We start from the raw sequence: 72089 nt of genomic DNA on the forward strand, positions 1-72089 counted from the left end.
CTGATGACATCTCAAATGACATCACTGATGACATCACTGATGACATCTCATTTGACATTACTGATCACATCACTGATGACATCATTCGTGTGATAATACGATGAACCTCTTCAGACTCTAATATAACCTTAGATACACTCAGTGTAAACAGACACTCACAGACTGTCACTCATCCATGGAGTTACTCACACACCTAGTCAGTCATGCAAAGAATCAATCACACCTCCATTTCCTCAACTATACAGTTATACACACCTTACTTATTCAAACATATACTAACACATATTTACTCTCTTATACAATCCCTGATACAAGTTCACAATTATCCATACAGCCACTCACACATTCACTGGCTCTTATGCACAGTTATTTATATATGTCAACTCTCACATGTACTGTGTTTTACATATGTACTTACTTTGACATGTAGCACTGAGATATCCATTCACTCACCAATACACTCATGCACACAGTCAACCGCCCATACAGCTGTTTCCACATGCACTTTTGAACCCATACATCTAGTGAATAAACTGCTCACACATCTATGCACAGAGTCATACACCTCCCAGCCACCCACACACACACTCAGTCTCCCATACAAATACTTGGGCAACCAATCAATAACCCATATAGTTACTCATATAGCTACTGATCAACACATGCAGCAGTTTACAGAACAACAGACATAATGATGCACAAATTCAGACAGTTTAGTCAATAACCCATGCACTCAGTGAGACACATTTAATCACTCACACATACAGTCAGTCATGCACCTACTAAATCCTTCATCCAGACACTTATACATCCACTCATTCTTCAATATGTAAGACATATTTTAACTTTACAGAAACATACAGTCACTGGATGTTGTCATCAGTGATGTCATCAGTGATGTCACTGACCATGTCATGAATGATGTAAAATGTGACATGATCAGCAGTGGATTGCGGGTGCGCGATATATAGTTAGTGCAACTAACTATATATGCGAATTTCAATGGTTTTGTGTGAGTAAAATAAGGTTTTGTAAATGCTAATTCCTAACTATATATGGTCTATAACCTATGGTTTTTTCAGTGAATTTTCAAGGTTTTGTAAATGCTAATTCCTAACTATATATGGTCTATAACCTATGTTTTTTTCAGTGAATTTCAATGGTTTTTTAATAGCAAATATCAAAAGCTGTAAAATGTATTCTTCTTTTAAAGGAAAAATATATTTTATATGTATTTAATATCATTTTTTTATGTATATAAATTTTTTGAGGGAACGAATTTATCAACTATCATGCTGAAGAAGAGTGTGGGGAAAAAAACCAAAGAGGAGGACTAAGAGGAAAGAACAATCAGTTCAAAAATACAATTGCTTTAAAGCATGAAGTGCTTTTCCACACATTTACATTTAAATAACCCATATTAGAACATACAAAATATCTACAGAGGAGACGGTGTACATTGAATTTTAGACTCTTCATTGGTACCTACATGTTGGTACTTACATCACCCACACAACACAACAGCTCTATTCAGAGCTACCCTACCTCAAAGCACTCTAAAATATTATTTTACTATTTCCCTTGGTTTTCCCCTTGTTACGCTTTCCGGAACGCTACCCGGTGCGGGGACCGGGCGCTAACCGTGCGAAAATTTGAAAAAAAAGGTTTTGTTTTTTACATATATGGGCCTCCTCAGCCACCCTCAGAAAACCTAGGGGGTCAGGATATGTCTCCCGTGCCCCCTTATACCCATTCCCAACATTGTTTATCCTCCATCTTGTGACTAAATTCGTCCGAAACACAAGATGGCGGACTCCCGTTACGCTACCGGTGAGCTACCCGGTTCGCGTACCGGGTAGCGCTTCCACCGCGAAAAATCGAAAAAAATGTATTTTATTTTTTTGCCCCGCCCCCACATCAATCCTAGGGGGTCAGGAGGGGTCTACCTTGCCCCTTTTCATTCATTTCCCCCTTTGTTTATTTCCACCTCTTGTCTCTCGATCCTACCGAGAGACAAGATGGCGGCCGCTCCGGACTGTTTAGAATGTTGACAGTCACCGGAGAGCCAATCGGCTTCTCCTCGCGAAGTTCCGTTACGTGTCTGGTACGCGAACCGGGGCACTAACCGGGACACTGTCACAGATATATATATTTTTTTGAACGTTAATTTCTCAAAATCCACTAGAGCACATATCTTGAGACCTAGCAAAGGCACATCGGGCAAACAGTCTCTACAATTTTGCCAAGTTTCATAGAAATCCATTCAGCCGTTCGAGCTAAAAGTGAGTCCAACCGCCCTATGGAAAACTCAATGTTAAAAACACGTTAACAAAATTTCAGCCAATTCCGTCCATCAACGCCAAAGTTATTCAACATAGAATTTTCAGAAATCCCTATTCCAAAAAATCCTAACTATATATACCTACTGGCGACCACCAGTAGGTAATATATATATATATATATATATATATATATATATATATATATATATATGTATATATATATATATATATATATATATATATATATATATATATATATTACCTACTGGCGGTCGCCAGTAGGTAGTTATAGTTAGGACCTAGTTTCCATAGGAAATCCTCAACATTCTATTTGGATTAACTTTGGCCCGGTGGATGAATCTTTGCGAATTTCTCAAAGAAGATGGCTCGGTCCTCTGAGGTCCTTCCCTGAAAGTTTGGGGGGGATTCGTCAAGTGGGGGCTAAGATAAAAGGGGGGTCCCAAAACGTGTTTTCTCCATGTTATTTTCCATAGGACGTTTAGACACGGCTACAGCTCGAACGGGTGAATGGATTTATAAGAAATTTGGCAAAACGGTAGAATCCGGCTCGCAGATTACGCTTTTTTTGGAATGGTGTAAATCCGTTCAGTAGTTGCTGAGAAAATTAAAGTTAAAGTCAATTATATATCTGTACGCGCGCACGGGTGCGCGCACTCAAGCGGCTGCGTGTGAGCGGAATTATTTTTTGCTGCGTGACGTCTGTTAACGTTCGATTCGAAGGAAATCAGGAAGTGTTGACCGACATTTTGTCACTGCGAGTAAATATATTGTTTATTTCAAAGCGTTGGAACATGGAAAGGGGAGAAGGTAGAGATTGTCTTGCCGCGTAGGTTTTCTCAGGGTGTGCAGTAAGGCCCTTAAACGCAAAATATATATTTTTTATTTAAAAAAAAGTTGCGGGGTGCGCGCACCCGGTCGCGCGCACCTATTTACAAGAGTGTGAAAATGGAGATAAATCAGAAGTTTGAGTGCTTAGATATAAGGTGGCTCTGAAAAGAGCCCTTGTGTTAATTGAGTTTTTTCTGCATTTATAAGTAAGTACTGATGCAGAGCCTGATGTTGCAGAGGAAGATTCTGTTTCCTTCATCCGTGAAATGAACACCATCTCTCCTATAGATGTCTTGCATGTGGTAACGCAAGTTGTTGTGGTAAATAGAACCCATGCTATAATCTCTGAGGAAAGCAGAAACAGATTTATTTACATGTCTCCTTGCTTTCTCAATTTGTGCACAATGTTGATTGGACCAATTCCATTTCTGTCTTTGGCATATATTGGAATATACCAAGGCAGTTCGAGGAAAAAGTGTCATCAATTGTCGAAAGGTGTCTTTTAGAAGCATTTCCAGACCTACCCCAGTCAATGTGCCTAGATCGTTTCCACCACAGTGCACAATTATAAGGTCTGGTTCTGGGAGATGCATAAAAGTTTTCACCAATGGTATTAATTGGTGACATCTCAAACCTCTTTGGCCAATCCACGTTATCTGCACCTTTGGTAAATCAAGGTTGGAAATTCGTCTGTTTGCTGCATATTTTCCACTCCAGTGAATATAGCTGTGTCCTAAAAGCCAAACCTTCATTTTCAAGGCAGATGCACTCGTACTCCGATGGGTTCTGGAAGTGGAATGGCAGTTAGAAGCTGAAATGGATGAGGCTTGGTGTGGTTAAAAAACAAAAAATGATTGGTTGATTCTAATACGTGAAGATTGAAGACTACGTTGCATGTTAACCAGAGGTGGTTAGTGTAAGGTGAGGGGGTGACGGATCCATGTTCTCATTCGGAGAAGAGGAATGATCTGCAGTAGTACAGGCTCGTTCCTATTCGCCGGGCATGGAAACTAGAGGGGTTAGATGGTATTCCTTTGGAGTGGTTTAGGGGCATCTGAAACAACTTCCCTGATACACGTGGCATGTAAAGCAAGGACTACGAAGTCTTTGGGTTGAGGACCCAGATGCATTTAGAGTTTATCACTAACAATGTTCCAGGCTAATGTATTTTCTCGGGAAATTTACAACTGTCCTGCAAGTAAATGTTCCTATTTCGAGAAAAAGGGCGTTTCTTCGTCCCACGAGGGAGCCGCTGAGCAAAAGAGGCTCAGTTTACTGTCTTAGTTGCTGATAGGTCTGAATATCGGATTCTTATCGATCGCTTTATGCTGCAGGGGTGGAAAACACAACAGTCCTTGACCATTTATCTTTACAGTATTTCTGCGTACTATACCTTTTAACAGTCATGTAATCGGACTGCTTTATCTCACTTACCTTTTACTTATTCGAAAACAGTGGCTATTATTCAAAACTTTACCAATCTAGGTGCTACTACCATGTTTTGTTTTAAAACCTTTATTGTGAAAATGTCGGTATACAAATACGGGCCTATAACCACGTGGGCCGGCCACGGAGCAAACTGGAATCGTATATGATGAGGGGACATTTACACTGTAGAAAAACGTAACGGGCGGGCCATTAGGTTGCAGGAACTAAGGTGTCTAACAGTTGCGGAATCGGTGGACGTAAATTTTATAATCAAAGTATGACAGGACCAGTTACAATAAAATTATCTAGATATACATTTGCGGGCAAGTACCATGAGTAACGTCAATTCGAACTTTCAATAGTACAGTAATCAATAATACATCAGAACTTAATATCAATAGGGATGTCCAAATGTTCAATCAGTACCCGTCCCCGCCCGCCATGTGCTTCAAAACTGCATACATATCTCGTGATATCAAGGCTGAGCAACCAGTACACAACAAGGAGTTGCGAGTCTCATTTATACCGGCGCCATTTTGGGCGAGGCCGGGCAGGTCCAGAATATAGTCAAAATGTCTCCACCAACCAGCGGTCGGACCAGAACCCCTTTCGGCAGTCCAAAAAGGTTCCGTTAGATGACAACAGAGGGGACAGGCAACGAGAACCATCAGTCAAAAGAGGGGAGGGCAAGTTCTTCCCTACCGGGTCACGTTGGGGCTCCACCGGAACTGATCGAATTGGTAGTCTACAGTGTTTCTGGATGTTTCAGACTGAAGCTGGCGTCAGCATGAGAGCACCACCATCTCGTGGCTACGTCGTGGCCATTCCGCAAGCAATCATGGCAGCCGCTCCCCACCGGAAGCCTGCGGGAGTCGGGGGCCCCGGTGACTTTTGTAGAATCTTCACGGCTGAGGGGACGCTTTCGGGAATGGGGCCCATGCCCTATCAGGCAAGCGTCTGAGTTCCAGGGTTGCCCAGAGCCATCCTTGCAGGCAGGCCCAATTCTGTGGAGCCGACCGCCATTTCGTGAGCTCCGTGGCAGCCGCCTATCGCTGCACCGCAAGAGTGGGCGCAATTCAGCCGGATGGCGGGTGAGACGCTGTAGCCATAAGAGCAGGCGAAACTCAGCTGGCCGAGCGAGGCACTGTGCCGCAGGAGCGGGCGAAACTCAGCTGGCCGAGCGAGGCACTGTGCCGCAAGAGCGGGCGCAACTCAGCTTGGACGAGCGAGGCACTGTGCCGCAAGAGCGGGCGCAACTCAGCTGGCCGAGTGAAGCGCTGGGGTGCAGCCGAGGGAACCTCCACCTGGGGAGGTGGGGGAGGCTCGTTCGCGCCGCCTCTCCCTCCCACTGCACCCCGCGCCGTCTCCCGGCGCAGGTATATGTGATGGCTGGATCAGGCAATAAGAGGGGTGGGGGGGTCATCAGCAAGGCATTCACCCCCCCCACCCATGGTTCGCTGGATGCCACCGGGCCATTCACCCAACGACCTCTTCGGCCGATGGCTGCCAGCAAGGCCCCGCCCTACACGTGCCGGGGGCCTCGTCTTCCGGATGGGCGTAGCCGCGGACCTGCTGCACTTCGGGAGTTTCCGGAATGGGGGTAGGTATCTGTTGACTTTTATCTGTACCATGTTGCCGTTATTGGGCGTGGTGGGCGGTGGGGCAGACATGTTTGGGCTGCGGGGGCGGAGGAGTCGAGCTGCTTTGCGTCCATCGCGGCTTCGAACTTGGCTCCTCCCACTAGTTTCATATTTCTCGTAAGGGGCTATTCTTAGTACTTCTATTTTAGCGGGGTAAAAAGGATCTCATCAGTGGCCTATTGATTTTGTTAGATTTCTTTCGTTTTTCTATAGCGATTTTTATGCCATAGTTTGCCAGAAAGGTGCAGCGGCTAATCCGCATTTTATATATATATCCTCTTTATTAGGGGTGCCCTCCGGTGGGACCGGACGAGGTACCTCTAATAAATGGTCCGGGTAGAACCAATTACCAATCAGTGGGGAGAAGATAGGCATGACGGGTTACAACCGGAGACAAAAGTCTGCACTACCTATCTTTTCGCTGCTTGCAAAGACTAGACAGAATATCTCTATTCCACGTTATTTGTAAGCAGGGAATACCTCCAAAGAACCAATATAGGTAGAGACTTTCAAATTCAGTACCGCTTTACAAGGAGTCTCTATAGAACCTGAACAGTCAAGAAAACGGTTTTGTTTCCGAAAAAAATATTGCCAGAACTTTATTGACAAAAGTATAGGTTGCATTCACGATATAGTTCTGAATTAGCATTTTAAAAACCTATGAAATTCACTGAAAAAACCATAGGTTTTACACAGGTTATAGTTAGGAAGTAGCATTTAAAAAACCTATGAAATTCACTGAAAAAACCATAGGTTTGACACATGTTATAGTTAACTGGACATTTTACTCATATAAAACCAATGAAATTCCCCGTTATAGTTACTTCAGCTAACTATAACTCGCGCGCCCGCAATGCACTGCTGATGATGTTACATATTACATCACTCATCACATGGTTAGTGACATCACTCTTGACATCACTGATAACATCTAATATCTTACATATGCTGCCTACAACACATAGGAATAGTATGTCACTGATTCTTGCATGTATGCAATATGTAAAATCTCCTAATGTAGCATATGAACACTTAGATACTGAGACACTCTTGGTAATAATAAAGAAACAATAAACTATATAGATATAATGTATCAGTGATATAGCTACTCATCAATACATTCAGCCACTAAAATAGAAGCTGATAGACTGACACAGATATGTATATATTTAAATATTACTCAGTAACCCATGTACTCATTAAGATATATTTAATCACTCAGTTATAGAATCTATTTTTCACCAAAAAACTAACCGTTTATACACTTATATACTACATTTTTGTTCAACCAACTTTCAGATCTACATATATAAAATATATGTAATTTTAAAACAAACTCATTTAATAGATGATGTCATGAGTGATGTGATGTGTAACATCATCAGCAGTGCATTGCGGGCGCGCAAGTTATAGTTAGCTGAAGTAACTATAACGGGGAATTTCTTTTTTTTTTGTTATCCTCATTTGCGTGCATGGCTCCAATCTATCAAACCAGGAATATGCCACAGAGCTAAGAACACCGGCTGTGCTTCTGTACCGTCTCAGCGTTAGCTGGGAGGGAGATCTTAATAGGAGGGGGAAGAAGCCAAATCCCAGCAGCACATTTACACAAGCCTGAAAGTTCTTGCTTAGGGCTGTTCATTGGAAGATAGTGCCCGTGACACCGTAGCCCCATTTGTTCCATGACTCTACGCCATTAAAAACAATGGTTGGCAATGCTGGCAATCATCATAGGACCCTGGGGAAAAAAAAGAAAAAAAAAACCCAGGCTCAATGCGACCGTGCCAACTGTGTCCAAAAAGCTCTCCTACTTGGACTTCCACCTCTAGCTAGATCAAGTTTGGAAATCTGGAGGACAGAGGTTCGCCATTCGTGAATAGAAGGAGGCTGGGCGTCCTTCCAATGTCTACAGATCTCTCTGCGAGCTGCCAAAATGGAGTAGAATACGAGGTTAGAAGCTGCATTACGAACTTTGTTCTTCAGGCCGAAAATGACGAGGGCAAGGTCAATGGAAATGTGAGAGCCCAATGCCAAAGATAGATCATTTCCTATAGAATCCCAGTATGTTGTTAATTCTGGACATTCATAAAACATATGGATGTCAGATGCGGCAACAAGTCGGCATCTTGGGCACGAGACCGGACCTGTCGAAGAGAATTTTGACAGTCTCAGCGGGGAGTAGTAAGCCCTGTGAATTGTGAAGAGATGGTTCCGACGTAGCCAAGCTGGCTTAACCAAGTCCCACAGTGCCACACAGGAAGCTGACCAAAGCTCCTCCAGATCTATTTCTGGCAATACGTCGGCCCATAATGTTGCAGGGAGGAAAAATTTGCCATCTATTTCCTCCATGATCTTCTTATACCAAAGAGATATTTCCTTCTTTGCAGGGGGACTATCTAGCAGACACGTAACTAATTCGCTAGTAGCGCCTATAGGTAGACTGCTACCCCGGGATGTCTGTGTATTGTATGCCTGGGACCAGCTTGAGATTTGTATAAATTTGAATCTGGACAAACTTGGCTCGACCTTATTTGTTAAGTAGTCCCAAGGGAGTAGTGTTCCGTCCATAAACAGGTCTCCCCAGGTATTAATGCTGGCCGCTCTTAATGGTTGGGTTAATATGTCTTCTGCCCAAACTGGGGGAGATGGTAGGTCCCATACTGGAGCTCTCTCTAAATAATACCCCAGTTTAATTGTGTGCCTCATTCTGTACCATGTGGAAGCTATCCCCTTTAAAGTCTTTAGTTTTATTTATTTTTTAAATTTTGGGTCTCCGAATTTAAACAAAAAGCTGCCCTGTCCGACTCCCTCACAGTTCAATAACATGGAGAACATATGGCCTACCCCTGTTGCTGCTGGTATTTTTAGCAACATGCGTGCGTGCGAAAGCTGAAAAGCCCACGCATAAATCTGAAGATCCGGTCCCGCTAACCCTCCCTTCTCTCTGCGGCGTCTTATTTTCTTCCAAGAAATTCTTGGACTTTTACTATTCCAAATGAAAGTTGAAAGTGCGCTTTGTAGTTTAGAGATTAATTTGGGATCAAAAGAAAGTGGGATTGAATTAAATAAAAAGGAAATCTTAGGCAGAATACACATTTTTACCAAATTAACCTTACCTAGGATTGTGAGTGGAAGATGTGACCAATCTCTCATATTTTTACGACACTGTGCTGCTATTATAGAAAAGTTTAAGGAAGCGATCAGGTCAATGTCTTTAACTATATTTACCCCCAAGTATCGTAATTGAGGTATTGATGTCTCTTTAAAAGTAGTTAAGTCAGTGTTCCAAGTCATTGACTCTGTTTTGGAAGCGTTAACTTCATATCCAGAAACTTTGCCAAATTTAAGAGCTAGGTCTATCACCTCTGGATATGCTGCATTGATATCTGACGTAAAAATCATTATATCGTCAGCATAAAGTGCCACCTTTTTTTCCCAATCACCAAAAATAAAGGGTTTAATAAGTGCGCTATCTCTTAATGTTTGTGCAAAGGGTTCTATATACAAATCGAAGAGGAGGGGAGACAAGGGGCAACCCTGTCGGGTTCCTCTTGTTACACTAAACGACGCTGTAAGGCCCCCATTAATCAGAATTGAAGCTGAAGGGCTACGATATAACAAATCTATTGCCCTGCGAAATCTATCTCCAACGTTAAACTTTTTCAAGGCCTCCGACAGGTATAACCAATTTACCCTGTCGAAGGCCTTGGTAGCATCCAACGTCAGAATAGATAAGGGGAGAACCTCTTTTATGGCCACATCAATAGATCCTATTAGTTCGTAAGTGAGCTCGTATAATTGTCTCCCTCTCATGAATCCTTTTTGATTGGAGTGAAGTATATCAGGGGCTTCCTGGCCAAGCCGTTTGGCTAATATGGTAGCAAAAATTTTATAATCAGCATTCAAGATTGAAATAGGCCGATATGAGCCACAATCAGAAGGGGGCTTCCCTGGCTTTAAGATAAGCGTTATTGAGGCGTTATCCCATGAGGCAGGCGGTACTACTCCTTCCCTCAATATTTGATTAAACAGAACCGTTAAGATTGGAGATATCTCTGAAATCAAATGTTTATATACTTCACTCGGTAGACCGTCGGTTCCTGCCGTCTTACCCCCTTTGGATCCCCTTATAGCCTGCTCTACTTCGGCAACGCTTATTTCCTCTTCCAAAAGCTTGCTCTGCTCGGGTGACAGAGAAGGAAGGGAGATGCCCTCTAACCAGTTGCCAACATCGTTAGTATTGATATTGAGATCTTCCTGATAAATTGACTGGAAGAATGTTTTAAAAGTCTCTCTAATTTCTGCATCACTGGTGAGGGTACCCTTATCCGATGTAATTGAGGCGATATTATTACGAACCCGGTCTGATTTAATTTTCCAGGCCAGCAGCCTACCTGCACCCTCCCCATACTGGAAATGAGAGAGTTTGCTTGCCTCCCATTTCTGCAAGACTCGCTTCTCTATTATCGAGGATAGGTTATTTTTAAGCTCATTTAGCTCTGCAAGTTTCAGGGATAAGTTATGACTATCTAAGGCTCTGTCAGTATCTATACAGGACTGAATGACAGACATACTATTCTCAATAGAAGATATTTCTTCCCTGTACTGCCTTCTTCTGTGAGCTACCCTATTATTGACTGTTCCTCTTAGTGTACACTTAAAGGCATCCCATACTATACCAGCAGGGGCTGTATCCGTATTGAAAATAAAAAATTCGCGAGTCTCAGACTGGAGGAATTCTATATCCTCTGTTGATGTAAGAAATGACCTGTCAAAGGACCAAAGTTTAGAGGAAGAAGACTTAGTGCCCCACTCCATTTCCAGCTTCATCGCTGAGTGGTCAGATAAATGAGAAGGAATATAGTCTACTGAGATAATAGAATCAACCAAAGAACTACTAATTAGGATGAAGTCTATTCTTGAGCTATGTCTATATTTGAGATTTCTGAAAGAGAAACTCTGTCTTTGGCCCTCTCTCAGCCTCCAAATATCGACATATCCATATTGTTTCATTAAACCCAGTAGGCAATTTCTAGATTTGGAGGGAACTTGTTGCCTGCTATTTGTAGATTTGTCCAGTGAAGGGTTGATAGTGATATTAAAATCGCCAGTTATAATCACCGGCTCAGGAAAACTCAAGAGGTGTTGGAATAAGGATTCTAATGCAGAAGGATCATCAAAGTTTGGCCCATAATAACCAGCCAATGTTATAGACGCCCCACCTATCTCTACAGCTGTGATGGCCCATCTCCCTCCAGGATCTACTTTTTGTTGAAAAATTTTCAGATTTAAGTTCGAAGATTTTTTAAATAGAATTGTGACCCCCCGCGTGTTTAGTGATTGAGATGTTGAGATAGAGGAATGTATCCATCTATTTCTCTTCACTAACTCAAGTATCTCGCTTTCAGTTAAGTGCGTCTCCTGGAGTATAATGATCTCGGCATCCACGTCTCGAAGGTACTGCATGATTTTATTAGCCTGAGGTCTGGTGCGGAGACCATTAACATTCCAGGACAAAATCCTAGGCCTACTCATGTTTCTTGAAGTAGGAACTATATATCAAGCATACCTGCCTATAGATTCTCATGCTTATTTTTATCTGCCAACAATAAAAAAGAACAATTGGAAGAAAATAACTACAAAGTGTGATGATTGGAGCTTTATCGATAGTGGATGTTTTCCCATTTTTGCTACCACCCCTCACCCCCCCGTGACCCCCCCTCCCATGGGAAACCCCTGAACTCACTACCCGGAAAATTCCGGAAGTAAGTGCTCCTAGCTCTTCCCCGTCCCCACCTCATGCGTCTCTCTATTTAATATAATGTGATAGCTCGCCTTCTATATGTTACGAGCGTAGATTAAGTGGTACTAATCTTTATTTTCCTTTTTATTCCTTTTTTTTTTTTTTTTTTTTCCATCATATCCCTTCATCTTCATACCTTTTTTGTTTGTTTGTTTCTTCCATCATTTTATCTGAAAGAGACTTCTGGTAAAGGGAGTTTTTTATCAATTGATGAGTAGCGTTTTTTTTTTTTTTTTAATTTGTATATTTTTTTTTTCCCGCTAACCCACAGCTAGCACCCTTTATTACTCCTTCCTGCTACCTAAAGACACTAGAAGTTCGTCAGCTGCCTGTACCGAGCGAATGTTGTGCATTTTATTATCCATCATAATCTTGAGGGATGCAGGGAAGCCCATCTGCACTGTTGCACCCAATTTACGAAAGGCATCCATTCTTCTTCCTAGCTCCCACTGTTTATCTAGTGTGTATCTTGACAAGTCAGAGCGTATTTGAAAGTTAAAACCTTTGCCTACTAGCGATTTTTGTTTTAGGGCTAGGTTCAGAATGTGCTCCTTAACAGAATAAGTATGAAAGTTAACAAGGATTTTTCTCGGCTTAGCCCTTTGTGGATTACGCCTAAAAGGATCCCTATGGATTCGTTGAATATCCAAAGTTAATTCCTCGGGAGTATGGGGGAGGCTGAGAGAATCTTTTAATAATGAGATTATGTAGCTCTTGATATCTGTTCCTTCGCTACCTTCAGGAACATTCAAAATACGTAAGTTGCTGCGCCTGGCATTATTTTCCAAAACCTCCATTCTTTCTGAGATGGCCAGATCTTCCCTCTTTAACTTTAGTATGTCTTCCTGAGTGCCTTCAGCCCGCATGGATATTTGACCCACAGTTTCTTCCAGGGCTTGTGTTCTTACCGACAAATTACCAATCTTTTCGTCAGGTGTTTCACAAAAATTCCTTATGTCCCTTTGGTTTGATGCTGACTCTGCAAAGCCTTCCTTAATCTCGGCAGATAGTGACGCAAACATCTGTTGCAAGTGGCAATTGAAATAGGTACTAAAGTAGAGACTAGAACTCCCTCTTCTCTCTGACAGGGTAGAAGATTACCATCCAAAGGATTGGGGGGTGGATCTGAAGCGGAAAGAGGCTCAGAAATTTCTCTAGCTTCAAAGGCTTCTGAGGTTAAGTTGTTAGGAGGGTCTTCCCGTCTACTCGCTTGAGATGAGGGAACCCCAATAGAATCTCCTAGCCCAGACTGATCGCTGTGTGCACCTTCGCTCTCTCCCAAGCAGTGGTGTACTGCTGTTTGCAATGCGAAGTCAGAATCAAGTTCTTCCTGTAGTTCTTCCTGTAGTGCAATGGCATCTATAGGATTAATAGGGTTAATAGGAGCTAAGACTGAGGTTGAGGCTGAGGCTGAGGCAAGGTCTTGCTCACATGACGCCATAACCCTAGAACCCGAGTTGTTGTCCTTAGGGGTGCTGTCCCTCTGTAGGTGATCTTGTCCTATTTCCAAAACTTGTGGAATGACCTTGAAATAGGATCGCAGAGATGGGGTGATTTTGGTGATTGGGTCTGCGAGGGGCTTAATCTTATTTCGCTTTCTTCCTCTCTTTACTTTGACTTCTGTCGAGAGGTATGAAGACATTCTTAAAGTTTTCAGATTAGAAAATTTAGCAGTGTTTAGAATGTTATCAGCTTCCTCTGTCAGCTCCCTAACCAGCCCCCCCTCTGAGTTTAGTATCCCCCCTTTGTCCTTTCTTTTACGAGAGGCACCAGCCCTCTCCGAGCCCCTCGCTATGCTTTTACTTTGGGGATTCTTGTTAACCTTAATAGTCTTATCAGCTACTGTATCACACATACATTCGGGAGGTAAACTTGCCTCATTCAGTTCACACCCCCCTTTTATCTCACGTTTGTTTTCTCCACAAACTACAACCCCTGCTTCCACCTCCTCGTGTGTAATACTTGCGTGGGACCCGGTGCAGGTATCAACCGTGGAGAAACACTGTGAAGTATTGGAGGCTGGGGCGTCTTTACAGCTTTGTTTGACGAGGCTTGTTAATGAGCTGCCTCGAAGGCTCCGCACACGCCTGTTCCTGCGCAGCTCCAGGGCGGCCTGCCTCCAACGAAGTAGCCCAGGTGAGTGCTGCTCTTCCGCCGGAGCCAAAGGGCGTTGGCCGCTGCCGCTGCCGTAGCTGAGAACACCGGTCTCAGAGCTCCTCTCACCGGACCCGCGGTGCACGCCTTCGCTGAAGCACATCGGGGCGTGTGCTATCCGTTAGCGAAAAAACTGCGGGAAAACGCTGATGTGACCAAGAAATACTTCTTATTAAACTACCATCCTTAAACTGCTCGCAACAAATCCAATGTTTTACTTAGCGAGCCGATCGAGTTACAAAATCAGAGGTAGGAGCGGAGCGGAGCACCGCAGCAGTCAGCCGACTGCCGCCATGTTTCCCCACCCAGACAGGGATGACTCCCTTTTGTTCTATAACGGGGAATTTCATTGGTTTTATATGAGTAAAATGTCCAGTTAACTATAACATGTGTCAAACCTATGGTTTTTTCAGTGAATTTCATAGGTTTTTTAAATGCTACTTCCTAACTATAACCTGTGTAAAACCTATGGTTTTTTCAGTGAATATATATATATATAACATTTCTATGGCAAAATGAAACCCCTCATTTTGTTCCTTTTCAAATTAAATGTATTAAGTGTTACCACTTTATTCCAATCAAGATGACTTCAGGTGTGCCATACTTTTGTCATAAGTAAGACTGTTAGCGTTCTAGTTGTTCTTTAGAACACTCTGGGACATTCTGTCATTGGGCTATAGTTGGGCTACATCTGGCTGATATTTGGGCTACATTTGGGCTCCTTTGTCTCTGGTGGCCATCTTGGGAGACTGCATATCAGAATGTTTTTAATGAAATATAAGAGGATTTGAGAAGTCACTCAAAATGTGCCCTAATTTTTCTTTCTTCAGCACTAATCATAATTTCTATGGCAAAATGAACCCCCTCATTTTGTTCCTTTGCAAATTAAATGTTTTAAGTGTTAACACTTTATTCCAATCAAGATGACTTCAGGTGTGCCATACTTTTGTCATAAGTAAGACTGTTAGCGCTCTAGTTGTTCTTTAGAACACTTTGGGACATTCTGTCATTGGGCTATAGTTGGGCTACATCTGGCTGATATTTGGGATACATTTTTTTTTTTTTGTCTCTGGTGGCCATCTTTGGGCTACATTGGGCTACATTTGGGCTCTAACATATATATAGCCCAATGTAGCCCAATATATATTTTTCAAAGTTAATTTTCGTAAAAACCACTGGAGCATATATCTTGAGACATAGCAAAGGCACATCGGGCTAACAGTCCCTACAATTTTGCCAAGTTTTGTGGAAATCCATTCAGCCGTTCGAGCTAAAAGTGAGTCCAACCGCCCTATGGAAAACTCAATGTTAAAAACATGTTTTGGGACCCCCCTTTTTTCTCTGCCCCCGCTTGACGAAACCCCCCCCAAACTTTAAAGGGACGCACAGAAAAACAATGTGCCATTTTCCTGAAAATTTCAGCCAATTCCGTCCATCAACGCCAAAGTTATTCAACATAGAATTTTCAGAAATCCCTATTCAAAAAAATCCTAACTATATATACCTACTGGTGACCGCCAGTAGGTAATATATATATATATGTGTGTGTGTATATAGGTGTCTCCCCAGACAAACCACTCCTTGATTACTGATAAACGGAGCGTACTCACTGCAACTTTTCAAGATTTATTTTAAACCACAAAGCACTGACAGGAGCGTTTCGGCATAATACCTTCCTCAATGTCCATGGAGAAATATACATGTGCAATGTGTACCGCTGGCCACATATAGGGCAGGAATTTGGGGCATCAGTAATTCATTTGGAGGAAAACCACTTATGTATACATTTGTTAATAGCACCGCCATCTACCCCACATTGCATTTGCCACAGAGAACTAGCACTCAACTATTTTTCTGATAAAATATGAATTTCTCCATCATTGTTGTGGCTATCTGTGTTGAGAATTGGGCAGGCTATTCTTACTAGAAAATAATTTTGGACTGTCTAGCCTGTGACAGGTGGCTTTTGATCCCCTGGTTATCCTATGCAAAGGAATCATTAGAAGGAATATGCATTAAATTCGACCCCCCTGACTCCATTACAGTAGAGATTCCCAAAACAAATCTAGCTCGGGCTGCCCTATTAGATAAGCTGCACAATAACAGATGGCAAAAAGATCTGCAAAAACAGAGTGTAGAGAGTTATTTATCTGCTAATCTATGGAATGTAACAACAAATAAATTATTTCTGGTGCATTAACAGGAACGGCGAGCATTCGCTCCTGTTCTGTTTTAGAGCAGGGATGTGGAAAACATACTTAATGCTTTTCAAGTGGCTTTCAGTTAAACCTAAGCTCTCAAATATGTCCCTGCAATGGTGTGTATAAACAAACCATGACATAATTTAAATTTATTTGTGGCTTTTATGAGATTTATACGGGATTATATTTCTTTCTTTTTTTTAAACTTGAAAATGTCTGCACCTGTTATATAGCATTTAAATATATACAAGAATTATGTGACAGTGAAACATGTATATGTGTTGGTTTCATACTACGAGCAGCCGCAGGATCTAGAAGCACTGAGCACCTTGATTTGCAGCTATGGCACTTTTCTTTTTAGCTGTTCTCTTTACGTGTTTTATAAAACCTTCGGACTGTTGATTTTATAAATATTATTGTATTCCATTAATGTCTTGGATAATGTATCATTATCTGTATACTGTATGACATATGAGTCATCTATCAATTTTATATATTGTATATTGTCATACTATTATGGCTAAAAAGCAGCTGAATAAGGTTCTTTCAATTTGCAAAAAAATTGAGTTTATAATCTTCTTTTAGTTGGGATTGAACACTATTGTTCTACTCCTGGGTAAATCACCATAAGGTATTCTGACAGATTGAAGTGCCACCCATATTGGGATCAGGTTTCTACCTGAGCACAATGGGGGAAGGAATCAATGTGAATGCCTTTGCCACCATTTTAGAAAACATGCAAAAACAATTAAATTAAACTATAGAGGAAAACAAGGTGTTGAGAGAAGAGTTGAGGAGATCAAGTCCAGTCCTTTCAGATTAGACAAAAATGGAGAAGTTAGGAGCAGATTCAGGTTCTCCTGGAAGGGGTGCTCAAGGCATATCTAGTACATCACAGACATCAGGGTTATCTACCCAAGTAATTAACGCAAACTCTATGATTATTCCCTTGGCACAACCAGAAAGATTTGGGAGAGACCCACACAAAGCACACATTTTTTAAACTTAATGTTCATTACATTTCCTGTATTAGCCAATCTTTTTCTCTGAAGACCAATCCAAGGTTGCATTCATATTATATTTTTTGACTTGAGAAGCAGCTGTGTGGTCCATGTCGATAGTCTCCAGAATGTATCCTATTCTCTATCATTTTCAAGGATTCAAGACAGAATTTGTGCAAATATTTGATCGTTGTACTGCAACTGAAGCCAAAGATAACAAATTGCTGAAATTACAACAAGGACATCTAGATTTAGTGGCTTATATTGCCCAGTTTAACACACTTTTAGTGAAAACTAATGGACAAGAGGTTTAGAGGGCAGCCATATTCTATTGTGGTCTCAAGGATGAGTTGAAAGATGCCCTAGCACAAATTCCCAAAAGACCCAACTAAATCTCAAAATTGGTTGACTCAGAAAAGTGATGGGATTTTTCCCCTCTCGCACATAGATTCGATCGAGTTAAGAGTGAAAGAAATAAGGTCACAGAGAATGTTACAACTAAAGAGCCTATGCTAATAAGCTCTATTTGAGGGCCTCTTTTTTATATTAGGGAGTTTCTGGACACTTTGTCAGAGAGTGTCTGAAAAAGCCTAAAATTGCACAGTCAGGAAAAGGCAAGCTCCATCATTAAAGGGAGTCGCCCTGATGCAAGCTGATCCTAAGCCAACTCCTACAATGCAACATGTTGCTATCCATTTATAGTATGCAGTACCATATCAAGTGCTACCATCCACAGCTAAGCTTCAGAGTATGGAAATTCCAAGAGTCTCAGTCATGATAGACTCGGGTGCCATTGGTAACTTTTGTGACATGAAATATGCACAAAGTCTAGCAGTAAAATGTGTTAATAAGATGCTTTTAGAGGCTGTGTTAGCAGTAGATGGCACCAATCTCTTCTCTGGTCCAATTACTCATACCAATCTGGTTGGACGGTTTAAATGGTCATCAAGAGCAAATAATATTCAATCTCATTGCTGCTCCACAACTCCAATTGATTTTAAGCTTACCATGGCTTATGAAGCATAATTATTGAATTGACTGGAGTCAAAGAAGATAGTTATGGACTCCGCATATTGTAAGGAAATTGTTTTCATGAAAGTTCAGGAAAGTCTCCAGACTCTCCAACAGTTGGTTTATCCACTATGTTCGCCATCATCTATGCCTTGGAAATTAAGGAAATTGCTACGGAATATCAAGACTTATCAAGGGTATTTGATAAAAAAAGAAGCTGAAAACTGCCACCTCACAGGCCCTACAATTGTGGGATAGATCTGGAACCAGGTGCAGTGTTGTCCTGCAGTCAAATTTTGGCTTTGACAAAGCGGAGAATTGTTATCTTAAGGAATATGTAGACCAGTATTTGGCCCATGGATTCATATGCCCCTCCTAGTCTCAGGTCTCTTCCTTGGTTTTTCATTCCAAAGAAGAATGTGGAGCTTTGTGCATGTATCAATTATGAGCGATCAACCAAGTGACCATCAAAAATTGATATCAATTGCCCTTGGTGTCAGTATTCTGAGATCAAGTCAAAAGAGCCACAATTCACACAAAATTGGAGTTAAGAGGCATGTACCATTTCATTTGTGTAGCTCAAGTAGACAACTGGAAAACAGCCTTTTGAACGCAGTTTGGATTGTTTGAATATCAAGTAATATCATATGGCCTCTGCAATGCTCCAGCAGCTCTTCAGCATTTTGTAAATGATGTCTTGGAGTTTTGGACAGAAATGTGGTGGTTTATATTGATGACATTTTGATCTGTTTTAACAGGGAAGAAGAACATGTGACATGTAACACAGCTATACTGGAAAAAGTATTGGAAACGAATCTCTATGCAAAACTTGGGAAATGTGCTATTCATGTGAGACAAGTGGAGTTCTTGTGGTTCATTTTGTTTCCAGAAGGAATCAGTATGGACAGCTAAGGAGAGAGCCGTGTAGAAATGGCCCCCTCTGACACATGTAAAGGAGATCCAAAGCTTCCTTGGATTTGCAAACTTTTATAGAAGATTAATTTACAATTTCTCTTAAAAGGTCCTTATTATGTGGAGTCAGGTGCTTTAGATTTAGCAATTGGAGGTATCCTCTCACAACGTCACAAGAGGACGGGGCAGTTACACACAGTGGCTTTTTACTCAAGAAAACTAACCTCACCAGCATGTGATCTTTGGGCAGTAAAGAAAGCTTTTCGTTAGTGGGTACGCTATTTGATTGGGGCCCGCAAAAGGTCACTGTGTACACAAATCATCTCAAGTTAAATGTTGTCAAATCTGCATGAACTTTGATGGCAAGACAACTACGCTGTCAATGTATTTAGCAGATTTCAATTTTGTAATCACTTAGGACTTAGAGTGATGGATGGGAAGTCAGATGCTTTATCTTGGATTAAGACTAAATTAATTGAAGTGGTTCCAGAGACAAAACCCAATCTGCTTTGGCAATTCAGTACTCAGGTTTGACTGCAGGAATGGAACAAAGTTACTTGCTTGGTCAAAAGAAGTCGCTGGGAGAGAAATGAAAGAAATCTTACCCTTTCATTTGGGAACGGCATATTATGAGCTTATCATGATGATCAATTGGCAGGTCACAAAGGAGTTTTGAAGACTCAAGAATTGATAACAAGGAGCTTTTGGATGCCTAAAATGGAGGCTTAAAATAAGATAATATGTGTCAACTTGCGAAACCCAGTGGTAAACCAAACTGTTCTGCACCTCAAGGGTTATTATTACCATTGCCGATAGCTCCAAATTCTTGGGATACTGTCAACATGGATCTTATTGTAGAACTTCTTCCAAGCCCGGGTTACAATTCAATTATGCTATTTTTAGGATCCCTTTCCAAGAAGGCACACATTCTTCCATTAAAGAGGTCCTTGTTTATTTCTCAATTTTTGTAGAGCCTTCACTAGAAGGTTGGGAATTGATGCACGCTATTCAACTAGCTACACCCAGAAACAAATGGGCAAACCGGGAGAGTCAATCAGTCGTTGGAATAGTATTTACGGCTCTATTTTATAGATCAGTAAAAGAAGAAGGCAAATTGTGTATGGGCCGCAGAATTTGCATATAATAAAGCAGTTAAAATTTCCACAGGATTCACCCCTTTTTATCTAAATCATGGCAGACATCTAAACATGCTCTTAGAAAAAGAAAAGAAGTCTCTGCAAGTGGTAAACGATTTGCTGAAGGGGATTCAGGGATCCTATTTTAAGGCTAGAGAAACAATCAGAGATTGGAAAAAGATCATATAAGATTCAGGCTGCTAAAAAGAGAAGAGAAGGCCCAATCTTTAAAAAAAAGGAGACAAGGTTTGGTTATGCACTCAACATTTACATTTAAAAGGAAACCAAAAATTTCAACCAAGGTCCATTTAAAACAGATCGCATGATAAATCCAGTGGCAGTGAAGATGCAATTATCTTCTCATTTCAAAGTGCGCCCGGTTTTTCATATTTCATTGTTAAAAGTAGCCCTCCAGATTCGAGACTAATTACTCCTCCAGTTCCAATCCAAGTGTAATCTGCAGAGGAGTTTCAAGTAAATTAAATCCTAGACTCTAAGAATTGAAGAGAAAGACTTTTGTATGTAATTGACTGGAAAGGATTTGGGCCGGATGAAAGGTCTTGGGAACTTTCCTTGAATGTACATGCTCCAAGATCGATGCAAAGTTTCCATAAACCCACCCCAACAAACCAAAGGTGAAGGATTGATTTTAGAGGGGGTTAATGTCAAATTCACATTGTAATGTAACTGAGTCAAAAAAAAGATGAGGAAAGTCAAATACCTTTTTGGTCATCAGTATCCCTTATGGAAGAAATTGTGTCCTTGTAGCAAGCTGTTGATTTGTACATTACTAAAATGTGTGCAGAACATACATCGTGAGAATTTCAAGATGGCCCCCAAAGTGAATAACAAACTTCTGTGCAGTCCAGTTGTCAGAGCTGATTCAAGACTAAAGGTGCACACATGCGCAGAATGCAGCTCACTTCAACTGAATTCCTGAGGTGAACGGTAGTGTCTTCTCAAGTCGCCTGCTTTCTGAGGAGAATCTGAAGTATTGAGCAGAGAGCAGCATTTATCTACCGTGTTTTGAGGACCAACATCTTATGAGTAGTGTTTTGCCAGTTAAAAACAAGGCAGAAGGTTGTGAGTAGTGTCTAAATGCATCTAATGAACTTGATTGTTTTGTAATGACAGAATCTGCACATGAGCACAAACATTATTTGAAAATGTAAATTCCAGTGCTCGAGAGAGAGAGAGATTAGTTTCTCAGTGTATTTATCGTAAAGGAAAACAAAAAAAGAAATTAATATATCATTTTATTGAAGAAAGTTAAGGATTTTTATGAAAGTAAATACTCAACATTAAAGAAACAAAATATGTGCTAAGAGGATTGAGAAAACAAAACGCTTTTCTAACAGAAAACAAAAATATAAAAGTGTAAAAAAAATCCAAATTCAGATTTGTTGAATTCAATTCTAGACATACTATATATATATATATCATGTTGCCTCTGTCCCTGCACTTGTGGGCGGGTGCTATGTGGGCGAAGACGAAATTGCGTGCCAATATTTGGGCTCCAGAGTAAAAAATACCAGCCCTGCCGGGAGCAAGTTGACAAAGATTTTATTGGGTACAAGTACGCACAGACGCATTTTGGCGACCGCCTTTCTCAATGCTGGCGGGGCCATGAGACAACATCAATAAATACACAATTCATTGGTTGTTTGCAATATTCATCAACACCAACCAAGGACTCAAAATCACCTGTCCACCTGATTATAGTGGTAAGGCCGTCTTGAAGCATGTATTTCAATTCACATTTTACCTTCATATCAATACTATTATGTAACCTCTTAAGCGCTGCGTTAATGCCCTGAAGGAGCGATTGACCACTATTAATATAGATGCGTATATGCAGCACAACTCTATACATTTATTTGTTTCAACCTGTATGGGCATAGCGTGTGCTCGCACAAACACGCCATTGTGAAACCAACTCCTGAACAATGTGCGTTCTATGCATTGCAATGTTTCATACTGCACTTCCATTTAATCAGGTGTCACTTCAGATTCTCAATCTCATAATTTTATAATTGCAGTGCCCATACAATCATTTTCTTCCTCATAAATTATGAGTATATTGCCATTTCATCCCCACTGTTCAACCCTGTTGGTATTTTAGTTTGGGTGTCAATGATTTACAGAGTCCCAGTTGTCTATCTCCTCACCTTATATCCTTAGGAATATGTTCCATACAGTAGAATCTCACCAGATCTTTATTGCTATCATGATGACTTTCAAAATGTCTTGCCACCGGAAAAGTTACATCTTGGTGGCAATCGCTCCGACGTTGGTTGGATGTATTGTGCTTCCAATATACCACAATCTGCAACGGCATACCAAGCAGTACAACGTGTAACTGGTGTTACAGTTCATGAATTTCCTGTTTTTCTTTGGTACCTCAAGACCTGGTACATTGTAAGACAGGCTTTGTGACTGTTTTTACAAGCCTTGCATTTTCCACAAAGGAAGAAACCTTTTACTTTATCAAAAAGAGTTTCTCTATCCTCTTTTGGGCAGTGACTCTGCACTTGAAGATCTTTCAAAGAACGTGCCTTCCTAAATGACAACAGGGGTGAGCCAGGTAGGTCCTCCCCTATTATAGAGTCTGATTTAAGAATGCAGCAGTTCCTTTGTAGCAAATTCTTAAAGTCACTGGCATGGGCTTTCATTTTCATCTTTTCTTTTCTAAGTCTATCAGTTTGATTATCATTCGCAAAATCCAATATTGATTTAACGTCCACCTTCCTTTTTGCCTCAGTTAAATCTTATCTTGAATATTCTCTGATCATAAACTTTCAATGCTATCTACTGCTGCCACCTGGAAATCAAAATCCCATGTCCAATTTCTATAAATGCGCAATAGTTCCCCATATGGGATGCTGTTCTTCAGTTTCTCAAGGTGACAGCTGCTCGCAAGTAGCAGGGAATTCCCCGCTATTGGCTTCCTATGCAAAGTGGTACATAGTCTACCATCTGAGGCAAGCACAGTTAGAGCTTGAAAATTCACAGATATTCTACTGATTTCCCCTGTGAATCTAAGGTTCCGATCAGTCTCATTTAGCACTCTCAGATAATCATTAGCTTGTTCAGTACCTCTATATATGATGAATAAATCTGTTCCAGCAATCACATTCCTTGTACATTCCTTGTACACTCATCATTGGTATCTGACCAGGCCACCCGCTTCGGCCACCAGCCAACAAATACATTTGCATAGATGGAGGTGAAGCAGGTGCCCATAGCCGTACCTTTTGTCTGTCTAAAGAGTTGATCCTGGAACAATTTTTTTTTTTATTCACACAGAAGTTAACAAATTACATCAGCACACTGTTGTGCTCCATGACTTTTAAAGAAAATGCATTCTAAAAATAATTGACCACCTCAAGGCCATTCTTATGTCCAATGCTTGTGTAAAGACTTGAAATGTCAAGTGTGATCATCACAAAGTCAGGCTCCCAGATCACCCCTTCAATTCACCTAAAAAAAATCTTTGGTATCATGTACAAATGAGACGAATTGCGTCACAAACCCATACAGAAAGTAATCAACATAGATCGATCTATTTTCTGTTAGGCTACCCTTGTAAGGAAACTATCCGACTACCAGGAGGGCTTGCTTTGTTCTTGTGAATCTTTTGGAGGTGGTAAAAGTTTGGTAGGCACGGATGTGTGCAGTTGAGGAAGGCATATTCTTCATTCTCTAACACGCTCCTCTGATGCCATTTGGTGATGATCTTATGATAACCTTCCACTCTACTCTCATATTCTCTCTTTGTGATCTTCATGTAGCTGGAGGTATCATTCAGTTGTTTAAGTGTTTCTTTTCGCTAATAAACAGCAGTTAGGAGCACTATAATACCGCCCTTGTCTGACGGTTTTCATACAATAGTTTTGTCTTCTTGTAAACCTTTCTCTGCTTCCTTTTGTTCTTTCATAACATTGTTTTTGATTCTTCTCGTATCCTTCTTAGTTTGTAGTTTAATTGATTTTGAGTTATAACTTTGTTACTCAAACAAAAACGGTGCATATTAAACATAAATCGTGCTTATACATGTTGTACAATAATAAAAACAAGTGGGGAACAAAATGCATTTTTCAAGAACGTATGCTGTTTTCACAAGATAATTCATGGTGCGTGAATGTCAATTTCAATAAAGTTTTTTCAATAAAGTTCTTTGAACCACCTTTCTTGGTTCAGATATCGAACTTCATTTCTTTGCAAAATTGGCAGTGTGTCAACCTTCGAATACACTTTCAAAGAAAGGGGGGATGTTTTAATCAATCTGTTACTACCGTAATATCACAACCACCCTAAGTCTTAAACATTGACGTTTCCACATTGATTTCCACAGTGGGTATATGTCCCAAACAATGTTTATATTCTTGCTTACATTATGCCCCAGTGGGCCTATTGCACATTCTTGGTCTACTACAGACCTATCTGCTCCAATTCTGAGCACTTTTCATGTTTAATTTACACCGCTTTTTGTTTGAGTAATAAAGTTATAATTCAAAATCAATTGTGGAAGTCTGTCTACAGTGTTTATTATAATGTCACATGGTTGGTTTAAATAATGTGTGGTTTAACAACATGGGTCACTTGTGAGCAAGGAGCGTAGGCTCCAAAACGCATTGAGTGGTGGATTGACTGCAGCCCTTGGTACGATTTATTGGGACTCGCTGCCCGCTGCATGAGCGCCGCCATTCAAGATGCTAGGGTAAGGCAAATTTTCTTGTTGGTGGTTTTATATATATATATATATATATATATATTCACTTAAAAAACCATAGGTTTCAGGCCTAATATAATTAGGAATTAACATTTAAAAAACCATTGAAATTGCTCCTATATAGTTAGTTGTACTAACTATATTTCGCGCACCCGCAATCCACTGCTGATGATGTCACATATTACATCATTCATGACATGGTCAGTGACATCACTGATGACATCACTGATGACATCTCCAATGACATCACTGATGACATCACTGATGACATCTCATTTGACATCACTGATGACATCATCCAGTGACTGTGTGTTTCTGTAAAGTTTAAATATGTTTTACATATTGAAGAATGAGTGGATGTATAAGTGTCTGGATGAAGGATTTAGTAGGTGCGTGACTGACTGTATGAGTGAGTGATTAAATGTGTCTTACTAAATGCATGGGTTAGTGACTAAACTGTCCGAATGTGTGCATCAGTATGTCTGTTGTTGTGTAAGCTGCTGCATGTGTTGATCAGTAGCTATATGAGTGGCAATATGGGTTATTGATTGGTTGCCCAAGTATTTGAATGGGAGACAGAGTGTGTGTGGGTGGCTGGGAGGTGTGTGACTCTGTGCATAGATGTGTGAGCAGTTGATTCACTAGGTGTATGAGTTCAAGAGTGCATGTGGAAACAGCTATATGGGCGGTTGACTGTGTGCATGGGTGTGTTGGAGAGTGAATGGATATCTCAGTGCTACATGTGCAAGTAAGTACATATGTAAAACACAGTGCATGTGAGAGTTGGTATATATAAAGGACTATACATGAGAGCCAGTGAATGTGCGAGTGGCTATGTGGATCATTGTGTACTTGTATCAGTGATTGTATATAAGAGAGTAAGTATGTGTTAGTATATGTTTGAATAAGTAAGGTGTTGTGTGTATAACTGTATAGTTGAGGAAATGGAAGTGTGATTGATTCTTTGCATGACTGACTAGGTGTGTGAGTAACTCCATGGATGAGTGGCAGTGTGTGAGTGTCTGTATAGGTGTATGAGTGCATATGATAGTGTTGTATTGATGAGTGACTGTATGTATGAGTGATTCTATGGGTGAATGAGTGAATGTGTGTGTAGACCTAGGAATCAGTGAGTGCGTATGTAGTAACTGGTATTGGTGTGTCAATGGTTTCAAGAATGGTAGTCTGTATTTAACACTGGGTGTATCAAAGGTTATATTAGAGTGTGAGGAGGTGCATCGTATTATCACATGAATGATATCATCAGTGATGTGATCAGTGATGTCAAATGAGATGTCATCAGTGATGTCATCAGTGATGTCACTGACCATGTCATGAATGATGTAATATGTGACATCATCAGCAGTGGATTGCGGGTGCGCGAAATATAGTTAGTACAACTAACTATATAGCAGCAATTTCAATGGTTTTTTAAATGCTAATTCCTAACTATATAAGGCCTGAAACCTATGGTTTTTTAAGTGAATTTGCAAGGTTTTTTAAATGCTAATTCCTAACTATATAAGTCCTGAAACCTATGTTTTTTTAAGTGAATTTGCAAGGTTTTTTAAATGCTAATTCCTAACTATATAAGGCTTGAAACCTATGTTTTTTTCAGTGAATTTGCAAGGTTTTTTAAATGCTAATTCCTAACTATATCAGGCGTGAAACCTATATTTTTTTCAATAAATTTCAAAGGTTTTGTATATGCTAATTCTATTAGCGGATAACGTTTATATATGTTATTATCCTTCTGGGATCACCTGAGCAGCCATCTTGTTTCTCAGGAGAAGTGAGGCACAAGAGAGCACAAAACAAGAGTGAAAAACATGAAAAGGGGGCAGGGTTGAGACCCCCTGACCCCCTAGCCCTTCTCAGGGGGTCCCAGAAGGACCACCAAGTGCAAAAAAAAAGTATTTTTTTTTAAATCGCGGGGTACGCGCACGGTACGCGTACCCTACGCATACGTTGCGCGTACCCCGCGATTATTTATTTTTTTGCCCTTGGGGTTCCTTTTAGGACCCCCTGAGAAGGGCTAGCGGGTTGGGGGGTCTCTACCCTGCCCCCTTTTCGTATTTTACACTCTTGTTTTGGGCTCTCTTGTGCCTCAGTTCTCCTGAAAAGCAAGATGGTGGCCAACACTTCCTGGTTTGGACAGTTTGGAATGTTGACAGTCGACTGCCAGCCAATCAAAAACTCGCTCGCGCACGTAAGGGTACGCGCACGTACGCGTACGGTACGCGTACTGTACGAGTACGGTGCGCGTACGATGAGAGCATATAGATATATAATTTGATCAAATTCAATTTTCTCAACAACTACTGGAGGGATTTTCACCAAATATAGAAAAGGCACTACTGCATACCAGGCCCTACCATTTTGCCAAGTTTGGTGTAATTCCGTTCAGCTGTTCGGGCTGTAGCCGTGTCTAAAGGTCCCATAGAAAATGCCATTTGAAAAATTTCAAATTCAATTTTCTCAATAACTACTGGAGGGATTTACACCAAACATACAAAAGGCACTGCTGCATACCAGTCCCTACCATTTTGCCAAATATGGTATGATTCCGATCGGCCGTTCGAGCTGTAGCCTTGTCAGAATGTCCCTATGGAAATTAACATGGGGAAAACACGTTTTGGGACCCCCCTTTTTTCTTGGCCCCCGCTTGACCAATCCCCCCGAAACTTTCAGGGAAGGAGAGGAGCGCAGCGAGGCAAATTTAAGGAAAATTAGAGGCAGATCCCTCAATCGGCGCCAAAGTTATTCCCAATAGAATGTTCGGAATTTCCTATGGTAACTAGGTCCTAACTATATATACCTGCTGGCGACCGCCAGTAGGTAATATATATATATATATGTATATATATATATATATATATTTATATATATATATATATATATATATATATATATAGTGTGAGATTATATATTTGTTTTTTCTCCGCAAACCAATGAAGCGCACACTCAAGCAAAGATTGCAATGCAGAATTAATTTAATAATTTCTGTAACGTGTCTGTAGTGTCACACAGTCTTGATCACACAGAGAGTTGTGAAATGAAGAATCTTTACATATCCGGTTCCGACATTGAAAAAGGACTACACAAACAGATATGTGCTGCCACCACAGCACAACAATTCAATTCATATCTGTATGTGAATGTCTCTGTGAATTTGTGGCCCCCACAGGTGACCTACTTAAAGATGTAGCCTTAAGCATCAAGTCAGGCTCACCTAGAGATCTGGCCACCCCTAAGGTTCTAAGAGGGAGTCTAGATGTACTAGAGACTTATATTAGACACCTTCTTCAGCTCTCGTTTACCTCTGGAACAGTCCCTAAAAGATGGAAAGAAGCAATTGTCATCGCCTTAAAAAAGAAACCGATCGTTAGCGTGAGCCAATTGGAAAATTTACGTCCCATCTCACTGCTGCCTTACTTTGCCAAAATAGCTGAGAAGGTGGTTAACACCCAATTGACAGCTTACATCAATGAACATAACGTACTTCACCCACTCAATCGGGTTTTGGTGCTACATACTCTACTGAATCGGCACTGCTCTTATCCACAGATATCATTCACAGACATGTAGATGGGGGACAGACGGTTGCATTTGTCATTTCATTTTTTCATTTTCATAAACTTTATTTCGATTCATTCAAGGAATCATAAAAGTATACATTTAAGTAGAAAAAACACATTTTACAAATGGTTTTCAAATCTACAGAATCAAGTTATTAACATACAATGAATTTCTTAACCATATTTCAGCAGATCCCCAGAAAACAATTACTAAATCCTTCATCCAGACACTTATACATCCACTCATTCTTCAATATGTAAGACATATTTTAACTTTACAGAAACATACAGTCACTGGATGTTGTCATCAGTGATGTCATCAGTGATGTCATTTGAGATGTCATCAGTGATGTCATCAGTGATGTCACTGACCATGTCATGAATGATGTAATATGTGACATGATCAGCAGTGGATTGCGGGTGCGCGATATATAGTTAGTGCAACTAACTATATATGCGAATTTCAATGGTTTTGTGTGAGTAAAATAAGGTTTTGTAAATGCTAATTCCTAACTATATATGGTCTATAACCTATGGTTTTTTCAGTGAATTTTCAAGGTTTTGTAAATGCTAATTCCTAACTATATATGGTCTATAACCTATGGTTTTTTCAGTGAATATATATATATATTACCTACTGGCGGTCGCCAGTAGGTAGTTATAGTTAGGATTTTTTTCAATGTTAAATCTCAAAATTCTATTTGGAATAACTTTGGCTCCGGTTGACGAATCTGCCTGAAAATTTCCTCAAAATGGCCTCGTGGCGCTCGGGTCCTTCCCTGAAAGTTTGGGGGAGATTCGTCAAGCAGGGGCCAAGATAAAAGGGGGGTCCCAAAACGCGTTTTACCCATGTTAATTTCCATAGGGCGGTCGATTTCACTTTTAGCCCGAACGGCTGAATGGATTTCCACCAAACTTGGCAAAATTGTAGGGACTGGTAGCCCGATGTGCCTTTGCTATGTCTCAAGATATGTGCTCCAGTGGATTTTGAGTAATTTAGGTTCAAAAAAATATATATATCTGTAAGCGCGCCCCAGTACGCGCTCCGGGCGGGCCACGTGAGGTGCGCATGGAAAGCTGATTGGTTCTCGGGTGTCTGTAAACATTCGAAACAGTCCGGAGCGGCCGCCATCTTGTGTCTCGGTAGGATCGAGACACAAGAGGTGGCATAAAAAAAGGGGGAAATGACTATAAGGGGGCAGGGTAGACCCCCCCTGACCCCCTAGGTTTGATGTGGGGGCTATAATAGGGTCCCGCTGGGCATTTAAAAAAAAAAAAAAAATTCGATTTGCGTGGGGGGAGCGCCCGGTACGCGCACCAGGGAGCGCACTGGGGAGCGAAGCATAGGGAAAATCCAGGGCCTTATTTATGAAGGCCTTGCAACAGTTTTGCGCCGACGGTGCGTCACTTTTTGTGACGCACCAGCGGTGTAAAAAATGCGCCTTGTTGCGCAATATTTAAAAAGTGACGCATCTAGGTAGATGCGTCACTTTTTAAACCCCTGCGCCACATTATACTCTTTGTTGAGAATTGGAGGTAGTTCTGAAAAGAACTTTTTTTTCTTCTTTTTTTTAAGAACAGAAACAAAAACAGGGAATGGAAACTGCTCAACAGGAGCAAAAAAAACAACAAAAATTAGGGATGGGATCGGCAGTGATGGTTCTCCAAAGCTCGAACCATGAGCAGGACACTTTGCTCCCCATAGGTAAGGAGTTGATCGCAGTATCTGCATTTAACGACAGCATCGTTGAAAGCAGGTTGTATATTTGGAACATGCTCCTGCGATCGCCCCCTCCCAGAAGTAGTTGCTCCTCCGGTGGATGTAGAGGCCCCATCACTGGGAACCTCTTGTGCCAGAGCCCTGACAGTTTCCCGGGCAAAATTCTGGGGGTGCTTCCTCTCCACATGCCGGAGCATTGTAAAGTTCCCAAAAGAGTATTTTTTTTTTGGGTCACCCCGTGACAGGACTTGTTTGCAGATCCTGCACTCCACTTTTGGAGCATTCACCTTTTTCTGGTTAGGTGGTATTTTAAAAAATTTCCAAATAAAATGCTCCTTCACCTTTGGCTGAGGAGGCTCTTCATTGATGAACTCAGGCTCTTCATCACTGCTGGATTCTCTGGCAGCCATGGTAAACCAAGAAAGATCCAGGAGCAAAAAACAGGTCTTTCAGTCACAAAAGTGAAAGAAGAAGTGAAGGAAATGGGTGGGGATTTCATTCTTTGTAAAAAAAAACTGTTAGCAACCAATGAAAAGTGTTATTTTAAGGTCACATGACTTGACGCGCTGACGCTGCATGCACCGGAGTGCTTCCGGGTGCGCACACGCGGCGCGAACGTAGGCGCTTCCGGGGCGCATACGCGGCGCGAACCTAGGCACTTCCGGGGGCACTTACGCGGCGCGCCAAAGTGACGTTTTGATAGTTTCACGGAAATGCAAAATCATTTTGATTTCCTTATTAAAAAAACCTGCTTTTATATGTAGGGTACTAAATGTCTTGCGTTATTATTTACTTTTCATTCATATTTTTTTTCACGAACAAAAGTAGCGCTCTGGGTGCGCTTTCCGGAGAGCTTACCGGAGCGCGCACCCAGAGCGCAACAGGAAAAAATGATAAAAAAAATAATAATTAATACTTACACAAAACAGCAAATTTTAAAAAAAATCATAGGTTAGAAAAAAGATATAGAAAGGAATTAGCATTTAAAAAACCTATGAAATTCACTGAAAAAACCATAGGTTTCACACTAGTTATAGTTAGGAATTAGCATTTAAAAAACCTATTAAATTCACTGAAAAAAACATAGGTTTCACACCAGTTATAGTTAGGAATTAGCATTTAAAAAACCTATTAAATTCAATGAAAAAACCATAGGTTTCACACCAGTTATAGTTAGTTGGAAATTTTTATGACATAAAACCAATGAAATTCCACGTTATAGTTAGTTGGACTCACTATAACTTGCGCGTGTAATGCACTGCTGATGACATAACATATTACATCACTCATGACATGGTCAGTGACATCACTCATGACATCACTGATGACACCATCCTTGTGACAGAGTGACAGACCTCCTTTCACTTTAAAGTAACCCTTGAAACACATTTTCAAAAATACAAACTAACATTTTCAAAAAAGTGGATATACCCATACCAGTTACAACAACCAATTCAGTAATTCCACCATCTTTATACACATCCACTCATTCACCAACAGTTCTATATAGTCACTCGTACATATACTCACTCATCATATGTAGTGATACACCTATACATCCTGTTACACACTGACAGTCATCCAAAAGTTACTCACACACATATTCATACATGCAAATAAACTAATAAACATCCATTTATTTAAATATACAGATATACACACACAACCACCTTACTTCTAAGGAAACTTACACATATTTACTCTCTTAAACAGTCACTTATAGAAACACATACTTAATTAAACAGGAACTCTTTCAATCTCTCACTCTCACATATACTCACTTATATACATCAATACTCACATAAACTAGATTAAAACATATGTAGTTACTGAGAAAGACACTAGTGAGGCAGGCATTTACTCACTAACACACACATATACACACTCATCCACCCATACAATCCTGCACATATGCTGTCTTCAAAAAACATACAAACAGTGAGTCAGTCATTGATGCATCTATATGCTAAGTAACACCCCCACCAACCCATACAGACACTAATACATATATATAAATATTTAAACATGACTCACTAATATATGTATTCACTAAGAAACACTTAATAAGCCAGTTAACCAATCAATTTTTATAAAAAAAAACATCCATTTAGACACTTATTGAAACATTTATTCTACCATCAACTTTTACATATACATATATAAAACAAAATTAATTTTTCAGAAAGACACACATTCACTGGATGGTGTCATCAGTGATGTCATGAGTGATGTCACTGACCATGTCATGAGTGATGTAATATGTGATGTCATCAGCAGTGCATTACACGCGCAAGTTATAGTGAGTCCAACTAACTATAACGTGGAATTTCATTGGTTTTATGTCAGAAAAATTTCCAGCTAACTATAACTGGTGTGAAACCTATGGTTTTTTCATTGAATTTAATAGGTTTTTTAAATGCTAATTCCTAACTATAACTGGTGTGAAACCTATGGTTTTTTCAGTGAATATATATATATATACTTTTGGGTGTTCACGTTCCGCTTTCTGAGACGAATAAAGGTCTAGCTTGTCACTCAGTCGATGTTGAGCTCTTTTTTGTGCTGGTTGAAGTGCCGTTAATACCAGGATCTCCATTCCTGGTTCCAGAGCTCGCCCTGCAGGATCCGGTGCCCCCGGTAAAATGGAGATGCTTTTGGTGATGTAAAGTGAGGGGGCATGATCCGCTCGAGAAAGTGCCAACATTAAGGACTTCCGTTGGTATTTGGCATCTTTCTAGATGAGAAAGGGAGAAAAGGACGACTCGTCTTTCTCTGACGGCATCGCATGACAAGCGGTCATTTGCAGGAAATCGGAACAAACTGCACTATGCTAAAAGGATTCATTGGGACATTTTTAAATACTTGCTACCAATGCAGAATGTAATATGCCGTGTCTCAAAGAAAAAAGCAAAGAACACTGCATTCTGGGGCTTGAAGTTACTTTACAAGCCATGTGACCACTGGGACTCTAATTGCTAGCAACACTCACCTGTGACCAAGGCCTAACGGCTGAAACGCGTAAGGACTTATGGGTGTTCACGTTCCGCTTTCTGAGACGAATAAAGGTCTAGCTTGTCACTCAGTCGATGTTGAGCTCTTTTTTGTGCTGGTTGAAGTGCCGTTAATACCAGGATCTCCATTCCTGGTTCCAGAGCTCGCCCTGCAGGATCCGGTGCCCCCGGTAAAATGGAGATGCTTTTGGTGATGTAAAGTGAGGGGGCATGATCCGCTCGAGAAAGTGCCAACATTAAGGACTTCCGTTGGTATTTGGCATCTTTCTAGATGAGAAAGGGAGAAGAGGACGACTCGTCTTTCTCTGACGGCATCGCATGACAAGCGGTCATTTGCAGGAAATCGGAACAAACTGCACTATGCTAAAAGGATTCATTGGGACATTTTTAAATACTTGCTACCAATGCAGAATGTAATATGCCGTGTCTCAAAGAAAAAAGCAAAGAACACTGCATTCTGGGGCTTGAAGTTACTTTACAAGCCATGAGACCACTGGGACTCTAATTGCTAGCAACACTCACCTGTGACCAAGGCCTAACGGCTGAAACGCGTAAGGACTTATGGGTGTTCACGTTCCGCTTTCTGAGACGAATAAAGGTCTAGCTTGTCACTCAGTCGATGTTGAGCTCTTTTTTGTGCTGGTTGAAGTGCCGTTAATACCAGGATCTCCATTCCTGGTTCCAGAGCTCGCCCTGCAGGATCCGGTGCCCCCGGTAAAATGGAGATGCTTTTGGTGATGTAAAGTGAGGGGGCATGATCCGCTCGAGAAAGTGCCAACATTAAGGACTTCCGTTGGTATTTGGCATCTTTCTAGATGAGAAAGGGAGAAGAGGACGACTCGTCTTTCTCTGACGGCATCGCATGACAAGCGGTCATTTGCAGGAAATCGGAACAAACTGCACTATGCTAAAAGGATTCATTGGGACATTTTTAAATACTTGCTACCAATGCAGAATGTAATATGCCGTGTCTCAAAGAAAAAAGCAAAGAACACTGCATTCTGGGGCTTGAAGTTACTTTACAAGCCATGTGACCACTGGGACTCTAATTGCTAGCAACACTCACCTGTGACCAAGGCCTAACGGCTGAAACGCGTAAGGACTTATGGGTGTTCACGTTCCGCTTTCTGAGACGAATAAAGGTCTAGCTTGTCACTCAGTCGATGTTGAGCTCTTTTTTGTGCTGGTTGAAATGCCGTTAATACCAGGATCTCCATTCCTGGTTCCAGAGCTCGCCCTGCAGGATCCGGTGCCCCCGGTAAAATGGAGATGCTTTTGGTGATATATATATATATATATATATATATATATATATATATATATATATATCTATATTACCTACTGGCGGTAGCCAGTAGGTATATATAGTTAGGACGGGTTCCCATAGGAAATCCCCAACATTCTATTGGGAATAACTTTGGCCCTGGTTGATGAATCTTCGCAAATTTCTCAAAGAAGATGGCTCGCTCCGCTCCTTCCCTGAAAATTTGGGGGGGATTCGTCAAGTGGGGGCTGAGAAAAAAGGGGGGTCCCAAAACGTGTTTTCCCCATGTTAATTTCCATAGGACATTTAGACTCAGCTACAGCTTGAACCGCTGAAGGGAATTACACCAAACTTGTCAAAATGGTAGTGTCTGGTATGCAGATCACGCTTTTGGTAAAATAGTGTAAATCCCTCCAGTGGTTCCTGAGAAAATTAGAAGAGAAATCAGTTATATATCTATAAGCGCGTGCGCGCACCCCCGTGAATTGTCGGAATTTTTTTTTGGGGGGGGGGGCTTGGGGGGCTTCTGCCTTATATTTTCTTGTGTTTTATTTTAATTTCGAGGGTGCTCACCCCTCGTTTTACTGCCGAGATCACCGCCGCGGCCCGAGCCGCCTTAAAATGGCCGCCGCCGCCGCCTGGTTGTAGGCGGGGCCGGGAGGACGTGGTTTCCGCTTCCCCCTGCCTGGGGGAAGCCTTTGATGTCCGGACCGGTCTCCCGTGCCAAGGGGGAGACCGGTTAATGATGCGGGCTGGTGCAGTACTTGTGCGGGGCTCCCGTGTGCTGAGGAGCCCCCGCCTGCACCATTACTGATTACCGCTAGAAGAGCAGAGCGGAGCAGAGATACGGAGCTGCGGCAATCCGCAAGCTGCAAACCGTGAGTCACGCTGCTCCATTTATCACTTATCACTCACTTATATGGTGACAGGCCATACCTTACAATAACATTCCATAACGACTATACCATACCATATGGTAAAATTTCATGTCCTACCATAAAACATAACTAAAACAAACATTGACAAATCCAATAGATCTCTTACGGGGGAGATATGTTGGCTTTGCCATTGCTTGTTTCATAACTGTATAGTATGCACGTTTTGATAGTAGAGGAAGTGAGCTAATGCTGCCTGCACCTCCCAGGCCCGCCAGAAGATTGCGCAAAGTGTCATTATTGCGGGGTAGCAACATATTTATTTATACATTTTAAAAACAAAGCTGCCATCTTCAGATAGCCACATCCTGATGCGTGATTTCTCTCACTTCACGTGCAGCAGCCATGTTTAAACTGTGTGACAGGCTCTCGTCTTATGGTAAAGGCCCCTGTTTCAATGTGATGCCCCTGGCCCTGATAGAACTTCTGACATGCTTGGCCCCTCTTCTCTCCCTCCGGGAGCTGGACCTATGCGCCCCCCCTAGAAACAGGAAGCACTGAACACACCCGCTAAGGCAACACACAGACAAGCTTGGGAAACCGAAGTAGGCTGATTAAAACCTGACCCCTATTTTTGCAAGAGACAACTTAAATATGGCAGGCGCAACCCTGGCTATTGGATATCGAAGAAAAGAAAAGAAAAGAAAAAAATGGTCATTTCTATCGCTTAAAACGTGATTAGTTTGACTTTATTTTCATTGGAAGGCATATCTATTTTACTAGGCTAATCCTGAACACTTTTCTATTTAAATTGAAGTTGCCAGGCAACTAGGCATACATGCATTCTGTTTAACAGTGGTTTTCCCTGGAGTCATGTAAATAAGAATCAAACATAACCACCTGACATATGAAAACTGAGTAAACATTCCATAGTTTCAATCACATACAAAATTAAAACCCAGTGTTGGTTTTTTAGCCTTCACAAATGGCAGCAGCGTTTACATTGTTATGTCTACAGCCGCTCATCACGGAAGTTTAGTTCTGGGAAAGTTTAGTGAATTCATCTTAAAAGGCGCCATGCAGTTAGCATGCTCGAATTCCCCCTTGAGGCATGTGCATTGCAAATGCGAGCAAAAGGCAAACTTGTAATCGTAATTACTAAATTATGTCTCGACGAGAAAGAAAAGAATTATAATGCCATTCATTTGCATAAATTATTCCAGACGCATATACTGCATGCTTTTCAAAGGGAATTGTATGAGCTCTATGCCGTGTATATGAGTGTATATGAGTAGTTTAACTCATAGGCACTGTTATTGTTCGAGGGTAGGCTGCCCGACCGACAGTGGAGACAGGGCAAACCCGCCACCCACACACTCCTCAAAAGTGATGTGACGAGAATTGGGAGCACCGCACCCTACCATCCATCCACACAATCGTTCACCTATCGATCCACCTATTTTTATTCAATGTATTCTGCTACAAATTACTTGCATACCTTTCACCTATCCTCAAACACTGCTCACCCTGCACACTCACCCACCATTTACTACGCACAGTCACCCTGACATTGTGCAGGCAGTCTGATACTGCTCACCCACCACTCACACAGTCCACCATCCAGCCACCCATCCAGCCATCATACATCCATCCATTATTCATTCGTTCATGCATGCATGCATCCACCCATCCATCCAGCTATCCACTCAACATGCATCCACCCATGCATCCATCCATCCACCCTGCATCCACCCTGCATCCAACCATCATGCATCCACCCAGCATTCATTCATACACCCACCCATCATGCATTCACCCATCATGCATCCACCCAACAATCATTCATCCATCATGCATCCACCAGCCATCCATCCATCTTCCAGCCAACAATCATGCATCCATCCAATACCCAGCCACCCTCCCACCCACCATTCATGCACCCCATCCATCCACCCACCCATCCATCCATCCTGCATCCATCCATCATTCATGCATCCATTCACCCATCTATCATGCATGCATCCATCCATGCATCCACCCAACAATCATTCATCCATCATGCATCCAACCATCGTTCATGCATCAAAAATCGGATCCCTTGGGCTGCTCAGGTGGTCCCACAAGGATATTAACATATTTAAACGTTATCCGCTAATAGAATTAGCATTTTCAAAACCAATGAAATTCACTGAAAAAACCATAGGTTATACACTATATATAGTTAGGAATTAGCCTTTAAAAAACCAATGAAATTCACTAAAAAAACCATAGGTTTTAGGCCTTATATAGTTAGGAATTAACATATAAAAAACCATTGAAATTCCTCCTATATAGTTAGCTGGACATTTTATTGATATAAAACCAATGAAATTCGACATATAGTTAGGTGCACTAACTATATATTTCGCGCATCCGCAATCCAATGCTGATGATGTCACATATTACATCATTCATGACATGGTCCGGACCGGGAAGCGGCCCGGGGAGCACACTATAAGGAAAAAAGAATGATAGAGTTTTCAAATACTGTATGTTAATTGATTGTTGGTTTTGTTGATTATTTTTTTTTTATTTTTTTTTTATTTTTTATTGTGATTGTGTTTCAAAATTTATTAAACTTTCTAACATTTCACTGTCTGAAATGTCATTATTTTCTTTGAACATAGTTTGCAATCTGTGAGGGTGTAAAATGTCCTCTCTTGTACTTACTCCTTTATTTATTTATTTTTTAAATTGGGGTTAGCTCCCGGTTCGCGAACCGGCGAGCGAACCGGAAAGCGAACTAAAAAAAAACAGCTTGCCAGAGTGTTACACTTTCTGGCAATTTTTGTAAAAAGGGGAGGTAGTTCTGAAAAGAACTTTTTTTTTATGTTTTTGTTGTTTTATATTTTTTTTTTCTTTTTTGAACATTTTTTGTTTTTTTTGTATTTTTTTAACACTTTTTTGTTTTTTTTGTTTTTTTCAAAGGGAAAGAACAGAAAGAGGCATTGAAAAGGGCTCAACAGGAGCAACAAAAAAAATTTAAAACTTGGGGCGTTTAGAGCATTGGTGTTTCTCAAATGCCAAATTAATTAATTTCACACTCATATTTGCGCATGAAATTAAAGTGCCACAATATAAGCAAGTAAGCTTCATATGGACACAATTTTTTTGAATATTTGGCACTGTTTCGCTTGCCTCTGCAACTGTGAGAGAAATATCAGTAGATGTTCTGGCCACCGAAGTTGGGGGGTTCTCTTGTAGTTCACGCATCTCTGCACGACTATAATTTAATGGATGCCACCTCTGCATATGTCGGTGCATCGTGTAGTTTCCATAGCTGTACTTTTTATTAGTGCCCCTGGATAATTTTTCTTGGCATATAAGGCACGTAGCATGGCGTGCATTGACTTTTTTCTCTCCTTGTGGAATGGAAAAAAATTGCCAGATAAAGCTAATTTTGCGATGAGATACCCGGGGTAACTCTTTGACAAATCGTGGTCCCTCTTCTTCCTCTCCCTCTTCTGGATCTTCTTCCTCCTCTGTGTTTCCAAGAAACTGTGCAGGTGGTCCTCTCTTCCTATGAGGAGATGGTGGTGGTGGTGGTGCAGCAGCTGAAGCTACCATTAAAGCCATTTTTTAATCAGAGCAAATGATCAGGTCTTCCTTTCTCAAAGTTGAAAGTCAGAGTGAGAAAAAAGGTGGGGGCTTTCATCATTTGGGAAAAAAAATAGTTCTAAACCAATGAAAAGTGTTATTTTTAGGTCACATGACCTAGTCTTACATCATTAGGAAACCAAAAGTGAAATGAACCAATGAAAACTTTAATAAACAAGTCACATGACCTGTTCCGCTCACGTTACGCGGTGCGCGCCGCGCCCCGGATCGCTTCCGGTTCGCGGTCCGGAGCACTTCCGGGAGCGCTAACGCGGCGCGTCATAAGACGCATTACGCGACAACGTGATATGTCGCGTTTCCGCGACGCGTCACGATGTTGATTTCTGATGCGGTAGTTGCGTAAACGGAACGTTTACCGGTTAGCGGACCGGGTCGCGGCATCAAATTGAGCTAACGGAAAGCTTCCCGGTTCGCGAACCAGGAGCAAACCCAAAAAATATTTTTTTAAAAATTAATCATAAACATATAAAATATAATTTGGGATATAAAGAAAAAGACATTTTACAGCTACAGATATTAGCATTTAAAAAACCATTGAAATTCACTGAAAAAACCATAGGTTATAGACCATATATAGTTAGGAATTAGCATTTACAAAACCATATTTTACTCACACAAAACCATTGAAATTTCATATATAGTTAGTTGCCCTAACTATATATCGCGCACCCGCAATCCACTGCTGATGATGTCACATATTACATCATTCATGACATGGTCAGTGACATCACTGATGACATCACTGATGACATCTCAAATGACATCACTGATGACATCACTGATGACATCTCAAATGACATCACTGATGACATCACTGATGACATCTCAAATGACATCACTGATGACATCTCAAATGACATCACTGATGACATCTCATTTGACATTACTCATCACATCACTGATGATATCATTCATGTGATAATACGATGAAACTCTTCAGATTCTAATATAACCTTAGATACAATCAGTGTAAACAGACACTCACAGACTGTCACTCATCCATGGAGTTACTAACACACCTAGTCATTCATGCAAAAAATCAATCACACCTCCATTTTCTCAACTATACAGTTATACACACTTTACTTATTCAAACATATACTAACACATATTTACTCTCTTATACAATCCCTGATACAAGCTCACAATAATATATATATTATGCACAGTTATTTATATATGTCAACTCTCACATGTACTGTGTTTTACATATGTACTTACTTTGACATGTAGCACTGAGATATCCATTCACTCACCAATACACTCATGCACACAGTCAACCGCCCATACAGCTGTTTCACATGCACTTTTGAACCCATACATCTAGTGAATCAACTGCTCACATATCTATGCACAGAGTCATACACCTCCCAGCCACCCACACACACATCCAGTCTCCCATACAAATACTTGGGTAACCAACCAATAACCCATATAGTTACTCAAATAGCTCCTGATCAACACATGCAGCAGTTTACAGAACAACAGACATAATGATGTACAAATTAAGACAGTTTAGTCACTAACTCATGCCCTCAGTGAGACACATTTAATCACTCACTCATACAGTCAGTCATGCACCAACTAAATCCTTCATCCAGACACTTATACATCCACTCATTCTTCAATATGTAAGACATATTTTAACTTTACAGAAACACACAGTCACTGGATGTTGTCATCAGTGATGTCATCAGTGATGTCACTGACCATGTAATGAATGATGTAATATGTGACATCATCAGCAGTGGATTGCGGGTGCGCGATATATAGTTAGGGCAACTAACTATATATGAAATTTCAATGGTTTTGTGTGAGTAAAATATGGTTTTGTAAATGCTAATTCCTAACTATATATGGTCTATAACCTATGGTTTTTTCAGTGAATATATATATATATTCACTGAAAAAAACATAGGTTTCACACCAGTTATAGTTAGCTGGAAGTTTTACTGACATAAAACCATTGAAATTCCCACGTTATAGTTAGTTGGACTCACTATAACTTGCGCGTGTAATGCACTGCTGATGACATCACATATTACATCACTCATGACATGGTCAGTGACATCACTCATGACATCACTGATGACACCATCCAGTGAATGTGTGTTTTTTGAAAAATAAATATGTTTTATATATGTATATGTAAAGATCGATGGAAGAATAAATGTTTAAATAAGTGTCTAAATGGATTTTTTTATTTTTATTGATTGGTTAACTGGCTTATTAAGTGTATCTTAGTGAATACATATATTAGCGAGTAATTTTTAAATATTTAAATGTTTGTATCAGTGTTTCACTTTGTGTATAAGTGGCTGCATGGGTTAGTGAGTAGCTACATGTGTGTGTGTATGGGTTATTAGATGTTTTTTTTAGTATCAGTATAAGTGTCTGTATGATTTGGTGGGGGTGTTACTTAGCACACAGATGCATCAATGACTGACTCACTGTTTGTATGTGTTTTGAAGACAGCATATGTGCCGGACTGTATGGGTGAATGAGTGTGTATATGTATGTGTTAGTAAGTGAATGACTGTCTTACTAGTGTCTTTATCAGTAACTACATATGTTTTAATCTAGTATATGTGAGTATTGGTGTATATAAGTGAGTATATGTGAGAGTCAGAGATTGAAAGAGTTCTTGTTTAAATAAGTATGTGTTTCTATAAGTGATTTTTTTTTAGAGTAAGTATGTCTAAGTTTCCTTAGAAGTAAGGTGGTAGTGTGTGTATAGCTGTATATGACAAAAAATGGATGTTCAATATTTTATTTGCATGTGTGAATATGTGTGTGAGCAACTTTTGGAAGACTGTCGATGTGTTAACGGATGTATAGGTGTTTCACTACATATGATGAGTGAGTATATGTATGACTGACTATATAGAACTGTTGGTGAATGAGTGGATGTATATGTAAATGGTGGAATTACTGAATTGGTTGTTGTAACTGGTATAGGTATCTCCACTTTTTTGAAAATGTTAGTTTCTATTTTTGAATATGTGTTTCAAGGGTTACTTTACAGTGAAAGGAGGTCAGTCTCTCTGTCACAAGGATGGTGTCATCAGTGATGTCATGAGTGATGTCACTGACCATGAAACACAGAGGGTACAAAGTTCCCCGGGAACGTCTAGAGAGGGAAGGAGTGTGTAAACAGGATAAGAGAGTGGAATCAGGGAGCAGCAGGCTCCCTTTTTAGAACTGAGAGGCCTCACACACCCAGCGAGCTAGATGTCAAGCTCCATCATTGGCCTCTTGCTCCTCGTCAGACTGGCGCTGCAATGCCTGACGGGCGCCTAAAAGGCGCTCTTTGTCGGAGATCTTTTGTTCAAGCCAACGGTTGTGTGCGTGTGAGGGGGAGAAAAAGGGGTGTAGTCATGTGGGGAAGGTGATATTAAAAAAGGTGAATCAATTCACAAGGATTTTTATTCGCGTGACTGATTCCCTTGGTTAAAAGGTGGGAGGGGAGATAGAGGCTGTAAGAGGCACAGTGGAACTACCTCGACCCTCTAATCAGGTCGACATGTTTCTTGCTTAGTATCGCAATTCCTCAGGACCTCAAGTACACAGTACTACACAGTGAAAAACCAAAAGTGAAGATAAAAAGGATCAATACAACCTCTCTGGGTCTGTAAGGGTGCAGGCCAAGTGGTTCTGCGGTAAAGGGTTGACCTAGAAGAGATGTGAGACAACAAGCCAGTTGACTTATAATGGCACCATCACCTCATCAAGTAGTAGGTAACCCTTAATCTCTTAAAGAATATACACACTCCAAGGAACATTAAAAACAAAGGACCTAACAAAAGGCAAGGCCTTTGAACATTTAGGTATGTATAATAACGATAAAAACAACAACACACAAGAATGAAGGCGTAGGCTGATGCTTACCCTAAAGGAGTCCCTAAGGGGCCTCGCAGTCTGTTCCCGTGGGGCAGCACAGAAAGGTATAATAACCTGGAGAGACGAAAATAAGTGCACACACCCGGTTCAAGGTTTTAGAATGGGACTAGGTAGAAGGCCAGTGAGAAGGTCATGGCTATAGGAGTACCACAATATCAGGAGGTCAGGCAGGTCAACTGCCAGCACCAGAGCCCGACATCCGGAACAACCCAAGACCGGACCCAGCCCACCAGACCCCCCCCCCCGTCAGGGTGGCGCGCAGTGCGGTCCCATAGTGTAGGCGTGTGGACACCATGAGCACCTTATCATGGCACGTGTGCTCAAAAGATTAAAGCCTCCAAAATCCCCGGGCAATGCACGTCAGGGGCAGAAACCAGGAGCGCCCGGTTTAAATAAACATCAAAACAGCACAAGGTAAATGCCCTGATGCACAGCCCCACCGGGACCGCATGCCCGCCCACCAATCTTAGAGGGGGCCAGCGTGACCAGAAATCAGGCTCGGGAAGAACGATGGACATCGTGGACCGTGTCCTGACGGTATGGGCGGCCAGAGTCAGTGATATCAAGGGGCCCTGTTGGGTAAAGGACAAGCGCAGCTCTTACCTCTTCAAGTGCAGCCCAAGGCTTGCGAACCTACCCACACGCGAGGCGCTCACTTGGTATCGCGGAACAGCTGGAAACGGGAGTGCCGGTGTGCGGGGATTAAAATCTGTCCGCAGCCCCGCCTCAGCAACCGGGCGGGGGGGCGTGGTCACGAAGCTAGGCCGACTGCGCGTGCGTAGGCAGAGTGCGCTTGCCAGGTCTCAGGGTTTGGTGTAGATCATAGGGAAAGTGGCGGCCATCTTAGCGTGGTGAAAGTTAAGCCTCGTGTTAACCAAAAATATATAACGGGAGCTTGGTTGCGAGTGAATGGATAGCCTGATCATAACATATTCAAAACAATTTGTGAATAGTGATAATAGGTTTAAAACAAGGTCGAAAACGGACGACCACTGTAAACCTGTTTTCCTAAAAATGGATTGTTGTCATACATCACCCATGAAGGAGATAAGGGGTAAAAGGAGATCTTTTTAGTATGCCCCCTCAAGGAGAATTAGAGCCTTTTCACTTACATGCTGACGCTGCCACAGACCGGACCTTTCCTTCCTGGCTGTAGGGGCACAGGAGACAAGCCGCCACCGCCGAGAGTCATCCTTTGCACAAACTGCACGCGTCGCCGCTCCGGGACTTCAATTCCCGGCAGCCTACGCGGCGGCGCGCTTCACAGTGACGCGAGGGCGCCAGGAGGCGCACAAAAGCGGCGCTGACACCGGCGGAGCTGGGGGAGCCTTTTCACTTACCTGCTGACGCTGCCACAGACCGGACCTTTCCTTCCTGGCTGTAGGGGCACAGGAGACAAGCCGCCACCGCCGAGAGTCATCCTTTGCACAAACTGCACGCGTCGCCGCTCCGGGACTTCAATTCCCGGCAGCCTACGCGGCGGCGCGCTTCACAGTGACGCGAGGGCGCCAGGAGGCGCACAAAAGCGGCGCTGACACCGGCGGAGCTGGGGGAGCCTTTTCACTTACCTGCTGACGCTGCCACAGACCGGACCTTTCCTTCCTGGCTGTAGGGGCACAGGAGACAAGCCGCCACCGCCGAGAGTCATCCTTTGCACAAACTGCACGCGTCGCCGCTCCGGGACTTCAATTCCCGGCAGCCTACGCGGCGGCGCGCTTCACAGTGACGCGAGGGCGCCAGGAGGCGCACAAAAGCGGCGCTGACACCCGCTTCGCGGGACGCGAGCGGGACGAAGCCCGGACAAAGGGCGGGCCGTCTGAGGTCGTCCGAGGTTGGCCAAGGTTGGGTTGGGCCTGGTCTCTTGGCTCGCTGCCCTGGAGTTGCTGTTGCTGAGCTGCAAATACTGTCGACCAGCTTGTTACGTAAGTTATATTGACTCTGGTTGCTTATACAGTTCATAATGCCCCCTAAAAAGTTAACCACGTCTACTAACACTATGGAAAATTATCTGGTGCAGGTAGTAGAAAAAATCAACCTTGATAGAAGAGCCTCTTTGGGAATCGACTTATCTGCTCAATCTCCATTTATTGATATCGAGGCTGATGACCCTTTTGGCCTTTTAGTAAATAACAGCACTATTAGTGCCACTCCTGATTTGTTCCCAGATACTATTACTATACAGCCAAGTGGTACTGTTGCTGGAGTTGAAGATCTGAGTGCCAACGAGGTACTGGCTGATTTTACTATTAGCCAGGATCAATCTATTTCTCCTCCAGCACCAGTTCTGGGTAAACGGGAATGCCTTAGGTCAGCCAAAAATAGAGCAGCAAACCCCCCGAGGAAATACTCTGAGGAGGAGGAGCATGATCTGACTAGTGAAGCGTATATTACACTTTCGAACGCGCAATTTAATAAACTGATTACCTTAATGGACTCAAAAATCAAAGGTGCAATGAAGCCCTTAGTTAGCAAAATAGACAAGCTAACTTCTGAGGTCAACCGTTTGGAAGGTCTACTACAAAAATCAATAGACGAGACTGGAAAACCACCAGAAAGTGTTTTTGCAAAGATAGAGGAATCTGTTAACAAATCTGTAATTGCAGCCGTTGGTGGTCTTAACCCTGTCACTGCTCCAGTAACGAACACCCTAACGGCAAGGAATAATACTCTCCCAGGTGTTTCTCATACTGCCTCGATCCCTGCTCCTGATGCTGAAGACTCGCTTATTGAAAACGGGACCTTTGAACTTGTGGTTGAAGCTTCCCCACTGGTACTTGTCCTTGCCAATGTTCCAGCTCTGGCTCAAGGTGAGAGGGAAACAGCATCCTCTCTACGAAACAAATCTTTATCATGGTTAACCACCAATATGGTAATTACTCCTTGGGGAAAGCAGCAACTTTCTGAAGAGCTTGTCAAAGCACGAAGGGTTCAGTGGATAGGGGATAGAGTAAAAAAGTTTAAAGGGGAGTGTGTTGTTCTCCACTTCTCTGACCCTGGGGTTTTGCCCAACATCCTACCAAATATCTTACCACCGCAAAGACGAACAACTTCAATTGTTCCTTTGACTTTGGACTTCTTTTACCCAAGAAAGGGAAGCGGACCAAATTCAAGTATTCTAAGAACTAAATGGAACATTGTGACTAAGAGGGGGAGGAAGGATGTTGCCTCAGTTGACTGGGGTTTGGGGCTAGAAAATCGATTTTCCTCATTATCCAATTTAAGTGACTGTGATTGACAACCACCTATTTGTAATGCTGTGTCTGTACTTGCTCATGCCGTAAGTCTATCAGGTTTAGCTCATGACCCTATAACAACTAGCCCGTTGGGGCCTTTGATTGCTGATTTAGCTGGGGCATTGAATATTACGAATGTAGACCGGGGTACGGGGGGTATGGTGTCAAACATGTATTCTACAACCAATGGTATTCCTATGACACCAACTTCAGGGAATATCCTGTCATGGAATGTAGCAGGCATATCTTCTAAAATGGAAAGTGCAGAATGGTTTGAATTCATAAATAGGTACGACCTCTGTATTTTCCAAGAGACTTGGGCGTGTGAGCCTACTTTTGCTTTGGGGTATTTAAACTTTTATGTTCCGGCCACCAAGGGTCCCAAAGGGCGGCCTATGGGGGGCCTTACAATATGGATTAGGCAGTCCTTAAAGATTGCTGTAAAAAGTGTAGAACTTGACCAAAAAGATATTCAGCTTATACGATTGTCCAGTGATCTACCCCTCTCCATGGATGTATATAATATCTATGCCAGAGGTGGTAGTAAAGGTAGATCTGAGGTACTTATGAGCCTTTCTAATATTCTCGACATTGAATCTGCAGGAAAAAACATCTTAATTGCAGGTGATTTGAATCGGACATTTGAACCTTTAATAACTGGTGATTCTCCCCTGGGATCAGAGGAAGACAAACTTTGGGACATTCCCACACTTGAGTCCCCCCCGATAACCAGATGGACAGCTGACATCTTAGGTCTAAATGCCATGTGCTTGGAGCATGGGTTACGCGCCCTGAACGGCCGAACCCAATCAGACCGTGTACCCGCCATGACATTTAATAATGGTCGAAGCAAAAGTCGTATTGACTACGTTATTTGTAGTACATCGCTTTGGCCATCCCTTATTGATATGGTAGTCACTGCCAGAATAGAAAGTGACTGAGGTTCCGTGACGGTTCCGTGACGACTTGAACCCGTGTTTTCAAGTTTGTCGGAAATACATAAAATTAGTATCAGCGAACCGCAAATGATCCATTTAGTATATCCTAGTGTTTTCGCTACGCTACGAGCAAGAGCACTCCTTCCACTGACACATTTCTGATATACACACGGCATCCATCTTAGATCATGGCCGCCATTTTGTGGTTCCTTGCCCTCACATATGCAATAGCCTCTGATCATTTCATTCACTTCACTTTGATTAAGGACACGTAGCCTTAGCCGGAGATTCACCTCTTACATGACACGTGCACCTTAAACCAGATCACGCTGAAGCTGCATGACTCGACAAAGGCTGCCTCCTCTGCCCGAGGCCAGCCCACCTGAACTGGTTTTCCTGTCCATTGTACCTGATAATGATTAGGCGGCCGAAGCCGGTAGCCTTGCCCATTTACAACCCACAAACATCTCTTATCCCGCTTTTCTATCTTCTGCACCTGGCTCTGCTCCTTTCCTTCTGGGCCTTTATTAGGGGGAGGTAACGAACTTTACGATGAGGCGGTCCGGGTCTTGAATGCAATATTGACAAGGGATTGTGATGGACTGGTGGGAACCCCTCTTCGTGATGTTTGGTATCAGATATTATCGACAGTTCCTGTGTAACGCCAAATATTTATTGTTTAGAGACACAAAGGTTTGGGAATGTACCGACATGTGAAATATTTGCCTAGAGCACAATTTTTAGTATATAAGGAGCAACCCACTTTGTACAAATCGAACAGTCTCCTAGATTCTGCCCGTGTGTAGATTCTGTGATTTCTGTGTCCCTGCAGTAATAAACCTTTGGTCTTTGACGCCACCATCGAGAAGCCCGTGTTTCTGTTCATTTGTGCACCAAGGCAGGTGGAACTCCGGGGTCTTCGGGTGTTGTACCCTGACACCTCTGGACGGAACCAAAAAAGTCCAGAACTCCAATTGGCGCCCAACGTGGGGCGACGTCATTCGGTACCGGTCCAAAAGCCTGAAGAGTTCGAGAAGCTTCGTGTGAAGATTCCTGAGGGAGGCGCCCCACTTCATCGATCCCGGCATATCGCAAAAGTGGCCCTGAAGTTCTCTTCCACGAGGGTTCCCGTTCAGGACGGCTGCAGTGGGCCGTTGCCTTGACCGTCGCCCTGTCTTGGACCCGAAGTGGTGCAGTCCTTAGTACGGCGAAACGTGACGGGTTTCTCCTTGGTGACGTCTTCAGTGCCTCAGTTAAGTATTTAGTGATAGCTAGCTGGTTACTTTTGTGAGGATTGTTAAAAATCCTTGATCGGTTCTTGGTTTGGTTTGGTTTTGTAAGATTATCACTAGTTGTTCTGGTTACGATAATCTATTTGGTTCAGTTTTGGGTATCGATACATCAGTTCGTTTTGGTAGGCCTAAGTTCTTGGTTCAAGTGCACAATTTGTTTCGTGTTTTGTTTGTTTTGTGTTCCGGACTGAGAATGGTAAGTCGGAAAATGTTGTCTTGTTTTAGTTGCAACAGTGACTCACAATTAGAGGATTCCTGTCTGGTTCCTCCGATTGGGACTCCCCTATATGACCTATATTGTAAGTATGGTGTGGGTCCTATAACTTATAATGAGATATGGGTCCGTTATTGTAAGAAGGATGGTGTCCTTAGTTGGCCACTGCATGGTAGTTTTGAACAAGAGATTCTCGACAATTTAGAAGCGAAATTGTTTAGGAAGAAAGCCCGGCCGGCAATGTTTGACTCTTTTCGTTATTGGCGGAAAGAATCCAAACAGAGAGAAATGAAAAGGTTGAAAAAAGAGCAAAAAGAACTAGAAGAGTTAACTCTAGAGCAAGCGACTAAGCAGTTGCAGGCTAACGAGTGTGAGAAAGCCATAGATGTAGCCATTAGAGAGCGTAACTTAGCGATTGACAAGTGCTATCCTGCCTTGCCATCGAAAATGGCTAAGATACTGGAGGATTCCGAAAACGATCCTCTGCTATCTTATCTGTTACGGTCGCCTCCACCGTATGCACAAGGTGCTACGGCTCCACTTATACCGGATGTTCAATTGCCGGTTGCTGGACAACCTGGTGTTCTTGTTCCTCAGAATCAAGTTCCTATACCTCCTGTGGTGAATGTAAATGTTCCTACAGCTCCTCCTCTTCCTGCACTGCCCGCTCCTATACCTACCACTGTACCTATTGGTCCTCAAACTATTTTCCTCGATACTCCTACTGTTTCGTCATCTATTCCTACCTCTACTGCGTTCTCTATGTCTGCGAGTGTACTAACTCCACTTTCTGTTCGTCGAAGAATTACTGATTCTGTTACTAATATGCTGTCGCCTATATATAAAACTTTGATTAAGACTCCTACTCCTGACTCTGTTCAGAGACGGAGTCAGCTTCCAAGTACTGAGGAACGGGGAGTTTTAGACTCCACAGCTCTCAGATGGATTACAAAAGTTAGAAGATATAGTACGAAAGATGTGTTAGAGACATTTATGCAATGGGGAGAGCCAACACAGCGATACGTCTTCGACGAGATGTGCTCGTTGTTGCGTGAGGAAATAGAAGAAGACGATGTCGAATCAGATTTGGAAGATTTAATTAAGATTCAAAAAGAGTTTGCTGCTGGAATGATAGTGGGCGATAATATAAAGGAAGCGATGGAACTCATTTTGAGTTTTAGGAATGATCCATCTCTTCGTTCGCCGAGAGATTTAGAGAAAGGTAGAATGAAGCTAAGTCGCCAATATCCTATGAGGGAAGTTCCTCCAATTTGGCGCGAAGCAGTACAACGTGATGATAATGCGGGTATTGCAGCTGCTCCAGCACAGTTCCAAAGAGTATGGATACATATTCCGTGGAAGCGAGCAGAAGTGTTAGCAGTGAAACAGGCCTTGCCAGATCCACGTAAGAATCCAGCCGGATATTACAAGGAATTGACACAGACAGTTGAGGCTTGTATAATGAACTTAGCCGACATTGATATGTTGTTTGGTAATGTAGTTCCACAACCAGTGTGGGCTAAAATTCGTAGAGAGGATCATCAGGCTGCTTTAGGTGGTGATTGGGCAGCTATCACTGTAGCAGATAATCAACAAATAGGTGGTGCGAAACCTGAACCTTTGATCGCTAATCTGCCAGGCAGAATAATAGATTTAATGAAGACTCTGATGCCAGCATTGCGTGTTAATTGGGATAAATTATCCGCATGCAAGCAGAAGAAAGACGAAAGTGTCTCCGACTTCTTCACGAGGTTCGAAGAGACTTTTGTAGACCATAGTGGTCAGGATATGAGCACTGAAGGAGGACAGAGATTGTTTGTCGATAAATTTGTGCATAATTTGTTACCTGAATTATGCAATAAATTGAAAGACTCAGAAAGTGCGTGGGCTGTATCTACGACAGCGCAAATACTTGCGACTGCACAGTACTATGAAAATAGGGATAAAGAGGAAAAGGAGAAATCAGAGAAGAAAACGAAAGATTTAAAGACTAAAGTTCTTTTACAGCAGGCGTATCCGCCTCGCACGAATCAGACTAATATGCAACAGAATTCGTATCAAAAGACAGATTATAATTCGACCAGGCCTCAATATCAGTGGAATCAGTGCGCGTACTGTAAGAAAGAGGGTCACTATAAAAATGATTGTCCGATCTTAGCGCAAAATAATGCGGCAGCAGCTCAGAGAGGTCGTGGTGGTTATGCGCAGAATTCTAGAGGACGAGGACGAGGTGCTATGCCTCCACAAACGAATGATCGTCCTTCCAATCACTTTGATCAGAGAAATGGACAATCTGTTCAGCAAAATAGATCTCAGCAATATCTTGTTGAGGATTATTGTGAAGTTGAAGAGGGTTTTCAACAAAATGGGTACTAGGACAGCCATAGACAGAGAGAGGGAGTAGTATCAGTTCCAGTGGATCAGAGTGGGCCTTATGTCGCAGTAGCAACATCAGGTGTAGTCGAACCGTTTCTGTTGGATACTGGTGCCGCGAAAAGTTCTATCATGCATGCGAAACTCCCTGGCGCACCTTTGTCTGGCTCGACAAATGTTTCCGTAGGTTTTTCAGGCGCCCCTGTGTACAACCCGATATCTGGTCCTTTGTCTATTTCTGTTGGACCGTGTCAATTGAAAGCACCCTTAATTTTGACGACAGGTTGTAATGAAAATCTGCTTGGTTTAGATTTGTTAAAACGACTATATGCGACATTGTACTGTTCTCCGGAAGGAGTACAGCTTACTTTGGGTAAAAGACTCACCTCTCCGATGTACTTGTCAATGGACGCACTCCCGCCGGAGCTACGTTCACCCCCTGATTCTCTTTGGGCGACTGGTCCCAATGATGTAGGTCTACTAGAAATTCCACCGTATGTAGTAACTTTGAAAGCGAATGTGAAATTTCCAAGAATTCCTCAATATAAAATATCGAGTGAAGGTGAGCGTGCACTCTTATTGATTGTGCAAGATTTGATTAAGAAAGATGTGGTTGAAGAAACGCGAGGAAATGTCTGTAACAGTCCTGTCTTACCGATTCTGAAGCGAACAGATCCTACAAAGCCTCCAGTTTATAGGTTTGTCATAGACCTTAGAGAAGTTAATAAGATTGTAATTCCGCAGTTTCCTGTAGTGCCAGACATTACTGCCTTATTAACATTGATTCCTGCTACAGCTATGTGGTTCTCAGTTATAGATCTCAAGAATGCATTTTTCAGCATTCCGATAGCTGAAGAAAGTAGGGATATTTTCGGCTTCTGTTTAGGAGGTCGGAGTTTCAGATTTAAACGCGCTCCACAAGGCTATTGTGAAAGTCCATCCATTTACAGTCAAGCTTTAAAAAGTCAGCTAGATTCTTTTGTCCTTCCTCCAGGCTCTGCCCTAGTACAGTACGTAGACGATCTTTTGGTGGCTGCCGATGACAAGGAAACTTGCAAGGCAGCTACAATTTCACTATTGCATCATTTGTCTAATTTAAATCATAAGGTGTCACCTTCCAAAATGCAATATTGCTGCCAAGAAGTAACCTACCTAGGTCACCTCTTATCAAAGGAGGGAAGGAAGTTGACCCCAGAAAGAATAAAAGCAATTATGCAGATGAGTGTTCCACGCACACAGAGGGAAGTACGTGCCTTTCTAGGTATTACCTCCTACTGTAGGCAGTGGATTCCAAATTTTTCACTTTTAGCAAAGCCATTGGTAGCTTTGACTGGGAAAAATGTTCCGAGTCCGGTGCCATGGTCTGATGAATGTCAAAAGAGTTTTGCTGAATTACGAAAAGCTTTGTGTTCAGCTCCTGTATTGGGCACACCTGATTACAGTAAGCCATTCACGCTCTACGTTCACGAAAGAGAAGGTTGCGCGTTGAGTGTCTTGACACAGAAGTTTGGTGATAAACAACGCCCTTGTGCGTATTTCTCATCAACATTAGATCCGGTAGCTAGAGCATTGCCTAGTTGTTTGAGGGCTACAGCGGCAGCTGCAGCTTCCATTCGACAATCTGCTGGTTTGGTGATGAACAATATGCTAGTGGTCATGGTTCCTCATGCAGTGGACACACTCATGAACCGAACGAAGACACAACACCTTACTAGTGCGAGATTATCTGGTTACGAGCTGACGTTATTAGCGAGTCATATTCAGATCAAAAGATGCAATGTATTGAACCCAGCAACATTGTTGCCGACTGATCAAGAGTCGAGTGATTCTGAGCCACATGACTGTTATTTCAAAACGGAAGAAGAGACAAAAGGTCGTATCGACTTGAGAGATACTCCTCTATCCGACCCAGATGGTACGCTGTATGTGGACGGGTCATGTTTTAAATTGGAGAATGGTGATGTGACTGCTGCCTACGCAGTAACGACTTTGAAGACGATTGTGGAGACTGCAAGAGTGAGTCAGAATTCTGCCCAAGCTGCAGAGTTAATAGCTCTTACGAGAGCGTGTGTTTTAGCTAAGGGAAAGAGAGTGAATGTGTTTACAGATAGTCAGTACGCATTTGGCGTGGCCCATAGTTTTGGCCGGTTGTGGAGAGAAAGGGGTTTCATTACGTCCCATGGGACTAAGATTCAACATGGTCAGCTAGTTAACGACTTGTTAGAATCTCTAACCTTACCGACTGAAGTTGCGATTGTGAAGTGCAGTGCTCATAAAGCAATCACGGATGATGTTGGTCGGGGAAATGCCTTTGCTGATGAAACCGCTAAACAGACAGCTAGAGACATGATGAGTAGAATGTACATTGCTACGTCTGCAAGATGGATTGCTGAGTCTGGAATGTGTGAGGACACAATGGAAAGTGTGAAAGAGATTCAGAAAGAAGCGACTGAGGAAGAGAAACGCGTATGGAGAGAAAGTACGGGCAAATTGGACTCGAATGGATGTTGGATCGATTTGACAGAACAGCAGCGTTGGATGTTGCCTGATGCGTATGTGCTTGCAGTAGTGACGATGGCGCATGGAGTGGCGCACATAAGTTCTAAAGGGATATGTAAGATGTTAGCTCCGGTCTGGAAGAATGAGGGAATCAGTAAGTGTGCAGAGAGAGTGGTGAAAAATTGTATGGTGTGCTTGATGCATAATCCTGGCAAGGGAACTCCAACTCCAGCTGGTCATTTTGCTCCTCCTTCCTGTCCCTTTGAAGTAATACAGTTAGACTTCATTCACATGGAACGCTGCAACAATTTAAAATACGTCCTGGTGGTGGTTTGTGCTTTTTCCAGGTGGATAGAAGCATACCCACTAAAGGACAACACTGCTTTATCAACTGCCAAAATTCTTCTCAAAGAATTTTTTCCTAGGTATGGAATGCCACGGATTGTATGGTCAGATAACGGAAGTGAGTTTATAGGGAAAGTTATGCAGAGTGTGTGTGCTGGTCTAGGATTGAAACAAAAATTTCATAGTGCGAACCATCCCCAGTCTGCTGGTTTAGTCGAGGGTTACAATGGCACCCTCAAGCTTAAAATAGCCAAAATTCAAGCATCCACAGGTTTGGCTTGGCCAGACGCACTTCCTTTGGCCTTGTTATCAACGAGAGCAACAGTGCATTCTAGAATAGGGCTTTCTCCATATGAGATTGTATTTGGCCGCCCGGCAAATGTCTGGGGTGTGCCAAGGCCTAAACAATTCTGCTCCATTGAATATCCTATGTTGATAGACTATCTTTACGACTTGACTGCTAAATTAAGTCTTATTCATCAACAGGTCTTTGATGCTTTGCCAAAACCTCCGGAGAGTCCAGGGCATCAGCTGAAACCCGGCGACCACGTGGTGGTCAGAAATTTTGCGAGGACAAAGAATCTTCAGCCTCGCTACATCGGCCCCTTCCAAATCCTGCTGGCGACGAGGACAGCTGTACGTGTTGCTGGTCGCAAGCACTGGATCCACGCTTCTCACGTAAAGCGTGTTCCACTGCCGCTGCCCTACGACGACTGGGTGAAGAAGGGAATTGGTGCCTCCGAAGCTGAAACAACTCCGAAATTTGTCCCTTTCAGCGATGCCGATTTGATTTCTGACACTTTGAAACGTGACTCTCCTCTTGAAAAGACTGCTTTGAACATTGAAAATTTGTCTCCAGCATCAGAAGAAACTTTGCCATCTGCGAACGTAAACTCTGCAACAGCTGCTAGTGATACACTATTCTCCGATCAGACAGTACCAGCGAAGCAGAAATACAACCTTAGAAGCCATAAAAAGGACAAATAAAGCAGGCAACTGCATATTGTGATTTTGATATTTATATACATTGGACTTTTTTGCTTTTCAGCCAGGAAGTTTGCTATTGTTTATTGTTTTTAATAAATTGCCTTGCCGTCTGGGTAGCCGTAGGGTCGTGGCTGTGTGCCTAGTTTGAATTTGCAGGGGTCTGACACAAGGTCGATCTTTCTGTTGGTTCTGGGAACTCCCAGGGCTGACAGAGGCATTTTCATCTACGTACACATCATCAGTGGTCGCGAGCGGATTGTAGAAGATGGAGCTTCCTGCGCTGCAACGAAAGAATGTGATTTACGTTCGCAGAAACAGACTAAATAGAATTCTTCATAGCAAATGTTTCTTGATGCAATGTGCCATTACATTTTTGATTGTTTTAGCAACACTGGTGGGTGGAATTGTCTTTAGCATAAATTTGATTTTTGTGCCAGTATCTACAGTACCTCCCCTTGATCCTGCTATTTCTACTGTTTCTTCTATACACTCTTTTCACTCGTTTCCGGAACATGAGCAAGCTCGACGCTCAGAATTCATTAATAATACTTTTGTACAGCTCTTGCACCAACACCAACTGGTAGTTAACACGACAGACTGTTGGGTGTGTGGCTTGATACCCCACACTATGGATAAAGGTATTCCCTATCTGGTTTTGCCTTTCAGCTACAATGGATCATTTCAGGCCCTTCAAACCATCTTTGCTTATGCTCTTGAGACCTATCCTCCACGTCCACCACGTTCCACTAAATATAACTCTGCCAACAAAGCTTTAGTCCAGGGAATTATTGACATGGTCAAAGACGTCAATAATACTCCATCATACCCTAGAGACGAATTGCGAGTATATTTAAGTTGGAATACTTCAGAGTATCGCCTTAGTTTAGGAGAAAGCAAGCGTAAAAGCTCAACTCCAATCTGGGTCGTACCTCACCGAGGTCAGGTCTGTTTGCAAGGTAATGGGAGAAATCCGAGAGCTCAGCTAGGGAGGAGTGAGTGCGTAGAGACTTATGTGTTTCCGGCTAACTCTTCCCCTGCCTTTCTTACTGCTAGGGGTACCTATTTCATTTGTCGAGACAGAGCTTATACATGGTTGCCTGCCGACTTCTCAGGATCATGTTATATTGCTCGATTATTGCCTCCGACATACACTGCTTCACCTGATTACCACAGAACAAGAGTAGCGAGAGGTGTCTTCAGCAAGGAAGATACAGCTGGTCAGGAAGCTGGAGACTTCTTCAAAGGCTTCCTTCCGTTCTGGGGGCCTATGGCCAATAGTAGAAACATACGTCAGCTAACACGGGTAGTTGAATCTACTATTACCGAAACTGCTGGTGCCCTTAGCAATCTGACAGCTGAGCTTCAGGCGGATAGGCTCATGACATTGCAGAACCGTATGGTTCTAGATGTTATACTTGCAGATCGAGGTGGGGTATGCAGAATGATCCAATCGAGCTGCTGTGTCTTTATTCCTAATAATGCTCCAACAGTTTACGAGGCGATCTCTAAGTTGCACAAGATTTCGGACTCCATACATGTAGATGAGGGAAACTGGTCCTTTATGGAGTGGGTTTGGACTCTGATCTCAGCGTGGGGATGGAAGGTTCTAATGGTCATTGGTGTCATCTTAATATTACTATTCTCATGTTGTCTGATTATCCAGTGTGGTCCTGCTCTGTGTAGTCTTTGTGCTACAACCTGTTTTAGGAAACCACCTGCATTTGGAGAAAAGACACGAGAAAGGATGATGATACAACAGCATGTCACTGACCTGATGAGCATAGAACTAGATTCAGACATAGATTGAGTAATTGCCTATGTAAGGGCAAAAGGAGGGTCTGAGGTTCCGTGACGGTTCCGTGACGACTTGAACCCGTGTTTTCAAGTTTGTCGGAAATACATAAAATTAGTATCAGCGAACCGCAAATGATCCATTTAGTATATCCTAGTGTTTTCGCTACGCTACGAGCAAGAGCACTCCTTCCACTGACACATTTCTGATATACACACGGCATCCATCTTAGATCATGGCCGCCATTTTGTGGTTCCTTGCCCTCACATATGCAATAGCCTCTGATCATTTCATTCACTTCACTTTGATTAAGGACACGTAGCCTTAGCCGGAGATTCACCTCTTACATGACACGTGCACCTTAAACCAGATCACGCTGAAGCTGCATGACTCGACAAAGGCTGCCTCCTCTGCCCGAGGCCAGCCCACCTGAACTGGTTTTCCTGTCCATTGTACCTGATAATGATTAGGCGGCCGAAGCCGGTAGCCTTGCCCATTTACAACCCACAAACATCTCTTATCCCGCTTTTCTATCTTCTGCACCTGGCTCTGCTCCTTTCCTTCTGGGCCTTTATTAGGGGGAGGTAACGAACTTTACGATGAGGCGGTCCGGGTCTTGAATGCAATATTGACAAGGGATTGTGATGGACTGGTGGGAACCCCTCTTCGTGATGTTTGGTATCAGATATTATCGACAGTTCCTGTGTAACGCCAAATATTTATTGTTTAGAGACACAAAGGTTTGGGAATGTACCGACATGTGAAATATTTGCCTAGAGCACAATTTTTAGTATATAAGGAGCAACCCACTTTGTACAAATCGAACAGTCTCCTAGATTCTGCCCGTGTGTAGATTCTGTGATTTCTGTGTCCCTGCAGTAATAAACCTTTGGTCTTTGACGCCACCATCGAGAAGCCCGTGTTTCTGTTCATTTGTGCACCAAGGCAGGTGGAACTCCGGGGTCTTCGGGTGTTGTACCCTGACACCTCTGGACGGAACCAAAAAAGTCCAGAACTCCATGACCATGACCCGTTATGCGTCTTACATAACTGGTGGACATCTAATGCAAATCCCCCAACTAATTGTCATTTACTTGTGCCGCCAACGATCACGCAATCCAATAATATGCGTAGGCTAAGATGGTCTGGTGTTAAGACGGACCAGCAGGCCCTGGAAAAGATAGGTGCAGCTGCAGACAAGGCCATTCGGGCTCTGGAAAATATCACTGATTTAGTAAAAGGACAAGGTGAGGTTAGAAATGTTCATACGTCTCTTTTTGACGAAGTTAAAAAAAATTTCTTAAAGCCCGCACGAAACATCAAGGCTTGTCCATTTAAAACAGCAAAGTGGTATAACCAAGACTGCAGGAAAGCAAGATCGAAACTAGGAGCTGCAATTAAAAATAACATTCTGACTGAGACTCGGTCTGCTAGAAAGCACTATAAAAATTGTATCGCCAGGGCAAAAAAAGACTGGGACGAAGATCATTGGCAGAGACTGAGATGTGCTAGCGAAAGTAAAAATTCTAGACAATTTTGGCACATCGTCAAATGGGGACATGATAGACCTCCAGAGCCTCCTAATAATAATGTCCCTCACGATGCCTGGGTTACATTTTTTAAAGAGCAGTATTCTTCCAGGGGTCAGCCTGCAAGTAATATTAATCCCACTTATCTGTTCGCAGATGAAGATGTTTTTATGTTAAGCGAAATCCTGTCTGCTTTGAAATCCGTCCATAGGGGCAGAGCCCCGGGTAATGATGGTGTTCCGGCGGATGTCTTTCTAGATGACATCGACCGGTGGAGTAAGTACATCTGCCTTTTATTAAACCTCTTAGCCAGAGGCGCTGAAATTCCGGTTTCTTGGAAGGGTGCCGTCATTATACCAGTATATAAAAAGGGGGACCGGGCGCAACCCTGTAACTATCGCCCTATCAGCCTAATAGATACGGTCCAAAAGGTGGTAGGACGTGTTATCATCAACAATCTGCTTGATTGGGCTGAGGAGCAGAACATTTTATCCCCTTTTCAGGCGGGCTTTCGCAAAGCAACAAGTACTGTAGACCAGGTTTTTCGCTTCCAACTTATACAATGGCGGACAGTGGTACTGGGTGGAAGCAGCCTGTATGCAGCTTTTGTTGACTTGCGGGCTGCATTCGACCTGGTGCCAAGGGCAAAATTGTGGGAGGTGCTGGCTGCCCTAGGGGTTCCGATGATTATCCTAACTTTGATTATGAGACTCCATGAGGGTACTTATGCAAAGATTCAATGGGGGGGCTATGGCAATGACACTATTGACTTCCCTGTCGAGCGGGGGGTTCGGCAGGGCTGTTCAATGGCTCCAACACTGTTTACTCTTTTTATAAATGGAATTGTTCCCCTTATGCAAGCTGAGCCTCTAGATGCTCCCTCTCTTGCTGGTGCAAAAGTTCCAATTTTAATGTTCGCAGACGACACCCTAATTTTATCAAAATCCCCAAGTGGTCTGCAAAAGGCATTGACAATCTTTGATAAATTTTGTTGTGATCATGGCCTGGAGGTAAACGCAGCGAAGACAAAGCTCATGGTCTTTAATCCCAGTAGGAAATTCAAACCCAAAATTACCTTGAGTGGGCGCTGCCTTGAAGTCGTGAACTCCTTTACTTATTTGGGGATACATATCTCAAATAATAACAGATGGAACCACCACTTAGACTTAGCTATATTAAGGCATAGACAGCTTGCTGGTACCATCATTAAGGAGCACGCGAAATCCTTAACTAAGCCAATCAAACCGCCACTGATCATTTATGAGGCTAAAGCTATAGGGTCTGCACTATATGGGGCAGAACTGTGGGGGCAAGAAAACCTCCAGGAGTTACAGAGGTCAGAGAATACTTTCCTCCGTAAACTAACTGGTACCCCACAGAGTACTCCCCTCTTGCCACTCAGATATGAACTTGGTAGAAAGGAAATTTCTGCAATGTGTAAACTTCGACCAATATTATATTGGCGCAGAATCTGGACCACCCCTGAATTGTCACAATATGCAGAAGGATTTGCTGATGTAATCAAGGCAGATCGATTTCATGAAATTAAATGGTTTAGATCTCTGAGAACTGCATTAAGTGAACTAGGGTTGAGTGAACTGTGGTCGGATCCAACCGGGTCCTCCTTTCCACCTAAGTTGCTTATAAAAAATCTCTACTGGGAACATGTTGCAAATAAGAGCCTTCTTAGTAATAGTAATGGGTCTATGACGACTGCCTTCCTCGAAGCTAAACTGTTTCCAATGTTTGAGATGTACTGGGATATTATATCTAAATCCCTGGATAGGAAACTGTTTTTCCAACTGAGGGCTGGCTCTCTACCTCTTGGGAATTTAACATCCAAATGGAGAAATAGAGGCCCAGCAACTTGTTTAGCATGTGGGGAAGGGAAAGAGACTCTGGGGCATTTCTTGTTTGTCTGTCAAGCATATTCTGTTCCGAGACGAGTCTGGTTGGCTCCCATGTGCAGGAATTTGGGTACTAAAAGTTCTATGGTAGCCTTACGTATCATTAAAACTACCCCTTTAAATTGGATTGTCATAGCAACTGCAAAGTATTTGGGGTGGGCGTGGGTAATTAGGCAGAGATTGCTAGTAGAGTGACTACTCTCTGCCTAGTTGTTCAGGGACTGCTAGTTTATCTATTCCCTGTTCCCATGCCTGGTGTCTTTCTGACGAAATCTTATTTAAATAAATTTTTTAATCATGTATGTTTTTATAATATGAACTTTGCACCTTGATGTTTAAAACTTGATGAAATCCGTTTTTTTTAAAAAAAAGGGAAAAACCTCCTTTTTAATGTGTCTGTGCTTAAAGTCATGCTGACTCTGTAATTTAATTGTATTTTATTATATGTTTGTTTGTCGCTTTTATGAGTAATTACTCGAATAAAGCACTTTTGACTTGACTTGATATTAAAAATAGTAAAAAATAGTGCCTAATGTGGACTGGCACTTGTCACATGGGGGGTGTGGTGTGGAAAACTGTCTATGTATGTCAGGCACAGATCTAACTCATCAGGGATGACCAAGGGACCGAGTCATTCAGGCCAAGGGTGTCTAACTGCAAGCGATGAACCCAACGTTGTTCGATCCTGAATAGGGCCTGTTGCGTGATTGAGGGATGGGATTCAAGTACTAGCCACTTGATGCTGTCTGCACGGTGGTTGTGTTGCAGGTAATGTTCATAGAGGCGTGTGTGTGTTTTGGAACAGCGGATATTGCTCTTGTGTTCCATTATTCTTTGCTTGACCTGCCTCATTGTCATGCCGATATACTTCTTTCCACATGGGCAAATGAGCATGTAGATGCAACGGAGACTGTTACAGTTTGTATGTTTGTTCAGGTGCCAAGTGAATGTGTCGGACAGTTCGATTTCTTTGCACTGGATTGTCTGAGGGCATACAACACAACCCCCACATTGGTAATGGCCCACCACAGGTGGTAGACTCCACAATGTACTTTGATTGATGGAGGTTTGTTTCTTAGGACGTGTATGGATGAGGGCATCTTTAAGGTTAGATGTGCGCTTAAAGGCAAAGCGGGGACGTGGGATGTCTAACTCCCCTGTATTCAGTAGCCCCCAATGTTTAATTACAGTCTTTTTAAGGAAGGCCGAATTTTTAGTAAAACAGGTCACACAGGTAATCAAGTTGTCAGGTTCTTTTGGGTGTGTCTCCAGAAGTGCCTCCCTGGGATTGTTAAGAGCCCTTTTGCGTGAGTCGCGAATAAGTCACTGACCATGTCATGAGTGATGTAATATGTGATGTCATCAGCAGTGCATTACATGCGCAAGTTATAGTGAGTCCAACTAACTATAACGTGGGAATTTCAATGGTTTTATGTCAGTAAAATTTCCAGCTAACTATAACTGGTGTGAAACCTATGGTTTTTTCAGTGAATTTAATAGGTTTTTTAAATGCTAATTCCTAACTATAACTGGTGTGAAACCTATGGTTTTTTCAATGAATTTCAAAGGTTTTTTTAATGCTAATTCCTAACTATAACTGGTGTGAAACCTATGGTTTTTTCAGTGAATTTCATAGGTTTTTCAACTGCTAATTCCAATCTTTCTATAGGGCCTCATACCTATGTGTTTTTTAGTGAATTTCTAAGGTTATTTTTTCGCAAATATCTATAGCTTAGAAAGGTATGTTTTTCTTAAAATGAATCCTATATTGTATATTAAGATAATATTTTTGTTTTAAAATAGTATTTTCTTTTTTTTTTATTTTTCACTCTGGTGCGCTCCCGGTGCGCGTACCTGTGAGCGTCCCGGTGCGCGTACCAGGGCGCTTCCCGTCAGCGCACCAACAAAAAAAAATGAAAAAAAAATAATGAAGGAGTGAGCATAAGGAATGGGGACAAAGAGAGTGGTGTAAATAGAAAGAGAGCTAGAGGGAGAAACACAGAGGGACTGTGTAATAGATAGTAAAATAGAGAAAAGGTATAAGAGGAAGTAACTGAGAAAAGGAAAATGAATAAGGAAGCAAAAGAAAAGAAGAAAGAGGAAGAAAACTAAAGCAGGTGTTCTAGGAGAATGTGAATGGGTGATAAGAGTAAAAGGAAGGAGAGTAAAGGATGGGGAATGACAGGTAGTGACAGAACCAGAGAAAAGGAACAGTGGCGACGGAGGTAAAGAAAATAGCAGTGAGTGTAAGTAAAGAGGAGTGAAACAGGGTGGATAAAACTGAATAAGGGTAAGACATGGGGAGTGACAGAAGAAAAGAACAGAGAGAGTAAAGGAAGGAGTGTCAGATAGGGACTAAGTGAAGCAGAAAAAAAAGGAAAGAGAGGGAGTGTGGGTGAGCAAGGGCACTAAAAGAAGTTGAATGTGGTAGGAAAGTAAGAAAAAGAGAAGAAAATATGGAGGATAAGAATAAGTGAGGGAAGCAGAGTAAGAAAACAGGGGTGAGGTAGGGTGAGAGAAAAGGTAGTGAGGTTAAAGCAAAGGGTGATGACAAACTACATTTTGTAGTCTCACTTACCATATAATTAATAAAAACTTATTTCCATCTTTTAACTACACTTTGTATCTGTGAAAGACAAAAGAAAAAACAAGTTATAATTAGTAAAATATATATTTTAAAATAGAAGAAACAGGTCAAGAGGTAAAAAATCAAAAAAAGTGTACTAAGAAATAAAGCAATAGTGAAGGATACAAAAACAAAAATAAAGTAATGTAGAAAGACAAAAAAGAGGGAAAAAGAAATAGAAAGAGAACAAATTACTGAAGATAAGTAAAATACTAAAAGAATGTGAGATACCAAAACGAAATTAGGAAAGAGAAGAAAGTAAAAGGAAAATGAGTGAAAAAGAGAGGAGTCTAAATGAGGAACCATTAATAAGAAAGAGTAATGGAAGATGACTGAGAGTGAGTGAAGGGGAGTCACAGAGTGAAGGGATGAAAGGAATGAGGTTAATATAGAACGATAGAGGAAAAAGGAGTGAGAGAGTAAGTACACAGTAAGACAAAGGGAAGGACTGAGTGAACTGCAGTTCAATGAGTGAAGAAAGGAAAAAGAGAAAAGGAGCAAAACAAGGAAAGAGAGGGGAAGAGAACTAAAGCAGTGGCACTGAGAGAATGTGAGAAAGCTGAAAAGTGGTGCAAGGGACAGAGAAAATGCAGATAGTTGAAATTGGATTGAGGAGTTGTGAAAGAAGTGGAATAAAGGAACAGCGATGAAACAAAGTAAAAAAAAGGCAGTGTAAGTGAGTAAAGACAGCTAAATAAGGGTGCAAAAAGGAAAATGAGTGTGAGACAATGACAATACAATATAAATTACACAATGCAAACTATAGAATGACTTATACAATATGTTACATTGTTTATTTTTGCTGTTCTCAGAATATATTGAATTTCACTTAAATTAGTGAGTTCAAATTCTTCATCATATAACAGCGGGAAAAAAAACACAATCTAAAAGATTGTGTTTAAAAAAAACATAAAAACTTAGAAATCATATATGTACAGTAATCTTTGATTCACTTACTTTTCCGTGAGGCCAAATAGAAGATAGTGAAGGTCCTTTTGGTGGAAAAAAAGTCTGCTGTTCTCTCTAACTTCCATTTCATCGACTTCCTATGAAAAAATATCTAAGAACATCATACCTTACACTTTCCTTACGGCCAAATCGTGTCAGATATATGAGTATTTTTTACTATGAGATCCATTTACAGTACCTATATGAGATAAATAATTTTAAACATTAGACTAATTAACTAACTAACTTTTATTAACTACTCCCGTCTTCAAAGGCCAATTACCTTTACTAAAATTTTGGTTTTAAAAACACTAGGTAAGAATTTTTAAAGTCATGAGGCAAACGTTGTTTATAAGTCAAATGAGAATCATTGCAGTAACTCCAACCTTTTTCACATTTTAAGTAGCATGTATAATGTCCTGATGTTGTCAAAGTACCGTCATGATAAATTGCTACAGTTGTAAAGGTTCTTCCTGAAATTGATAACTGAGAAGCCACACATTTTTGATAGAAGTTGTCCACAATTTGAGAAAGCACAGAAACATGTGAATAAATCTGTTTCTGCTTACATGAGAGACTGTGGAATGGGTTCAATATACAATAATAACTTGCGTTACAACATGCAAGACATCTACAGAGGAGATGGTGTGCACTTCGCAGATGAGGGGAATAGAATATTCCTCCTGAATTTAAGACTGTGCATTGGAACCTACTTGTAGGTACATAAATCAGCCACAGAACCCAAAAGCTCTTTTCAGAGCTACCCTACCTCTGATCACTCAAAACGATTATCTTTTTCTAACTTTTTTCACTATTTTTCACCAGGGTACGCTCCCCGGTACGCTCCCCGGTGCGCGTACCGGGCGCTCCCCCCGCGAAATTTAATTTAAAAAAAAAAAAAATTTGGGGCATATGTGCCCCTCCTAAACTCCCCTCAGAAAACCTAGAGGGTCAGGAAGTGTCTACCGTGCCCCCTTCTACCCATTCCCAACGTTGTTTGTCCTCCATCTTGTGTCTCAATTCTACCAAAACACAAAATGGAGGACTCCCGTTACGCTGCCGGTGCGCGTACCGGGGCGTGCACCGGTAAGCGCTTCCTAAAAAAAGGTGGGAAAGTAATTTTCAGAAAAACCACTGGAGACACTTTCATCAAATATAGAATACGCCCTACTACATAGCAGTCCCTACCATTTACCCACATTTGGTGAAATTCCATTGAGACATTTAGGCTGTAGGCCTGTCTAAATATCCTGAGGTAAATTACATGACAAAAACACATATGAAGAGTTAGAATTTACAACCAATTAAAAAGTTTCTTACATTTTCTACGATTATTTCCTGACATATGATTGGTTATGTACAAGAATATATATAAAAAAAGAGAGGGAAGCACAGCCATTTTGACTACTACTTCCTGAAGTACATTTGAAAAGGAATTACACTAAGAACTTCAACTGCTTTCTCAAAGGTAAGTTGTTATTTTGGAAAGTGAAGTATGTTGTGCACTTTAAGTTAATTTGAGAAAAAATATTCTGATATTATGTACTATCCCTCTGTAATAGTTATGGATTAAGATAGGCGTCTCTGTTATAGTTATAGATTGAGTTACACTTCTCTTATATAATTATAAATTTACTTAGGCTTTATCACATACACTTTTTTATATTTCTAATTCCAGCCTGATACCATACACTGCCCAAAGATAACTTCACTGTTAAAAAATCCAAACTACATGTCTGAACTTAAACTCAACAGTGCCTTATATCTCTACTGATATATTTATTTTTTATGCAATTTACAGCAACAAAATGGAAGGAGAAAAGAATATTTCCTTCAAAATTGTTCTGGCGAGCAACAATGAAAAAGTTATTGAACCCAATGATAACTTAGAATTCATGGATGAATCACGGGACTATGAACTACTTCAATGTGTAGAATCAGTAGATTTCCTGATTCAAAATGAGGACATTTCCGACAATCAAATATTAGAAGTTCTGTTAAATTTGGAAAAAGAATCTGAAAAATAAATTTATATTTAATAATTCTAAAATTGTTTCAGACATTATTCATTTTTATATGTAATTCTTAAACTAATACCAAATTGATTATAATGTAAAGTCAGACTTATAGTATACTGTACAACTTTTTTGTGTTACATAGTAAGTTTGCTCATAGTTACTTCCTTTCTCCCACTATATTATCTCCAATGAGTATTTAACATCTCTTTATCATCTCCTTCCTCCATGTTGTTTCTGCTTTCCTGACAGACTATGGTATGAACTCCAAATACCACAATAACTTCTGTAACAACATGCAAGATATCTACAAAGGAGACGGTGTATATTAAATTTTAGACTCTGCATTTGTACCAACATGTTGGTACTTTTTAAAAAAAAAAAACAACAAAAAGAACAATTAATAAACATACAATTTTAGAAAAGTCTGTCATACTTTTTTCCCCATAGTACGCTCCCCGGTGCGCTCCCCGGTGCGCGTACCGGGCGCTCCACCCGCGAAAATCGAAAAAAAAATTAAAAAGATTTTGCCCCGCGGGGCCCTTTTATAGCCCCCACAACAAACCTAGGGGGTCAGGGGGGTCTATCCCTGCCCCCTTATGGTCATTTCCCCCTTTGTTTTTGCCACCTCTTGTGTCTCGATTTTACCAAGACACAAGATGGCGGCCGCTCCGGACTGTTTCGAATGTTTACAGACACCCGAGAGCCAATCAGCTTTACACACGCAAGTCGCGTAGCGCACCCGGTACGCGCCCCGGTGCGCGTACCGGGGCGCTGCCATAGATATATATATTTTTTCAACCTAAATTACTCAAAATCCACTGGAGCACATATCTTGAGACATAGCAAAGGCACATCGGGCAAACAGTCCCTACAATTTTGCCAAGTTTGGTGGAAATCCATTCAGCCGTTCGGGCTAAAAGTGAAATCGACCGCCCTATGGAAAGTAACATGGGGAAAATGCGTTTTGGGACCCCCCTTTTATCTCGGCCCCCGCTTAACGAATCCCCCCCAATCTTTCAGGGAAGGACCGGAGCGCCGCGAGGCATTTTGAGGAAATTTTCAGGCATATTCGTCAACCGGCGCCAAAGTTATTCCAAATAGAATTTTGAGATTTAACATTGAAAAAAATCCTAACTATAACTACCTACTGGCGACCGCCAGTAGGTAATATATATATATATACATATATATATATATATATATATATTCACTGAAAGAACCATAGGTTTCACACCAGTTATAGTTAGCCGGGCAATTTACTCATACAAAACCATTGAAATTCCCACGTTATAGTTAGTTGTACTCACTTCAACTGGCGTGCCGGCAATGCACTGCTAATGACGTCACATATTACATCACTCATGACATAGTCAGTGACATGACTCATGACATCACTGATGACATCTCAAATGACATCACTGATGACATCCAGTGAATGTGTGTCTTTCTGAAAAAAAAATATGTTTTATATATGTGTACCTAAACGTCGATGGAAGAACAAACGGTTAAATAAGTGTCTAAATGGATGTGTTTTTTTTAATTGATTGTATAACTGACTTATTAAGTGTATCTTACTAAATACATGTATTAGCAATTATTGTTAAAATTTGTAAATATCTGTATCACTGTCTCCCTTTATCCCTTGCTTGGGTTGGCGAGTAGCTACATGAGTGTCTATATGGGTTATTAGTTCATTTTTTGAGTATTAGTATGAGTGTATGGTTTGGTGGGGGGTATTACTTTGTGCATAGATGAATGAATGAGTGGCGCACTGTTTGTATATGTTTTGAAGACAGCATGTGTGCAGGACTTTATGGGTGGATGAGTGTGTGTATGGGTGTGTTAGTGAGTGAATGACTGTCTCAATCATATCTTTATGAGTAACTACATATGTTTTAAATTAGTATATGTGAGAATTGATGCATACAGGTAAGTATGTGTGAGAGTGAGAGATTGTAAGAGTTCCTGAATAAATAAGTTTTTGTTCCTATAAGTGATTGTTTTAGAAAAAAAGTATGTGTACGTTTCTGTAGTAGTAAGAGTAGTGGTGTATGTATAGCTGTATAAGCAAGTGAATGGTTGTTTTATAATTTTTTTATGTGTGTGAGTAACTCTAAGGATGAGTGTCGGTGTGTAACAAAATGTATAGGTGAATGAGTACATATGATGATTGAGTATGTGTATGAGTAACTATATAGAAATGTTGGTGAATGAGTGAATGTGTATGTAGATTTTGCAATTTCTGAATAGGTTGTTGTAACTGGAATTAGTTTCTCCATTGTTTTGAAATTTTTTGATTCTATTTTTTACAGTGTGTATCAAAACTTATATTATACTGAGAGAGGGTCTGCCACTCTTTCACAAGGATGATGTCATCAGTGATGTCATCAGTGATGTCATTTGAGATGTCATCAGTGATGTCATGAGTGATGTCACTGACTATGTCATGAGTGACGTAATATGTGACGTCATTAGCAGTGCATTGCGGGTGCGCCAGTTATAGTGAGTACAACTAACTATAACGTGGGAATTTCAATGGTTTTGTATGGGTAAATTGCCCGGCTAACTATAACTGGTGTGAAACCTATGGTTTTTTCAGTGAATTTCAATGGTTTTTTAAATGCTAATTCCTAACTATAACGAGTGTTAAACCTATGGTTTTTTTCAGTGAATTTCAAAGGTTTTTTAAAAGCTTATTCCTAACTATAACGAGTGTTAAACCTATGGTTTTTTCAGTGAATTTCAAAGGTTTTTTAAAAGCTAATTCCTAACTATAACGAGTTTGTAACCTATGGTTTTTAAAGTGAATTATTAAGTTTTTTTAATAGCTATTTTTTATTGCTATTAATTATTTAATTTTTTTTTAAATTATTTATATAATGTATATTTTTCAAACTTTAATTATCCAATGTATTTTTCCTGGTTTTTTTTTTTTTTTAACCCCGGAGCGCTCAGGGTACGCGCACCCCTAAACGCACCTGTTAACGTAGCGTGAGCGCTATTTCCACGAGCGAAAAAAATATATGTATTTAAAGTAAATAATAATGCAAGACATTCAGTTGCATACTCATAAAAGTAGTATTTTTAATTTTAAATAACCGTATTTTAACTTTAAACATTTTCATTTAGACGCGCCGCTTAAGCGCCCCCTGAAGCGCCTACGTACATGCCGCGTAAGCGCCCCCAGAAGCGCTCCGGAGCGCGTAGCGTAAGCGCGTCAAGTCATGTGACCTTAAAATAACACTTTTCATTGGTTCATAACAGTTTTTTTCCACAAATATTGAAAGTCCCCACCCATATCCCTCACTACCTCTTTGCAATTGCTAAGAGAACACCTCTTGCCTGCTTCTGCATCTAATTTTGGAGAGATGGCTGATTTGCACAACAATTCCTCTGATTCTTTTGAGGAATTTCTGCCTGAGGATCCTCCTACTAGGAAAGAGAAAGAACACTTCATTTGGAAGTTTTTTACCTTCTCCGAAGGACAAAAAAAGGTGAATGCAGCAAAGGTGTGCTGCAGAATTTGTGGCACCACTTTATCACATGGCAATCCTAATAAAAATATAGTTTTGGAAATGCCACTTTAATTAGGCATGTGCAGAGAAGACACCCGAAGAACTTTTCCAGGGAGAGTGTCAGGGACCTGGCACGCAATGCACTGAGAGATGGGGCCAGCACTTCAACTGGTGGAACAACAGCTTTGGGAAGACAAGGTGGAAGAATGATCCCGAACGTGCAGCCAGTCTTTGCACGAATCAAAATTTTATGCATGGACTGCGATGAACTACTCTGTTATGGGGAGCAGAGTATTGAACTGATTGCTCGGAAGAGAGAGGAACACCGCTGCCCTCCCCAGCCCTAATTTTCCCCCTTTTTTTTGCTCCTGTTGAGCAGTTTTGGAATCCCTGGTTTTGTTTTTCCCCTGAAAAAAATACAAAAAAATATTAAATCGTTATAAAAAAGAAGAAAAAAAAAGTTATTTTCAGAACTACCTCCAATTCTCCAAAAAGAGCTATATTCTTTATATATTTTGCAATTCTTTTTTTCAGAGAATGTGTACTGAATAAATGAATTAATGAAATGAGTGAATGAAGGGGAGAAAGTGATAGAGGGAACAAGTGACAGAAGAGGAGTGTGAGAAGGTGAGTTGTAAACAAGAGTTAGTCGAAGTGGAGTGAACGAAGGAGAGTGACAGGAAGTGACGGAAAGAAATGAGTCAAGGTGAAAAAAGTGGATTGATATTGAAGGAAAGAGGGTGAGGGAGGATAAAGTAATGGGAGTGAGAGTAAGCCAAGGGGAGTGAGGGAGAAGGAAGGTGGAGTGAGTGAGAGTGAGTTGATGACAGTGAGGGTTTGAAGATGAGTGAGGGTGATTGAAGGGTGATTGAAGGGAAGTGAGCGTGAGGGGACAGAGGGAGTGAGGGTAAGACAGACGGAGTGAGAGGAGAGCAGTGAAGAAGTGAGAGGACAGAGGGAGTGTGAGAAGGAGTGAGTGAAGTGGAGTAAGGTGAGTAAGAGAAGGAGAACGAGAGAATGAGCGAAGGAAGGGAAGAGAGGGAGTGTAGGTGAGTTAAAGGAAGTGAGCGTGACGAAAGAGGAGTGAGAGAGTGAGGGGACGGAGAGAGTGAGGCTAAGAGAGAGGGAGTGAGGGAAGGGGAGTGAGGAAGTGAGAGGACAGAGAGAGTGAGAGAACGAGTGAGTGAAGTGGAGTAAGGTGAGTGAGGGAAGGGGAATGAGTGAGGGAGCAAAGGAAGGGAAAAGAGTGGAAGGGAAGTAAAGCAGGGGGACTGAAAAAAGTTGAGTGCGGGGGGAATGAGGGAAAGGGGAGTAAACATGGGGAATGAGAATAAATGAGGGAAGTGGACTAAGGGAACGGGGTGAGGGAGGGTGAGAGAAGAGTAGTGAGGTTAAGAAAAAGAGTAATGATAAACTACATTTTGTTTGTCAAACTTACCTTGTAAGTAATGTAAACTTAATTACATATTTTTACTAAATTTAATATCTGTGGAAGATGAAAAAAAAATTACTTATAATTTTTATAATAAATATTTCAAAATACAAGAGACAAGGCAGGAGATTATAAGTCAAAAAAGGGTACTAAGAGATAAAGTAGGAGTGAAGGACACAGAAAGGGAAACAAAGGAATGGTGAAGGACAGAGAGAGGGAAAAAGACGGTGAGCAAATTACTAAGAGGATAATGAGGTGGATAGATTAAGTGACAGAGAGGAAGAGAGGGAAAGAGAAATGAATTTAAGGTGAGTAAGATAGTAAAGGAATGTGAGTTAGCAAAACTAAATGAGGAAAGGGGAGTAAGGAAAGGGGAGTGAGTGAGAGAGAAGGGGGAGTGAGTGAGGGTACATTCACGACAATGAGGGATGGAAGGTGAGTGAGAGTGAGTGAAGGGACGTGAGAGAGTGAGGGGACAATGGGAGTGAAGGTAACAGAGAGGGAGTGAGGGAAGAGGAGTGAAGAAGTGAGAGGACAGAGGGAGTGAGAGAAGGAGTGAGTAAAGTGGAGTAAGGTGAATGAGGCAAGGGGAATGAGTGAGTGATCGAAGGAAAGAAATAGAGGGGAAAAGGACTGAAGCATAGGCACTGAGAGAAGGTGAGTGAGGGATGAAAGTAAAGGGAAGGGGAGAGAAGGATGAGGAATAAGGGGTAGTGAGGGAACTGGAGTAAGGGAACGGGGGTGAGCGAGGGTGAGAGAAGGGCAGAGAGCGTGAGTAAAGAGGGTGGATAAAAGTAAGTGACGGTAAGACAAGAGGAGTGAGGGAGTGAGGGGACAAAGGTTGTGAAGGAAAGAGTGAGAGAAAAGGACTGAGTAAGGGAGCAAAGAAAGGTAAGTGAGGGAGTGTTGGTGAGTTATAGGGAGTGAGCGTGACGGAAGAGGAGTGAGAGACTGAGAGGACGGAGAGAGTGAGACTAAGAGTGAGAGAGTGAGGGAAGGGGAGTGAGGATGTGAGAGGACAGAGGGGTTGAGAGAAAGAGTGAGTGAAGTGGAGTAAGGTGAGTAAGGAAAGGGGAATAAGTGAGGGAGCGAAGGAAGGGAAGTTAGGGGAAGGGAAGTAAAGCAGGGGGACTGAAAGAAGATGAGTGTGGGAGGGGAGTGAGGGAAAGGGGAGTAAACATGGGGATTGAGAATAAGTGAGGGAAGTGGAGTAAGGGAACGGGGGTGTGGGTGGGTGAGAAAAGAGTAGTGAGGTTAAGGAAAAGAGTGATGAGAAAGTAAATTTTG

This window comes from Lissotriton vulgaris, chromosome 4_1 (genome assembly GCF_964263255.1).
Source record: "Lissotriton vulgaris chromosome 4_1, aLisVul1.2, whole genome shotgun sequence".
Lineage (NCBI taxonomy): Eukaryota > Metazoa > Chordata > Amphibia > Caudata > Salamandridae > Lissotriton > Lissotriton vulgaris.